This window comes from Pieris napi, chromosome 5 (assembly GCF_905475465.1).
Source record: "Pieris napi chromosome 5, ilPieNapi1.2, whole genome shotgun sequence".
NCBI classification, from domain to species: domain Eukaryota; kingdom Metazoa; phylum Arthropoda; class Insecta; order Lepidoptera; family Pieridae; genus Pieris; species Pieris napi.
Window position 1 is genome coordinate 8,179,606 of NC_062238.1, and position 72,089 is coordinate 8,251,694.

The following is a 72,089-nucleotide window of genomic DNA, read 5'->3' on the forward strand; positions in this document are numbered from 1 at the left end:
GCAGTTGACCAACTGCGCTACTGTGGCCTGTGCGGTGGTAGTTTGACTTTCACTCTTGTGTTTTTAGTTACATTCAATAAATTTCTTATAGTAAGGTATCTATAAATAAATTAAAAGCATTTAAAATCTATCTTCTTAATTGACGTTCATAAGTTTTTTCTTTAAAAGATTTTTGAATTTGAATTTAAATTTTCCCAATCGGAGGTCCGTTCCAGCGTGTCGTTCTTAGGGTCCATCGTGGGTTTTGAGTCTGATTAAGTGACCTGCCCACATGCAAATATAAGGAAATAACCTTAAAAAATATTGTTGAATATTAAACGTATCAAATATAAGACATGTTCAAAATTGACTATCTACTGATCTGACAAAAATAAATTAATCTAAAGAAAACACAAGATTTCCGTTCATATTCTTAAGCGCGTTATCGCAAAGTAGACAAATGGCATTTATCTCATTACGGGATCGCGATAAGAGATTCGGGACTCGGGTACCGGGAGGGGAGCCCGCAGTCCGCCACCGACCTTTCTCCGCGACGGTACCTAGTAGCGCTTGCCGTGAAACTTTTCCATTTGAGTGTACGCTTAGTGAGTGTATAATGTGAAGTGTGGTGCTCAGTATGACCGTGCTACTCGTTTTCGGACTTTTTGTTGGTGAGTTTTATTTTTTAAAAATAATACAAACATATATACCGTATTTATTGTGACAAAGTTTGTACTATTAATAAAATTAAAAGCAAAGAAAAATGAATTTAACTATCACTGTATTATATTTTTTTTACGGAAACTTATTTAATAAAATAATACAACGTAGCTTTGATCTTCATTTTATGATATTTTATAGTTTAATACACCCTGTAGAGTAGGTTGTATAATTTGAATATCTTACGCAAAACGGTAAAATATAATTACATATATAAAATCTACGATTACCAAAACATATTTTATGTATTGAAAATAAGTTAAAAAAATTGTTTGACAGCTGCAAATAATTTCGAAGGCTATCTATTAAGATTTAACCTAATTGGACCTAATTTTTTAATTTCTGCATTGTTTCGTTACAATACAGAGATAATTTATTTCTCGATAAATTACATTATTTATAGATATTTTTGTGCATATTACAAAAACAATGGAAGGAAAAATGAAAACTAAAAGCCCCTACGTAGTACGAATTTCGTGGCACAAAATAATTTATTGATAATATAAAGAGGAAAAAGAGCTTTTTTAATTAGAACTAAAGCACGCAAGCTGTTATAAAACAGTTGCATTTTTTAAAAGCCTTTTTAAAAGACACTGTGTTAACGATCTTAGATGAGATTTCTGTGAAATATGTTTATGCCTCACAAATAGTTGTATATACATGTTGTAAACTAAAGTAATAAAACGTTTTAAATTAGTAATTAACGACCAAGTTAAAAAAACGTTTATTTAACACAACATCATAGCCAAATATTATGAATTGATGTAATTTAACTTATTTTGTTGTAACGTATTGCTGCATTCGTACAAACCTATTCCTTATTGTCGGATATTTTCCATTTTATTTTCTTATCAACTAAACTGTATAAAATTTTTATACAGTAAACATTTTATTTTTTCTAATCAACTAAATACAGTTCTTTGTAGGCTTCAATAAATTACGTATCCCATCGTAACGATATGGTATGAATTTCATAATTGTTCTGCAATGAAACTTTTTTTTAAATAGACGCTACTAATGATATTTCATATTTTTCTAGCGTAGGTAATGGGTTAGCAAACATGTTAGTAAAACAAAAGGAAGTGTTCTTTATTGGTTTAAAGACTTTATTTCTCAAAAAGACAAAAAATGACACTTACATGAGAATAATACTCTAGATTAACATAACATTGTAGTCGTTCTTAAAATAATCACAATAAAAAGATAGCCGTACAATGTACATGCAATAATCTTAAAATTAAAGTAACCAAAGAAATATGAATTAAAAGTAATTATAAGAAATGAATTTAAAAGTAATTTTGTTTAACATATTCACTTAGCTTCGATTTGAATGAATTGATAGAAGTAATATTTTATTACTTTATAGATAGCTGAAGCTTTGATAAGTTTCCTTTTTTAAATATATTAAAATCAATCATTTTGATACATTTTAATAGTTAAAAGTATAAGTATGCACTATTACAGCCGGGATTCGAACGAACGACCTCAGAGAGCCGTTGTTAACAGAAAAGCAGGGGCATAGTTTTGCAAGTAATAACAGCTGATATCTCTTCATGAAGTCTTTCTAGAAAATCTGATGAATAGGGGAAATTCTTACTCGAGTTTAGCTAAGTATTTGAAAAGTTGAGTGTGGAATTTTCCAATAGCAATTCGAAGTTACAAATTTTGAGCTCATGGCGGTACCTTGCCTGCAATGTATGCTATTCTTCGAAATAACCCAATGAATATTTTATATTATATTAATACTAGCGGACCCCATAGACGTTGACCTGCATGATATTTCAAGCGATTAGGATATTAAACAAAGTATAAAAGTACCGACTGCTGCCGGGCTGATTTGTGAATCGAAACCATCCAGGGCTCCACCCAAACGCATACAAAAAAAACATTCAAATTATACATGTAAGCTATCCTATCTTTAAAGTTAGATCAAACTGCACACGGTGTGCAAATTTGATTTAAATCGGTTAAGTAGTTCAGGACTCCATAGCGGACAAACAACGTGACGCGTATTGATATATATATTAAGACTAAAACGTAAAATATGTTTTATATATACTTATTTATTATTTGGAATTGCTTCGCAACACTACAGGAAGATTAAATCATGTTAATTAAATTATGTTGAACCATTTTATACTGTCCATTTAAATTATTTAAATGATAAATTGAATTCGGAATGTGTTTAATTAGCAAATAAACACAAACACTTTTATACAAATATTTAAATTTACAGAGAGTAGTCAAGACTAAGCCGAAATATAAATATGTCTCTTCATAAACTGTTAATAACATGGGTGACGTTGCAACAATGAGATTAGCATGCCGTTAGACCTTTTATCGTATTCCACCATTTGTCAAAATTACACAACTCATATCTACCACATGATAATAAATTCGAATAGTCCACGACTTACTTTCCAAGCGGCTTGATTCCTTGGCGTTGCGTAGAGATGTGGGATCTTTCTGCATCTTCTACCGCATTTACCATGGAGTGTTCAGAGGAGCTGTTCGGACTAATACCTGCAGCTGAGTTTCATCATGCGCACCACCACTATGTGGAACCGCTGCTGCGCATTGAAGTATTTCCGAACCAATTCGACTTAGGAAGAGCGTACCAATTTTTAAAAGGCCGGCAGGGCGCTTGCGAGCGTTCCGGCCGCGGCAGTGCGAGTGTCCATGGGCGGTATCCCTTAACATCAGGTGAGCCCCTTGCCCCTTGCCCCTCTTGTAACATAAAAAAGTATGTAAATTATATAAAGACAATAAATTGTAACGAGTTCCGACTTCGCCTAGTGGTTTTGTGAAATGTTAGGGCCTTATATTCTTTACTAGAGAATGTAAAGCTATTGTAACCAAAACATAAGTTTGTGTTTAAAAGCTATCATGCACCGCACGAACATCCAAGACGTGAAACATACGATTCACATTTAATTACACACTATAAAAAAAATCAGTGGCGCTACAAACTTTTTTAGGTCTGGGCCTCACATTTTTTTATCTGTTTCATGATCATTTGTCAATCTAACGAACAAGTAGGTGATCAGCCTTGTGTCTGACACACGCCGTCGACTTTTTGGGTCTTTGGCAAGCCGGCTTCCTCACGATGTTTTTCCTCACCGTTCGAGCGAATGTTAAATGCGTACATAGAAAGTCCATTCTTGCACAGGTGACCGGTGATCTAACCTACGACGTCAGGGATGAGAGTCGCACGCTGAAGCCACTTGGGCAACGCTGCTCGTTCAATTACATTTTATAATTCGTACAGTCGCAAACGCAGTATCTTTCCCCGACATCGAAAGCCCTGTTTGGTCTGGAATAATAATAATCCACTTTGGCACTATAACCCTATATAAACAAAGGCCATGACTTCAGTTGGCCTCTGTCTCTTCCATCATTTTTACACGCTTTATATTAGCTGCACCTGTATGTATACGTATGTATGTAACCGACTCCTTCGGACTCGAATTTGACCCACTTTAAACGGACAGATTTAATTCAAACTTTGTACACTTATAAAGAATCAGCGACAATATAATAATTTCACAGGTTTATCTCGAAAAAACATGAATTTTTTTTAAGTCCACAAAGCAATACGATTAAATTGAGACAACACGTACTCCTGCTAGGACTAAAAAGTGAAAAATAAATATATATAAATATTCACTTTTTAGTTTGATGTGCTTTAAAAGCATGTTTTATAGTTTTTTTAAACTATATTTATTATATCATAGACAAGAAGGTGATCAGCCTTCTGTGTCTGAAACACCTCGATTTCGATTTTTGATTTCACCGTCGGACCTAATGCTATTGGCACAGCACATAGGAAGAAAATTATATTGGTGCTGTGATGCGAAGCACGACCTTAAAGATTTTCTTAATACTTCTGGATCCTAGCTAGATATTTTAAATCCTGAACTAAAAAACAAATGAACGAACAATAAAAAATATAAATAAAAATAAAAAAAAACCTCTCGAGTAAATAAAAAATGTTTGTCCTATAGAACACTGCACTATAGTCTAATTGTATAGTCAATTGTTACCTAACCTAAAAGGTCCCAGAATAACACATAAACTCAATAAAATTGTTTTTAAAAGTAAATTTAAAACATACAACATGTTTTAAATTTAATAATTCTTTGTGTCTGAATTTCAGTAACGAATATCAAAAGTGCATATGGCACGTGGCACTCTTTGTATAGGTGGTCTCTGTGTATAGGTATTAGGTATGTATATACTTCTATCGAACAGTTAAGTGGGTGAAATAGTAATGGGTCTATTATAACACACGAAGTGCAGTGTTGGCATAGTGGCTTCAGCGTGCGACTCTCATACCTGACGTCGTAGGTTCGATCCCCGGCTGTGCACCAGTAGTCTTTCTTTCTATGTGCGCATTAAACATTTGCTCGAACGGCGAAGGAAAACATCGTGAGGAAACCGACATGTCTTAGACCCAAAAAGTTGACGGCGTGTGTCAGGCACTGGAGGCTGATCACCTACTTGCCTATTAAATTTAAAAATGATCATGAAACAGATTCAGAAATCTGTGGCCAAGACCTAAAGAGGTTGTAGCGCCACTGATTTATTTATTTTATACCATACGAAGTAGCCGCGAATCCAGTAGGACTTCACTACTAACATACATTAACCATCACCGTGGCTCAATTGTTAATACACACGTATAACCCGAAGAATCGATTCCCAACGAAACAATAATGGTATGGTTGTCCCAGAAGATTATTGGCTATCTGTCCAATGCCCCGAATGATATTTTCAACATACAAATAATGGTAATTTTTCCGTACACGCTCTACGATACACTAATTAGCATTTTAATTAACGCGAATTTATTAAGGCTGCTATGAACATGGTTTATTCTCTTAATGTTCTGGTTTTTGTTATTGTTCCGTTTCTAAGAACAAAGCCGACACGGTGTAAGCTCTTGTATAGAAGTATTTACTAATTGCATTTACATAGAAACTTACTATATTAGACAACAAAAATGTTAGTTATTTATATCTATAGCACTGATAGGCTGAATGAATTGTTGAATGAGAAAGATTTTTAGTACAAAATTGGCTCGAAATATCAGGCAGTGACATTTTATAAAGTTATATTTTAATAACAGAGAAATCCTTTATAACTCGGAATTTTGAATGCTTTTTGAAAATCGTGCTTCGTCAGTTCAGTGAGTGATATATATTTGTTGTACAAATTTGTATTTGTGAGTTTGTTATACAATGTGTAGTTAGGTACCAATACTTATTATTTAATAAGTCAGTATGTAATCTGTGGTTTAGTTAGTTTCTGGTGTGTCTGCTTCAAAGAACATTAAACTATTTGGTATTAAGATGTAAACTTGATATTCTAGTTATCTAGTAAAAAATCAAATTCGAACATCCGTGTTTTACTTGGTTGACTGATCAAGTTTATTATGTCTACCCACATTTTTGGTGCTGTTCTGTTTTGTTATTTTATAATATATGTACCTACATCTGTGCGCTCTAATTTCTAATTTTTAATCTTAGTTTTAAATATGTGTTTCTCAGTAAGTGAATTTTGTATGCAATTCTTATGAGAAATAAAGTTATTCTTAAACCTAAAAAACCTAAATATCTGATGAAAATATTATTACAATAAGTTGTACCCATATAATTAAACAAAAATATTAACCCGAAATATAGTGTAAGGATAATTTATTTAATTTATATTTATTATTAGTAATTATTATACTATATTTTAGCAAGAATAAATTTAAACTTGCGCAAATTAAAATTCCTTAAATATCAACTTTGTTATAAAAATTAAACACTAGCCACGTGAAAAGTCTGAAAAATGTTAGTAACACCTTTGCAAGGTTATTTTACGCCTAGTGCGCTGAATTCCACTCGTGTGGAAATTATTACGTTAAAACCTTTTTACAGAAGCCTACATTGTTCAATTAGCTTGTAAATTGAATTAAAATTCTTTTATAGGGATTATTATATAGAGCGATTTATGATATAACTAAATTTATTTATTTATTGATTAATACCTTATTCAAAAACATACACATAACACAAAATAAAAAAGCAGGTTACAAAAGTTATAAGGCAACGGGCGGCCTTATCGCTAACAAGCGATTTCTTCCAGGCAACTCTAATGTGGAACAATGAAAAAGAAACACCTACAGAGGGTAGAGTACAAGAAATGCAAAAATATTTAATTTTAAAAAAATATTTATCTTCTCTCATGTGTCCCGTCCATTTCCATTTCAATCTTTTACTAGAAGTAACAGCATTTCTAAACTTTGTCATGTCCTTTATTTCTACTAGTTTTACTTTATCTTCCAATTTCAGACCTAAAACACTCCTTTCGATACTATTCTGACATACTCTTATGGGCATAACCCATTACCGAGTATAGCGGAGTCCGTAATGGGTCCGTTCCGCTCGCAGTGGAAGGCGGGCATTAGTTTGTTTTCTTGTTTATCAGTGAGTGACCAGGTTTGACATGCGTATATCAGGCACGGTAATATACAGGTATATATATTAAGTGGCAGCTAGGTGAGGGGTACCGGGTTCGATTCCCGATTCGAGGGCAAGTTTTAATTTAATTTATATTTTTTCTCGGCCTTTGGGAGGGTTGTGCGGTACCGGGCGAGTGCCTAAACCGTACATGGAGGACATGGTCGAATTTCTAAGGCAAAAAGCATGAATGATAAAAATCTCATACTTGACGCTGGCTAATGCACAAACCGTGCCAGGGCCATAAAAAAAAGGAATTGAATAGCCAAAAAAATATGATAAATTGTAATTTTGAATTATTAAAACCCTAATTTAACACAGAAATATGTTTTGAGCTCCTTAAATTTTCAAGTACTCCTAAGCACTCAAAATGTCGGAAAAATAATTATTATATTTTACTGTCTCTTATAATTTTCTTTATTTTTTACTCATTAGGGAGCAGTGTTTTCCCTCATTATTTTAATTTAATGAGACGATCTAATTATGTATCAGCTCTTTGTTACTTACTTGCTTCTTGCTTTAGTAGAGTTTATTTTTGAAAGAAATTACACTTTCAAAGATTAAAACGCGATTAAAATGATTACATACTTTCAATTTTAATAGATAAGGTGTAAAACGGAAAGTCGAATTAATAAAGAAAATGTAATATTTTGTTAACATTTATCATAATTTGATAATAAAACAATTTTTTACCGGATTGAAGTTTATTTACAAAAACAAAGTGTATTTACAATTATTTTTCATAATTTTAAATTTAACCGACGTTTAGCGTGCATTACAGCGGCTTCAATCCGGTAATAAATTGTTTTATTATCAAATGTGTGAAAGTTATGTCAATAAAAGACAATACTATTTATCATAATGTTTTTTTTAAAATTAATAATATTTGATTAAAAGTGAAAAAGCAGTCTAAATTGTCGATTGTGGATTGTTAAAAATATGTATTTTATGAAATTGTTATGTTTCGTGAAATTATTTCATGAATGATTGGTTTTAGTATTTATGTCGTTAAACGCCAATTATTTATTTGTCTTGGCAATTTTTATGACATATTTTATAAAGTTGGTCACATTATGAAATAATGAATTTTACGATCTGTCAACGACATATAAAAGCTTTGAAGTTAATGATATAATTTATTATTTTAATAATAAATTAGAACCGGTGTTTAGTAAATCTATTTGGCGAACCGCGGTCTTTTTGGAAGATTAGTTCTATTGTCTACATTTAATTTCAGAATAGCAAAATTATAACAAAAGATCTATCCAAGCGTAGTTTAGTAAAAATCTCACGAAAGTATTTGGAATACTTGAACTTTCGTCTTTATTACTTCGTCTGTGATTTCCGAAGAAATGGACTTAATTTTGTGATTTCACTCCGAAGCGACGCTATTTTCTCTGAGGTATTAAGTTTTATCACACTTTTGACTTTAGACCTTCTTTGAGTTGTTCGAGGATTAAAATTGCATTACCCAGATCTATCTTTCACACATAATTATCCAACAGTTTAGAATAATTGGTGCAATATTTATGATTTGAAAAACGAACTTGACTTCTTTTGACGCAATCAGCGTTGTTTGTATAAAGATATTTCTATAAGGGGCTGATACTGAAAAAAACATGTGTAACATATTATCTAGATATTTCCGACCTAATTCGATCTAGGAGGAAGAACGTACTAATTCTTAAAGATTAAAAGCATTTCTGGTGTGAAAACATTAGTTAGATAACAAAAGTTAGATGATAACCTTCTCTTAAGTTATTATTATTATAGTTCGCAGGTTCGGGGCATATGACTTGTTTGTAAGATATTAAAGTTAGTAAGATGCGTCGACTAAGAATTTACTATAAGATCTAGGTCTTCCCTATACTAGGAAAGTAATATTAAATCCTAGATAGAATTAATTTTCTTACATTTTTAATCCTACTCGTGCAAAAGGTACCAGATAGCTCTTTTGTACTCACCGTTACTTATAAATGGCTTTTGAGAAAATTCTTCACGACGTAAGACGTACTCAACTGAACTGATTCGGTAAAATATTGGAGATTGGATTTTTAATTTAATTCGGATTTATTGGTTAAGGTTGATTTGATACTTGACTCTTATTTCATAGAGTGGCGTTTCGGCGGATACGTCGTTCCATTTTTGTCTTGTGACATTAGTTTTGTTTAAGTTTAAGCCTGAAGTAATTATGTTGCAGGGAATTGAACCAAAATGCTCGGTTTAAATTTTTGTATTTTTTTAAAGTCTAGATACTCCCTAATTAGGAAAACAAATTGGATTGCGTCCATGGATACCCTACCTACCCAAAACAGTTCACTGAAAATCGAACTACACGTTCTTTGCCGTATATGTCAACCATTCAGCCACGGAAGCAGTCCCTTATAAAGCATACTAGGTCAAATCATCGTTTTCATTTTGGTGTAAAGTAACATCCTTTCTTTCCTTAAGACCTCAAAAGAGGAAAAACCGCGGGCCGTCCAATTTAAGGGCACGTTTATTTGGGCTGCTCTATCGATCTTTATAATACCCGCAATAAAAATAAATTGAAGAAATATAGAGGGTAGTGGAAATATACAATGGGGTAGTAAGGTTCTTGAAAGGAAAAGCGTTTTAAATGTATTCTTCTTCTACACGTTACCTTCATACAAAAAATATTTTTACTAAATAAATAAAAATCTGATTTAGTTTTATTGAATAAAACTCGTCTAAACACTTTAAAATTAAATTCACGAAACTATACAAAATATAGTCAAAATTAAAGTTTATATTAAAAGTCACAAAGTATTTTTAGTTACTATTATTTTTTCCTCTTTTGTACTCAGCGCCCGGTTTTCCTGTTTTACTTTGCTATTACTTAACATTATGTTAGCCTAATGACAATTCTGCGAATTTTCCTCAGGTATTTTCCGCAAGACGCCGCCGGGCTACGTTAATTCTTGGAGACTTGATGCGTTATGAATATTTTATGTACAATTGGAGCAAAGTACAGTTAAAAAATATAAACGTCAAATTGTTTGAGACCATATAAAGGTTGTACACTCTCACAAAAAGTGAGCATTAATGGCTTCCTGTATATTATAATCTAGAAAATTGTTACCCACTATAAAATCTATACTGACCTACTTATTTCTATAAACCTAATCAGTCTTTCATAAATGCAACTAAAATATTATTTTGCCTCTTTCTGACAAGTTGTGTTCTCGCCTTTCTAGAAAGAGAGCTTCCCAGAAGATTAAAAATGGACATATCAATTCCAGCTTACTGATTAATTGCGCCATCAGTCCTGGTTTCGATAGGACAACCGTTTCTACCTATTAAACCAGTTTTATTAAATGAAAATATGTAGAAAAATTCCGTCTATAAGGAATGTGTATACATCATAACATTACACATATATTTCAATATCTTCTGATTTGAGTAAATAAAATATAGAAATAATTGTTTCGAGAAGTTTATGGGATATCAAAACTTGAATACATTGGCATTGACTGGGCATAATGTATTATGATTTTTAACTACATTATACAGTATTTTGATCAAATGGAAAAGTGTATATCGAAAAGTACGCGAGATAAAGTAGTCTTAAATTGTTCTTTTATATAAATGAAATGTAAGAAAGTAAACCCTTACGAATACATCGACAAAAGAAAATAAATAAGAACTCACTTATCAATTCAATAAAGAAATCAAACAATAGAAAGCAACCTTGTTTTGAAGATAAATACGTATGTTTATAAGGCAAGGTACTGTGAAACAATATATTTAAACAAACGGGAGTGTAAATTCCCGGCAGGTCAGTGAAATTTCGTGTTGCAGTTGTAGAAACTCACATGGTTTTTAATAGTGAAACAAGACCAGCTGACCTGCAATTATCTTTTTACTGGACTGCATGAGATATAAGCGTTGTGTTTCAAAATGTAGGTAAATAAAACACTGAAATCGACCAACTTGAGTCACGTGATCCTTATGTATTTATTCGTGATTCAATAAAAAAAAACGTGCGTGTACTTATGTTATACTTATTACTTTGTCACACAAGATAAAATTTAAAAAAAAAATTGTATTCTACATTTGTAGAAACAACGAAACTAAAAATAGAAAAAACTAACATGTATAAAATGTATATAAATACAGCTGGTTCAGGGTGTCGGTTTTTTGTGACGGTGCGCGCCCGTCGTAAAAATTTACTCTCATCATTTTTACCTAACGCGCCAAAACTCAAACTCAAACTCAAAATATCTTTATTCAAGTGGATAACCAAGTACACTTTTGAATCGTCAAGTTAAATTAATCGTAAATTTACATTTACTACCAGTTCGCAAGTTAAGGGCGTAGAGCGGGTAAGAAGAACTGGCAAGAAACTTTCAAAAAGAAGTATACTTCAAAAATTATGTTGTTTCAATATTACTTGTAAATGGTCTTATGTACTGTATGGATTCTTTACCGATGCGCGCACGAAGAAGTTCTCTTACGCTGCCCGCTTACTGTGAATATGGCGAAACAAAAGCCTGAACACTTATTCTCTACCTGGAATGTGAATCCAGGCCTTCAGCTAATGTATACAATTGCCTGAATTAGGCTACATAGCGACCATGATAATCACACGATTTTTACGTGTAATGCGTTATGAACTGTGGGTACGTGTTTCGAATTTTACTTTGGAAATATTATCGAGTTTGTACGTGAGCAGCTTATAAATACGACAAGATAACATATTTTAAGACTAACAACAGAAGGATCCAGAAGTTTTGAAGTTCTTGACTTATAATTGTAATGTCTGATATTTAGTAATACGTTACTTCTACTGTAGCTCTATCATGAGATAGAGGAACGCAAATGAAAAAACGTTACGTTTACTCGTAGCGTAACTGTCATAGAGTTGGCTGTTAATTATAATGAATCGAAACGGACTATACTTTCATATTTTGTTTTCCGTTATGGATGATATTTTTCCGACGATTTTAATTCTACACGGGGTTTTCATACAAACGTCAGCCGTGTACTTACAGCTTACACCATGAGGTACAGTGAGCAGGAATTGGAGCAGTAATTTATATCTACAAATTTATTTTGTTCAGCGCGTAAGCCTTCCTTTAAATTTAGTATTGTGTAAATAATGATGTTTGATCGTCATTATGGATGAGAAATCACCTAAAACATACCATTATGAGCAAGATTACTTCAACATTGCTTAGTTCTTATTGTTATGTCAGTACCTTACAGTGCACTCATTAAAGTACCCATAATAAATTCGTAGCTAGTGGAGATCCATGGTATCTGCTTACACCTACTACCTACCTACTATTCGCAAGATGTAATGTTTTATGAGTCTCAATTTGTTAGTAATAATTTTTGAAGTGAAACTTCTTTATCGGGGTTGGAAAAAAATTTAGTGTAACATTTTTTCGTTACGCGTCACATTTTTCCGTTACGCGCCATCTTTTGAAGTGAAACTTCTTTATCGACGTATGGGAGAAATTTTGTAGCAGGTTACGCGCCATGTTGCTTTTTGAAGTCAAACTTCTTTATCGGCGTTGGAAAAAAATTTACACACATTTGTCACATTTTTCGGTTACGCGCCATCTTTTTCTTGTCCCTACCACGGTTGAACCGAAGAGATTCGAAGCCATTAGTAACAAAAATATATAATAACGATAACAATGATAGTAATACTAATAATTCTATTACAATTAATGAAATTCTGTAATAATCTTAGTAGGTACTACATATAATCCGGTCAAATTAGACTAAAAAATAGGGGTAAGGTTACAATAATTCGCACTTGGCTGAATATTGGTAGGATTGCTCAATACACTATTATAAAGGAAATGTGAAAAGTCCTCCTCGATCCGGCACGTGCAAAAAAATTTACACCGGGTCAAAGATCACAAAAATGGGTTTTTCGCGATTTTCAGCAAAATGGTAAGTTTTATCATAAAATTAGTTTGAACAAATATTGTAGATCAGATAATTATCTATAAAAAATGTTTAAATACTTGTTTTCCTAAGAGCCACCGTTTTTGAGATATCACGATTCAAAAAGTTGAAAGAGTTGTAATCGTCATAATATGTATAAGTTCACCACGTATATACATCACTGAAGCCGTAGTACAATCAAAAATATCGTTCTATCGGTCAGTGCGACTTACACATATAAAATATGAAAATTTCGGAAAATTTTATGTATGGAGCTACTAAAAAAATTACGTGCTTAGATAAATTCAGGTATGCATGTTTCGTTAAAAATACTCGAAATAAAAAACAAGTGCAGTTAGCATGTCTTCCTTCCTCAGCGGCTGCTCATCAACATCTTTTTCGGGTATATTACCAAGTTCAAGTGTGGCTTGGGAATCAGTTAGACCCAAAAGTCTGGGGTTGGAAGTTGGTCGACAATCATTAGAGCCAGTTCAGACTTTACTTCCACCTGCACCAGAAAAACTACTAAACACTATTTTTTGCAACTGTAAAAAGGGATGTAGTGCTAAATGTGGTTGCAAAAAAGTTGGACTGTTTTGTTCTGTAGCATGTACTAACTGTCAAGGCCGTTCATGCTCCAATGTTGAATTGCCAACAATTGAAGATTCATTTGATGTTGACGAAGAAGATTCATTTGTTGTTTGTATTCATGTCTATGATAATAAAAGCCTTTTGTTAGTTAAAAGTTTATCTAATTTAACTTTATTTAACCAATTTCTGTAAAGTTGCATATAGTAGATCATTTTTCTAAAAATAAGGTCATAAAGAAGTTTCTCTTCTTACGTGTGTACACATAGTACACGCACACATTTTTGTTTTATGGGACAGGGGGCAAACGGCCAGGAGGCTCACCTGATGTTAAGTGACCCGCCGCCCATGGACACTCTGAATGCCAAAGGGCTCGCGAGTGCATTGCCGGCCTTTTAACCTATAATACAGCCCTAAAATTTTGTGGTAAAGTATTTACTAGTTTCCATTTTAAATGATATAATAATTGGATTGGATTGACGAGACTTACCTATAGCAGACCAAAATTTTGATTAAAGTCTGACCTCTTGAATGAATTGTTTATAATACAAGTTAATAAAAATACATAAAAGACTGTTCATTAAGATTTCAACATCAAATGGAAAACTTCGTGTCATGATTTTTAATTATGTGAAAAACAAATGCCTAATATAGCCAGATTAAAACGTATGCAATATCATACAAGTTAGATCAATGTTATATAGAAATGACTAGAGACACGTTTTCTTGGTTTTAACGTAATTGCTCTACTAGGTCAAGAAACGGGTCAAAAGCTAAGTGACCCGTCCTTATTTCATCTAAACGAGTTTAAAACTCAAAATAGAAAAGTCCTATTCCAAGATAAATTCATTTTTAATTAATAACTGGTCCTTTGAATTGCGTGTATGAAGGGTCTATTAATGTTTAAGTTCTTGTATATTTATTAATTCATTAATCTGATATCGCAGGATTCGGTTATGTAAAAAGTATAACTTAAGGTAGTATAATAACGGTTTTGAACTTTATAATAACAATTTAATACAATTTGTAACACTTACAAGAAACAATGTATAAGTATGCAGTAGAAAATCTATGCGACCTCATTTGTGAACAAAACTATTTGAATAAAAACTATTTGTGTTCTTTTTTCAAAAAATCCCCACATTCATATTTGCAGAATAAAAACCGCGGTTTGGTGTATCCAAGTTTTTAATTATTACGCTGTCTGCATTTTATTCGAGTTTTAACAACTATCTTAATATGTTTTTTATGCAAACACAAGTGCTGGTGATGAAAGGAATTTTAAATTTTTACCTAGTCGCGAAATATTTTTGGTATGCGCAAAAACTATGGTATGTTTATGACGTTATTTAGCAATATAATACGTTACCATATAATACAAAGGCTGCGTAAAATATAATAAATATCTTCTAATATTGTTATAAATATGTTCTATTTCTAACAATATTAGAAATTGTAAAGTTGATACGTTCGAATTGATAAACACTGAAATTATCATTGTGACGAAATATAAATTATTTTGTAAAAAATTAAAATTGCCTGGATATATTTTTACACTTTTGTAAAACTCTAAATACAGATTTAATATAACTTTAAGGAAAATACCTGGTAAATAAAATTTAGTCTAGCCCTTAGACAATGTAAAGTACCTCAACAAACAAAGTAAGTAATTCAGTTTATCCCATCTGTTTAATCTATACACCTTAGCTTTGATTTCAGTGTTTCTTATTCATTGTAACACACCCACTCACTTAGAGAGAGAGAGACACACACACATACACACACACACACACCAAAATTGTTTTTAAGACTCCGTTTGCAATGTTTTCTTTTAGCACTTAATACTTATTTTCTTCTATTGTATCTTATGACAATGACATGATTGTACGTGTTCCGGTCCGGTGGTGGAGAGACTGGCTATCTGTGACTCAGGTCTCCTGTTACAGAGACCAGTCTCTCACATACACTTCCTAATGTTATCATCTTAGTTTAATCATAAAAACCTTGTATGTATATGTGAGAGAAGAAAATAAAGATTATTATTATTTTTATTATTCGTAATTCGTTCATGTGAGAAATCAGTATTATATGGAGGTTTTACCCCAATTACTAAACATACGTGAAGAAGAAGGAAAATATATTAATGAAACATAGCAAGGTCTGGGTATAATGTGATTTAGTATGTAATTATTTCACTTCTGTTTATAATATTCAATAATAAAATAACTAACTCATCAATTTATATAAAGAAAAATTTGACATCTAATCGTATGATATTTGTAGATTAAACTAAAATATATAATACAGATGAAATATATACCATTTAACAATCAGTTCGCGGCACTACGTATTAAACAGATAATATTTACAAGCTTCTAAATGCCATTGAATTATCTGCAAAGTAAACGTTACTATTTTTCTTGAGAAAAAACAAAGAGAAATAATTTTAAATTTTTCTAAGAACACCTAACAGATTAAAACGTCTTCTTTTCTCCCTTTGTATGGTGAAATATACGACTATTCTTTGTTGGCGTCGACTCCTATTTTCTGAAAGTTAGACTTATTTTTGAAATTGTATCCTTTTGTTCGTTGAAATAATGTTGAGGTGAGCTTTTCTGAGCTTAAATGATGTAACCACCTGCGGCTATGCATTATAAACAAAAAACAAAGGGGTTAATAGTAGGTATTAGTTAAATATATTATATTAAAAGATATATGTATGTTGATACTTAATGAAAACCAACCAACATACAGAGTGAAATGAAAGAAGTTATATTGTTTTGTTATGACCTATATTAGTCTAATTGAACAGTGTAGGCCTAGTGGCTTGAGTATTTGACTCTCATCTTTGAGGTCGTAGGTCAATTCCCGGCCTATTTCATTTTTTTCTATGTATATTTGATATATGACTTTCTTTATAGAAAAGGGGCTGGAGGCTCATCTGATGTTAAGTGATACCGATGCCCATGGAAGCTCACAATGCCAATGTGAAAAAAGGCATCGTGAAGAAATCGGCATGTCTTAGACCCGTAAAGTCGACGCCGTCTGTCAGGCACAGGAAGTCTAGTCGACAAGTTGAAAATGGTACAAAATAGAGATACTGCTCTTAAAATTATGTGCGATAGCTCATTGGATCCGGAATGACGTCTAGAAAAATGTGCCAAAAGCGTGTATTAACTCATAAAAAAATTGCAAAAGTTATAATTAAAGATGAAAAAAAATGACATTTCGTTTTTTGCCAATATTTAATAAACTATTCAAAGAAAGTAAGAAAGAAATTTCAAAAAATTTCTGAAAGAAGAGGAAATTTCCAATAAAAAACTCCTGACTCCCGGAACTCTATCTCCATTATTTATAATTTTAATTTAACGCTGAAAATAGGTCTGCGCGTGACATTTTTAGGATGCGCGCGTGGCGTCAAAAGCGAGTACGGCACATTAATTAATTTCTTTCAGAATCTTTTTTTAAAATTGCTTAAATATGAATAGTTTATTAAATATTGGCAAAAAACGAAATGCCATTTTTTTCATCTTTAATTGTTTACAAGTTTTGCAATTTTTTATGTGCTAATACACGCTTTTGGCACATTTTTCTAGACGTTATTCCGGATCCAATGAGCTATCGCACATAATTTTAAGAGCAGTATCTCTATTTTGTACCATTTTCAACTTGTCGACTAGACTAAGGGTGCTGATCACCTACTTGCCTAATAAATAAAAAAATATATCACGAAACAGATACAGTAATCTAAGGCAACTGGTGTTTTATTCCTCTAGAGTATGTGAATATATGTTTTTTATTTTTCAGACTACTAAAGCTAAACTATTAACATAGCAGTTTCCGGTAGAACTGCCTGAAGACGTCATTATTCTTAGAACAAACGTTTAAAGGCGCTTATAGAAACATAATTAAATAACTCTTGTGTTTAGATGCGATTTGTAACGTAAATATTCATTATATTTTTTTTCCAAATTCACACAAATATTTGAAATAGCAGCAATTTTCTGTTTCAAAGGTCGGTACAGAGCGCCTTAGGCAGAGGGAATTTTGTTTATCACGCTTTGACTTCACAAAGCTAAAACTGCTAAAACCGGAATTAATCACCAAACGCTTTTCGGAGTCAATTAAGGAATAACTGTTTCATCTCAATATTTAATTTGGAAAAAGGGTTATCTACTTTCCTTATTAATAAAAACCGGTAATAGTATACTGTGTAGTACTGATTTGTCTCTTTTTTATCGGTATTGATGTGATAAAAAGATACACTTTAATAATAGTTTTACTACATGTCTTATTTTACTTATCTCTACTTACTTTTATATTGAATTAAATATAATTCATTTAATTCACGTTAATTTATTTACACACGTTATAGGTTTTATGTTATGTTCACGCTGCCTAGGCAAAATAAATCTGAGAAAATTAAGAAGAAATTCACACAAAGTAATAATTGTTTTAATTACAGATAATATTAACTGTTGCCTAGCAGCTATACATTTACAAATTATTGAAATTTATTATTATAACACATATTTTCATAAATTTATGGCTCATTTTTGAGTCGTTGGTAAACGAGGGTTTCCCAGGATTGTACACCATAGCCATTACTATGACCATAAATGTGAAATACATCTATACCTGTGTTAGAAACCTATTTTGCTATAGTTAAACATATATTATGTAAAAATACACTTAACACGTCAAACAATATATGGAAAATGCGATGGCAACTAGGACCCACTTAGAGTGCGAACATTAGTCACCTCTCCATGTGCCCTGTATAAATAGGATCAAAAACCTGAATGTATGCACAAGTAAGCAAGCGTAACCCAGAGAGCAATGGAAATAAGTATTATAAAGAAAAGAAAATTGACAAAATAAGTAACAAGAATTTAAGAGATAAAACTGTGTTTGCTGACGTTACATATAAAATAAAACAAAATGGAAATGGGCTGGTCATACCATAAGACGAGCAGATAAATGAAGCGAAATTGTAAAACCATAGCAAACAAGAGGCCATAAAAGAAACAGAGGTAGGCAGTTTAAAAGGTGGGCCCATGAAATCATTGTAATGGCTGGAAAGACTAAGACCTGGATGAGATTGGTACCTATACAATAAGGAAAAATGGAGTCAAATTGGTTCGGAAATACTTCAGTGAGCAGCTGGTTCCACAAAGTGGTGCGCGGCAAAAACTGCCTTTAAAAACGCTGTGTTGTGTAACGGCGGACGTCGAGGTGATACGGGTGGAATTTCATATTCTGCCTCGACATCCGATGTTAAAACTCAGCTGCAGGTATTCTGCAATTAAGGTCCATTAATATAATCACACTATCTCAAGCTTGTGTCACTTGCAACATTCCTGGCATCAGTATCGTCGACCGCTTTATATAACTCAGATCCCAAATCTCTAACGACGGCAGCTCTGTACTCGAGATAAAAAGGCGAAACGGCATTGCTAAAGACGTCATGATACGTTTAGGCTACATCTGGAAGAAAAGAGGAATTGGTATCAAAACCAAAATAAAACTGATATGGGCTCTAGTATTCCCTATCTTCCTGTCTGAAGACGTGGTATCTTGGCTCGAAAAAGGCAAAGAATCGATCGATGCCTTTGATATGTGCTGCTGGCGGCGAATGCTCATAATGCTGCAGAAGCACCCCAATACATCGATCCTGACCCAACACCGCATACGGACTCACTTGTCTACCATATGCCTACAGCGAATATCTTATTTCAGCAATACAATGCGCAGAGGCGATGAGAACTGGGACTAACTGAACGTGGTTGGTAACAAAGAAGGCAAAAGTTCACGTGGTCGTTCACCCACCAGATCGATCAAAGACGTGAAAGACTCATCGTCCTCAAAACTAAACACTGTCATAAGAGAGACGCTGGATAGAAACCGGTAAAAACAGATAGTCCTCTCCAGATGCTTCCTTGCTGACTACGACAGACATGAGCTGCCGATTAAAGAGAGAGAATGTAAAGAATATAATAGTAGAAAAGACAAGCTTTAATATTTATATTTACAGCTAAAAGCTATAATAGCTTCTTAGCTTCATAAAGCTTATTGGTCAATAAATAATTAATAATACCTGTACCGTTCCTGGGTCATCGGGAAGCTTTAAATAATAGAGGATTTTAGTCTTACTCTATATTAACCACTGCGTCCAACAATAATATAAGCGAAATAATGAAATGTTATGCTATGTAACGAATGAATGAAATGTAACAGTCAAAGAAAGTGCCAACGTCTGGCAATACTATCGGGGCGTAACTCCGACGATAAGAAAGCCTGAGTGAGCAAAATGGATAACCTTGGCTCGTATAATACCACTGTTCTATAATATAAAAAAAATGTGTGCGTGTACTAGGTGTACACACGTAAGAAGTGAAACTTCTTTATGACCCTATTTTTCGAAAAATGATCTACTATAATGCAACTTTACAGAAATTGGTTAAATAAAGTTAAATTAGATAAAGTTTAACAAAAGGCTTTTATTATCATAGACATGAATACAAATACAATTATTTCATTTTAACTTATTACTGTACTAGGTACTATGTAGTACTAAGATTATTACAGAATTTCATTAATTGTAATAGAATTATTAGTATTACTATCATTGTTATCGTTATTATATATTTTTGTTACTAATGGCTTCGAATCTCTTCGGATCAACCGTGGTAGGGACAAGAAAAAAATGGCGCGTAACCGAAAAATGTGACAAATGTGTGTAAATTTTTTTCCAACGCCGATAAAGGAGTTTGACTTCAAAAAGCAACATTGCGCGTAACCTGCTACAAAATTTCTACCATACGTCGATAAAGAAGTTTCCCTTCAAAAGATGGCGCGTAACGAAAAAATGTTACACAAAATTTTTTTCCAACCCCGATAAAGAAGATTCACTTCAAAAACACTATATTTACTGACATGAGATTATAACGAAAATATGAGAGCAATAAAGCTGCACTAAACTAGTAGTAATTACCCTCCAAATAGAGCCTATAGTCTCAAGTATACAGAGTAATTACAGTATTTTCAGCATCTATTATTGAAATTGATAACCCATATTGGATCGTTTGAACCCTGCTTCCTAAATATTAGCTAATCACGATTGATTACACCATTCACTGATAGGCATTTGAATACTGTATGAGTTATTAATAAATATGGGTATTATAATAAGTATGGAAACATAAAAATATAATATTTTGATGCCTAATAATAATGATACTGCGGTCAATGGTCATACAGGTTTCCTCGCGATCTTTTATTTTAATTGCAAAGGAATAATGAAAGACCTATACCGGGGTTTTAACGCATGACTTCAGACTTGACAGTGGCACGGTCATTTTGCTAGTTAAAGGCCGGCAACGCACGTGCGAGCCCTCTGGAATTGAGAATGTCCATAGACGGCGTTATCACTTATCGGTTTGCCCCCTGTTCTGAAAAAAAATAAAGTAATTAATTGATTTAAAAAACTGTACGCATACATATAATTAACAACTCAAAGTGCTTGTTCAAACTTCCCGATTTAACTAACTGGAGTGTGAATACTAAAACTAGTTTACATTGTTAACTAAATAGCCAATTAAATTTTGTAGCAGCCCTATTGTGTTGTTTTATCAGATGAATGAGTTTATAGTTTGGTTAAAAAGTTTTCATACTCGAAACTCGTTTAATTGGTACGGTATGTACTATTTAAAATATATGATACTAGCAGACCGGCCAAGCGTTGCTGTGGCTAAGGTTTTTGTTATATTACATAGTAGTAAACTATTCAAGGGGAACGGTAGGAGAACTTATGTGAAAGGTAGATAGCTTATGTAAAACGTTGGTACTTTTAACACCGCGCCATCTATTAGAATTGTATCAAATAATTAACAAATATTTGCAATAAAATGATATTGCGGGTATAAATTGAGATGTAAGCTATCCTATCTTTTAAGTTGGATCAAACTTCACACGGTGTGCAAATTTGATTGATATCGGTTGGGTAGTTTAGGAGTCCATAGCGGACAAACAACGGGACACGTAATTTATATATATTAAGATATGCTTCAAATAGCAATATTATATATCCTAACCAGTAACGTGTTTATAAGATTTCATATACATAAATCAGAGAGCGGTTTCCGCCTAGTAGCTTTAGCGTGCTCCCTCATCCTCACGGAACCAATGGAATTTTCTTTCTATGTGCGCAATCAGTACTTGCTTCTATGGTAAAAAATCGATAATCGGGATAATAAACTATTCGAATAAACGTATGCAATTTAAAGCCAAGACCCATATAGAGTTGTAGCCACACTGGATTAAAACTAAATATAAAACTTTAGCGGCAGTGACCGATACACCGTTCATCCGTTATTTTACCTTCTTTACGTTCCAATAACTATTCCTTAGCAAGCTTAAACAGCTTTCATCCAAAGGATTTTATCAAACCAATAATTTAAAAGCCTTGATATTTATTTATTTCTTTCATTCAAAGGGGGAACGCTGCCAGTATCTTCGGAACCTTGCCTAAAGGGACTCCTTTTAATAATATACTTTAGTTTATGTTAAGTTTAGTTATTTATTTCAATGTATATTATTTTAGAAGTATTTATTTTTTATTACATTTGTAACATATATGTTATACATTTTTTAGATTAAAAATTGTACACATTATAAGCCCAATGACTTCATTACAAAATTAAAACTGCTGCCCGATGGCGAGTGTAATTGGCATAATAACGAAGTTCTCATGACAATAAAATTAGTTTTTTTAAGTTCTTTAAACATACTTTCCGCGAGTTTGTTAGTTGAATACGCGAGTTTCGTAAATTACATAGTCCGTCTATCAAGAGAGATCGGCTATTATTATAATTTAGTTCACACTAACAGAATGCATGTATTTAGTATAGGACGAAACCGTCTAATTTGTTTTTAAAAGAGTTCAGTGAATAGGAAACGAACATATTCTCAGGGAATTCATTCCATAAAGGCACCACCCTATATAGTATATAGCCTTACAGTACACTACTACAGAATTAAAGTGGAAAACGGCGGCCCATTTATTAATAAAGACATTATAAATGTTTTTTATCAGGAGGAGCTGAATTTAGCTGGAGAAGTGTTTTACCCGTGAAGGGGCTCCGATCAACGGTAGTAAAGGAAGTTAGAACATTAAAATAACAAGAAAAAAATGTATATAACTAAGCTGTAGCTAACTTTGATAAAATTGAAAACTAAGCGGGCTTTTATTATTATTCTTAAATGTTTTTATAGCGTAAATCAAAGTGGCCGTCAATAGATTAACGCGTTGCGCATTTAACACACTTTATTAACCTCATAACCCCTTACGTAACCTACATTACCAATAGATTACCTACATTCAGAATGCCATCTAATATTCTCATTCAGCACAAATCATTAATTAAATATAAATGAATCTATTGTAAATGAAAAATTTAAAATAGGAACTGTTTCAAATGAATCGTTTTGACTACTTTGCTTTCTTTTGAGTTGCCGTCTCAATAGAGCCTTTTGAGCGAGCGGGAGGATTCTTTTAGTGGAGTTTTATAGAATTCTGATAATAAATGACCTGATTTTGAAGTATAATCTTCTTATGGGTATCGATCCTCGCAGAAACTTTAAAATTGCACAGGTGAGCTTTGTGTGATATATCATAGACATAGACATAGACATAACATTTATTACAAACAAAAACACACACACATAAACACACAAAATAACAATACATAAAGAAAACATAAAATAAAATAAGACATCACAAACAATAAAAATTAGAAATTAAAATTAAGAAATTTTCTTTTGCCATTCGGTTCGCCTCTAGTGTGCAATGTGTGTGTACTGTGGTTGTAATTGGCCCTGGCTCAGCATTATGCTGAGAAGTTCCACAGCGCTGGTCATTCTGCCAGAGACCACAGCAGCTAGTTTGCGCCTCTAATAAAATAAAATAAATAATTATAATACCAAGTAAAAAAATAATAATATTAAAGAAGTGTGAGTAAATCGTGTGTAACGGTGTATAATAAATAGAATTAAATGAAAAGTTAAAAATAAGAATAAACGTAAATAAGTAGATATTTGTTTGTTTTATGGGTAAAAACTAAATTTTGTGGGACTTTTGTTGCATAAGTAGAAGTGTCTTATAAGTGCGACTAAAATTCGACTTTAATTGAAGACACTTCAACGGAGGAGGGATATTGTTCCAGCAATGTAATATATCTGAGTAAGGTGTTATAAGACATTTACTTCTGACTTTTTCTTATACTTTCCTTTGCTTATGTGAAAACTATTTTTTAAAGAGAGGTTGAAGGGGTCATATGAATTTATAGGCTTATATTTATCAAATACGTTCTTGTTACTGCTAGTAATAATAATAATATATATATATATAGTATTGTAAATATAATGTTAAATTCTTTCTGAAAGTTAACAATAAACATAGCTACGATCATTGTTACAACATTTAATTAGCAAACTAATGAAAATACTAATTTTCACTTAAAATACGGATTAATTAATTGTAATTAATTTAATGGAATTAATTGTATATTAAATATTCCATTCAAATGATTGGGTTTCATTCCGGACACAACATGCATTTATATTTTGTCAGTCAACGCTACCGTTCTCATATTAATATTTTATGCGAATGTCAATCAAATAGGTCTACATAATGACTTGTTAACCAAATTCAATACAATGAGATTACTATATTTATGCTATACCTTTATTTATATCCGTGTTTATATAGTGGAAATGTATTTGCGCATAAAACGTGCAGGGGTATGTGGGACTCGACCTACACCAAAATCTCTGCTATTCAAATACTGGTTGGGCAATACCCACTAAAACCACCTCGAGTAGTTCCTACAAAGCCGCGTGAGAGGCTCCGGGGTCGCACATTTTGCCGGGACCTCAACGGCATGTTACACTCAAAAACCTCCGGTGCAACACTACATAGGAGGTAGGAGATGGTCATATCTCCTCCTATTAACTCCGCGTCTTCTACCCCTAGTCCTTAAGCGCTCCCTCTCTCGTTCTGCTGACTCCTTCTGTAGCATTACTCGCTCAGAGAAGGAAACCACTGCATTCCATACCTCATCACTGCCGACCATTTTTTGATACCGATATTTATGCTACCTATATTATAATATTTTGGAATAATAAACAGATTTATTTTAATTACAATAATTGTGTTCTTGTTTTTAAATGTAGGGTTTAAAATAAATAAACTCAATTTTTATCGTAAAACTGCATGGCCTGTGAATTTTCTTTATACTGCATTTGGGAAGTAAAAAAGAAGAAATTTGTTTGCGCTTTTTGTCTTAAAACAGTCAAGGTTTTACTATACACAAAATGCCTAATAGTTAATACCCCGTAAAACCATTACCTACAAAACCACCTCATCTCAAATGCCCACAGGAAAAAGTACAAAAACACGATAATTTTAACCTAAAATGAGTTCAAATCAGCTTTAAGTTGCTGTCACCAGCACCACTGATTTTCAGTGGGCTCATACAATCGTGGAAGCTTTACCCATTATACAACATACATCAAACAAAAAAAAATACGTGTGGCACTCGGGGACTGCCGCTGTAAAGCTACTGCATAGCATTTTTTATAAACTAATGCAATATAATTATTTATTTATTTTTTCTAGTATTTTTTTTTCTTTGATATTAATTCAATCTACCACTCTACCAGACTCAGACTAACACGCCTATCCGATCACGCTAAACCGATGTGAATACGCAGTATGCGTTCTGTCCCGCTCTAACGCGTATTGGCCGCACCTATATACGTCATCGTGTGTTAGGTTTATTTCGTTACGGAATTTCTTGATTAGGTCGCCGCGCTCAAAGCCCGCGACAAAATCCATGCAATAGCTTAAAAAAATATTTTATAAAACAATTAAGCAATTTATTTATAATAAATTCCTGCAAATATAGAAAATATGATGGATAAGGATAATGACAATTGAAGGGTCCGCTCCGCACCACAATACAAACAGCACGCGAGCCGCAATTATAATAATTAAACAATCATATTTCATTATATACATATATGTGGGAAATATACAACCTTATTTATCCATTCCTTGCAAACATTCGAAGCCGAGGCACATTTCTCGCATAGGTTTAAACTACAATATCAGTACACAAATCAATGTTGAACTTAACTCATAAGACACGTTCTGAATCTCTAAGTAACGTTAGCTATTTAATATATAGCAACTGCATATTAATGAGTGAAGCTGCCGTTTTGCGCGCTCTGCACTGATTAAAAACTTTGCTGAAACTAATTTAATAGTTGTGGTTTTTGTACTTGATTACGGGGTGTGAATTTACTTGCATAACAAAAGCAGTACGACAAAATTATGATTTAGTGTTGATTGTTTTTGTTCTTCGCTATATGCACAGTTCATTAGAACTTTAGCAATAAATAATGTTTTTAATAAGTTAACATATCAATTTAGAAAACGAAAAAGGGTGTTATGCTTAGTTAGAATCAAATCAAAATCATTTATTCATTTAGGTAACACAATGTACACTTATTAACGTCAAAAGGAAATTCATATTAAATGCTTCTAATTTAACATTTACTGCCAGTTATCAAATCAAGGGCGTAGAATGGAAGAGAACTCACCGCCACTCTTTTTATTAGATAAATATTATAAAAGCGCGGCGGCCTCTGTCATAATGTTTGTGGGTTTGTGGGTTCGATTCAAGTGTTCTGCTTTGGGGCAAGAAGAATGTATTTTTCAAATGACGAATGCACACCTTATATGCAATTATTAAGAAACCACCTTTTTACTAAACGATACCCGGTAATACGAACCTTAATTAAGGCTTATCTAAGTTAAGCTCAGAATACATGGCAAGATTTTCCTCTATTAAGATATTTTCCCTCAGTAGGTCGTTTAATAAATGTTCACTAAGCGATGTGGGCCGTGTGTAAATGGCTTAAGGTAGTGTAGGGTGAAATGTGCTTTATTACATCCGTGTAAGGCTGATAGTTTCGTAACAAGATTACAAAAGTGAAGCTTCACTTGCGCCTGTCGCTAAACTGATGGGTACGATACTAAAGGATTTAGTGCAAATAATAACAACTAAATTGTGGCGGTTAATTTAATTTTGTAGCAGAGTACATTAAGGATAATTAGATTGCTAGTCTGTGTATTTCGAATAACAATGCGTACCATGAAGAGTATTCAGAAGCGTTGTTCGGATTAATACTTGCAGTTGAGTTTCATCATCGGACGTCGAGGCAGAATACGAAATTCCACCCCTATCACCTCCACATCCGTCGTTCCACAACTGAGAGTTTTTAAGGCAATTTATGCCGCGCACAATGACTATGTGGAACCAGCTGCCCATGGGTATTTCCGAACCAATTCGACTTAGGTCGGTGTAACTATGTTAGTTATTTCGACTATATTGTGTTTGCGTGTTATTCCCACGAGAATGTAAGTGCGTGCTACTATTTCACCTGATAGAGGACAAGTCTTTGTTTTTAATTTATGTTATTATTATTAATTACTTAAGATGTAACGTGGAACATGGTGTAATGGCTGCAGCTCCTTACAAACGTTGTGTAAAAAAAATGGCGATTAAAAAGAGTGGTGGAGAGTTTATTGCAAGTTCTTCTCCTTCGTTCTACGCCCTTCATTTGAGAACTGGCACTAAATGTAAAGTTTCATATACATTTCTTTTTTTTTGACGATCAAAAGTGTAAATGTGAGACTGATGCCTGCTAAAGTTAAGAGTACCAGTGTTACAGGTCATCAGGTCTCCTCTATAAAGTAGAGAAAAATCTAGTGTGAATAAACATTTATTATTGCATAGGCTGCAATATTTATAGGGATAGACATATAAGGAAACCACATGGGGATTGTGTGTGTGCGTAAATTGTGTGTTTGTGTGCGGGTGTGTGTCTGTGTATGTTTCATTACTTAATTATTAATCTAATAAAGCTAAAACTATTATACTATAAAATATAACTGACATATAACAAAACTAAAAAGAAACATGAACATTATACGAGTATATATATACTTTAGGTATATACCTTAAGTAAATACAAATTATAGAGGGAGCAGCTTTATGTTTAGAGCAGCGAACAGATTTAATGAGTTAACTATTGACATTGATATGCTCGCCACGAGTGTGGAGCGAGGAGAGCTCTGACACAAAATTATTTCGATGATAATGAATATACTTCGTAACCCTTCATTGACAACTAAATTAAATTATGTTTTTGACGTGACAACGTCTTATAAATCGATGGAGCCGGCTGCACGCACGAAAAAACATGACTCATGCGGCGTTACCTCGCTCTGAGGCGTTCCATTTAAGGCTTGAAGTGCCAGCGAGAGCGCGAAGCGACAGAGAGGAACAATCGGACTCCGCGTTCTTCAGCGTTCGACATCTGTCTCTCTCCTACTTGCGTGGGCGATTCGTGACGTTGTCACGTTCAAGTATTGTCAGTAAACCGACTTTACAGACAACCGATTTTTTTTTTGTTGTACAATCAAAATATTTGGCATGTTTCCCTGTCATTTAAGAAAAACTATATGTGAAGATTTTTAATTGGCTTGCAATGTTATTTATATGTCGGAGAAATATTGCCTTCTTAGATAGCATCGTCATTAGTGGGCTTAGCGGGCGTTATGTGGGAAAAGTGTGGGCACAAAAGAGACGGATACAGATGGGACAATATTTAATTTTAAGTTGTTTCCTTTTACCACTTCAAACGACACTTTAGCCTAAATTATAATGAGCAGCGGGTTCAAGGCACCGATGGTACTATCAAGCACAAATCTCTTAGACCCAACTCGGTTCAACCTCTATTTACCACCATGCTTTACCGAATCAACAAAAGAATTCTGTCGCGTTAATCCGTACACACTGTCATAAGTCAAGATGGCGCCTCGACCCCTCGAACAATAGTCTACCATTATTAAGTTATTATTTTAAATAATTTATTTAATATATTTAAATAACAACAAAACAAATCATCAAATTAAATAATGTATCTTAAAAGTTATACAAACAAAATCTCAATGATAAGCAAAAGTAAGAATAAAATACAACGGTAAATTGACTGGACAGAACATTTCCTGATAATCGAAGCATTCCCTGACATATATGTATTTCTAAATTTTTTTTTCTGCGGTTATGTGCAATCAGCCCTAAGGCTATGAGCGAATTTTTTGTGTGGTGCTGTCATGTGGAGTGACTTCCCATTGGAAGCATCTAATCATCTTCTGTCTAAAGGTACTGCCGGTCTTCTAGCTCTAGAATATGGTGACGTTTTAGTCGACTCACATACTGTCTAATGGTGAGTTGGCGAGAAATATATAAAATAAAGTCGTGTTACTTACACCATTTATAACTCAAGATCGGCTGGCCGATGTTAAGCAATAAAACATTTCTGAATTTTCAAAAAAAGTTGTATTAATGTTATTACCTTAATGAAATTCTAAATTAAGTTTAACTAAAGTTAACACGATATTATTAGACTGTTAGTCGGACCGTAGTTAGCCGGGTCAGCTAGTATATATACATAAATCTATTTCTGTTTATTATGCTGTAAATCTTCTGAATAAAAAAAAATGTGCGTGTACTAGTTAGTGTACACACGTTAGAAGTGAAACTTCTTTATGACCTTATTTTTCGACAAATTTTCTATATAACTTTACAGAAATTGGTTAAATAAAGTGAAATTAGATAAAGTTTAACAAAAGGCTTTTAATATCACAGACTTGAATACAAATAATACAATTATTTCATTTTACCTTATTACCACTAAGATTATTACAGAATTTCATAAATTGTAATATAATTTTTAGTATCATTGTTATAGTTATTATAAATTTTTGTTATTAATGGTTTAGAATCTCTTCGAATCAACCGTGGTAGGGACGAGAAAAAGGCGTAACGGTCAAATGTGACGCGTAACCGAAACATGTGACGCGCAACCGAAAAATGTTACTCTAAATTTTTTTCCAACCCCGATAAAGAAGTTTCACTTCAATAAACATAGGCACTAAAAAACTATGACTTTTTTAGCGTGATCACTCAATAGTACCAAATTAAACCTATTAGATAACCAATCAAAAGCATGGCTGGTTTTCATTAACCATGCAACTTCATGTGCGCTTTCAATTAGAAAACAAAAGTTTGAGTGTTCGAGAATGTGATGTTCTAGTAGTGTTCTGTCGAGAATTTAATCAAAATCAGTAGCGCGTGAAGGAGAAACATCAAACCCTTTTTAATTTTAATTAAATTAGTGCGATAGTCAACTAATATATTCGCTTATCTAACGAGGGCAGCGCTAATCCGATTTGTTGTCAATATTCCACTTACTGAAGTTAAAATAATATCGCAATAAATTATTCCAAATATTTAAAGCAAACAATGCAAAACAATTGCCGTCAAATCCCGTTCGTTTTGTTTATTGTTGAATTTAAAATTTATTTATAGTTTCGACGTTACATCAACTAGGGTATATTTTATTGAACGTTTAACCTTTTTCAATCAAAATTCGGATTGTGTTTAAACTTAGCAGACTGAAACGAGAATTAGTTTTTGTTTAAGTGGTGAGATAGGGGCCTCATAGTCTAATGAAGAAGACAGAGTGGTGTGGTGGTGGGCAAGACACACGAAAAAATGAGATTTTTTAAATGTGTATTTTACGATAACATTTAACACTTTAACAGACTCATCATAAATATTACTTCAAGGAAATAAGTGGCGATAAGAGCTTCAGCTGTTACTGCAGACATCTTAGAGGTAAAGACGCTGTAAAGTACGCCAAACGTCAGTTTTACAATTTTAAAAATGCTTTTAAGGTAAAGTTAAGGGGCCTCATAGCCAGCCTAGCGGTCTTATTAAGTGGCAGCTAGGTGAGGGGTACCGGGTTCGATTCCCGGTTCGAGGGCAAGTTTTAATTTAATTTAAATTTGTTCTCGGCCTTTCGGTACCGCACAACCCTCCCGGTTGTGCGGTACCGGGCGAGTGCTTAAACCGTACATGGAGGACACGGTCGAATTTCTAAGGCAAGCACGAATTATAAATAATCCTATACTTGACGCTGGCTAATGCACAAACCGTGCCAGAGCCATAAAGGAAAAAAAAAGTGGGGAGATCAACCCTAAGCCTAAAACTTATTCATACTAATCTGTTAAGGGGTAATGTATGTATAATCTAAATTCCATGCCATGTAGGTGATAAACCATCTGTGCCTGACACAGGTTCACACTCATAAAACTAACTTTAAGGCATGGTTAGTGGTTACGTCACAAAGCCTTCAATTATTTTTGTTTTGATACATTTGCTTTGTTTTGATACACGGACGATGGTAATTGACTACTAGAATTATCGACAATTGCTGCTTATTAATGCTGAAGAGCTTTTCCCAATAACAACATTATTTTTTTAATGTTTGAATTCGTGTGTTTATTATTACAGAATGTTTTTAGAATGGTACTAGGACTACATAATGTTAAAGTGATGTCGATAGTTTTAGTACTAGAAAGGTTTACACGTTCTTTAAGGTAATATATTATCAATCTGTGCTTCCGATATTTTAATAGAAAACGTCAAATGTCAATCTTTGACATTGTCATATGTCAGAAAATTGGATACATCTTTAAACCAAATAAGATAAAACTTAAAAAAATGGTATTTCATTTACACAAGTTGACAAAATCAATTTGTACTAAATAGTAACGTTTAACGATTGTTTTAATTAAAATATGAAATAATAATTAAATTTACTTTTAATTAAAACAATATCACGTTTTATTCAGTCAGTTAATGTCAGTAAATGTTAATTTAGAGTAATTGTAATAATATAACTTTTTAAGGCTATTCTATCGCTGTTTCTTTTTAGAAATTAGCAACATTATATTTGACGTAGAACTTTTAAAAAAGTAGGTACACATGTGAATATCAATATTGGTGTAAAAAATTCACGGTCTGGTTTAAAGAACCGTAAAACTTATGCGTGATTTCGCTACATCAACCCGAGCTTCCGCAACTCCATCACAATGCCACAGATTGAATTAACAGTAGGAAAAACTCTACTATATCTTTCTTTCTTTCTAAAGATACGAGTAAAATCTTCAATATGGTCATCAAAATCTCTAAAATAGTTTTTGTAAAAAATAATAAGAAGATTAAATATTGTATAAAAATCCAGAAAGCGAATGATTTCAGCATAATTATGATCTTACGTCAAACTATTTCCAGGCATTATCTACTGATTATATTATTCTGTGGCAACAGATTTGATAAGCGCTAACGAGACTGCCTCTGACAGGGCGCGTCGGAATTGAGAATTGGAAAATCTGACAGTAACAGACTGACTTTCGATAATATGATTTTTGTGTAAGGCTATTAAAATGGAGTTGACTTGGTGTATTTTAAAATGTACAAAATTGTTGCTTCGTTGTCATGGTAACCCGCTAATTAATCTGTGCTACATTAATAACATAGAAAAGATCCCGCAAATACTATTGTTGCCGTGATGTCGGCGTTTCGTTTCTACCGAGGGATGCTATATAACTGGTATCTCAAAATAAAGTTTACATTTATACTTTATTTACGCTAGTGTTTCAAATTTGCATAGATCTTACACCGCATTTTACGCAAAGACCTAAAGCTTCATCCCTAAGTACAATTGGTGCAAGAATTAAAGCCCCAAGATGCCAGTCAGAAAATATAGATTCATTTGATTTGGAAGGGTGCGTGTACTTATGTACGCGCGTAAGAAGTTATACTTCTATGGCATTATTAAAAATAGTTTTTGATTGCATACAAATAATTTATTACAATTAAACATTCAAAGACGGGAAAAGGAGTCATTAATTATAGTCAATAAAGTTCAGTTTACATTTGAAAAATTTAGAAAATATATATTTATAATTCTCTTACATTAAGTGTAACATAAATTCTATTTTTATTCGAATGCCGTAGCATCTTCCGTGGGCAACTTCATCTTGTTATTTTGTGTCACGGTGCGCGCGCATCGTAAAATTTCACTCTCATCAATTTTTCATAACGTGCCTAAAGAAGTATAACTTCAAAAATGAGCCAATATATGGCACTGACACTAAAAAACTGTAATTGTTTTTGGGCCATTGGCTATCTGTGTAATAATGAAAGAGCCTAAAGAAATTGTAAAATTGATGCCAGATACATTTAAGATTTAACTTTGGCGAACTTAATGTCAAAATGTAGAACATTTGGAAGAAGAATATTATAAAAATTATAGTTTTATATAAAAAGGAAGGGACCAATTTATAATTTCCACAAAAAAATACAACGATACTCGAGTCAGATCACGACACTGACGTGCATTCAGTATGCCTGAAATAACTCATGAATAATTTATCATAATTATGCAATAAATATTCAACTCAAAATATGTGTTTTTAACCTATGTACCCATTTCTATCTTAAATTACATGACTTATTTTTTATTTACTTTTCACTTTATGAAGTACTAAATCGTTGATTAAAACCTAAACATAACAGTTTTCTTAACCTACGTAGGTAATTATAAAAATAATTAAAAATTAATTTTACTTCAATTACTCTACTTAGTTTACTTTATATTTTTATAGTTTTACTTTATATTTGATATTTGTAAATAAAATAGCACAAGAATTTTAGCGAGTTGAAATTAATCGATGCTGGCAACATTCCGTCGCACGATCACAGCGCATCTGTGGGACTTCTTTCTTAAACCGAACTCTAATAGTGTTAATTAGGATGCACGTCAAAGGTTTCCATAATAAAATTATTCTATCAGATGTGCAGTTTCTGTGGTCTATGGCATTTTTCAAATTTTATAGTCTGTGTGTTATAATCTGTGACCGCGTGTTTGCCGCCATTCATCCGTATTACATTAAATGATTCGATACTAGGTAAACTACACGTGCTATTATATTTAAAACTAGTTTTTAATTAATTCTTGTTCGACAGTTTTATTTTTTTTATCCACCGACACATTTTGAGTGAAACAATTAACTACAGTTTTCTCTTTACAGTGATAGCCACCGCTCATAACATAACATACCTGGAGGTACCGCAGTATGGTGACCCCCGGAGGGACGCGTATCTCGCTTGCCACTACGTCAAGGAGAGAGGGGATCCAGCCCTCCACTCCGTGAAGTGGTATCGTGATAACAACGAAATCTTTCGATACATGCCTGGGCAACAGGTTGGTTTAATTTCTCACATTGTTTTCTCCAGAGTAAATGGTAATTAATAGAGACATAGTGAGGAACGGACATTTTTTAATATACGTCGTACTACAGCAGGAATAAATTTAATATCTAAGTGACGAGAAAATTGAGATCTCCATTCCGCAGGAAAATATGCCGTTTTTTCCTGCAAATAACAGTTTATTTTGCATTTTATGATACAAACTTTAAACTTGAATACTTAAAGTTTTAAAGTGCTCTTAGTGTAGTTAATAAACACGCTTGTATACCACTTGTTAGAATGTAAAGACTATATTAAGTGATTGTTTTATTACATCTGCATATTATTAGACACATATCATATTACAAACAAAAACACACACATAAAAACACAAAATAACAATAATCAAAGAAAAAAATTAAATAAAAAATATAATGAGAGAAATATATAAAAAAACCCTTTTACCATTCGGTTCGTTTCAAGTGTGCAATGCGTGTGTGCTATGGATGTAATTGGTCCTGGCTCAGCATTATACTGAGTAGCAGAATGTTCACAGCGCTGGTCCTTCTGCCAGAGACCACAGCAGCTAGTTTCCGCCTCATTCACAAAAAAAAAAGAAAGAAAAAGGAATGTAATACTTAGTAGGAAAAAAATAATATCAGTATAAATATTAGCGTTATATGCAGTTTTCAACCAGCCCCTGGCGGGAGCCAATGCATTTTTGATCAGCGCCTGACGTTGAATTTATAAAATGAATTACATGGTGTTACCGAAGCAGACACGTGTTTTGCCCATGCTCCATTGAGGGTTACAATACACCGGCTTCGGACGAGATTATAAGCCACTATTCACATTAAAAATCTTACTAAAAAATTTGTCCCTTTTATAAGACTGTTATTAAAAAGTATTATTTCTCTGTACGTTTGAGAAGTTTTATTGTTAATATAATCTAGAATACCAAGACCCAGGCAAAATCACCGCCAACAGCCGTATTAGCAAGCTAGTCAATAACATAGTCTAATTATAAATTCATTTTCCCTCAATTTATGCCGCGAACAGAATATTTTATCACACTTTTCCCGTGCAACGCCAATGAAACTGAAAATTCAGTTATAGCATAACTAGTGAGCCGAGCCATTTTCAAAGGATTTTTTTTTCTACCCCTTTGTTCAAGGAAATTATCGATTTTCACATCGAGAGAGTGAATGTGTCTGATAAAGTTATCCTAACTATCGTACTCATAGCTGATTGTATGTTTGCTGATATGTACGCTTTTTATTGGGACATCATACAATTGATACAAACCTTGATTGTTGGATGTATTGTTTAATATATACAGCAAAAATATTTAACGCATGATTATACGATAATTCATATGATAAGGAAACTTCAAATAACAACATTTTTTATCATATAATAAAAATTCATCCAATTTGATTAGAATCTAAAGAATAATAATTATATATTATTAAAAATTGGTAGATAATAAATTAAAACAAATTTAAAAAGTTTGGTCCCTGTGGCAATGTACCTTTATTGCTGGCAGCATTCCTCGCTTTATTGCAATACTTATTTGTTGACTTGAGTAAGGTTGTTATTGCAATACTTACTATCTGCCTGAGGCCAACTTAAATCTTTAATTAGTGCCTGCACTGGAACGCCACGACTAAAGAGTCTCTATTCCAAAACGAAAGTTGGACGAAATACATATTTTTGGGCCGTTTATTATTTTCCGCCTGCTCAGCGGCCGTGCCAGCTTTTTTGCTTGTCCGAGGGAAGTGAGACGGACCTAAAGGCCGATTTACATTATCTTAGTGTTTAGGAGAGTGCTTTAGTACAACTTGAAAGGCAAGTTCTTTAGCGTAGCGTTTACTAAAGCAAGTAGCGTTTACATGTTTCAACTAAAGGACTATCCTAAAGCACTCTCCTAAACACTAAGATAATGTAAATCGGCCTTAACACGTCCACACTAGTAACATACTATACAAAGCCCGTTCCATCCCTCCGTCTCTAATGATGCCTGTTGAATATAAAAGATAGATTTACCATTAGCTTCTTGACAGAATTTAGCAACGGATTAATTATTTTAAATATTTACCGGTAACACAATGTTTACCGGTAAATATTTAAAATTCTTTTATTCTCATTAATATATATATGAAAACAACATTTAACTGTCTTTATTCTTCAGCCCTCAACAAGAACATTTAACACAACCGGTGGCGTTACCAGGGGTACATGTGACGAGAACAAGTGCTCAATAAGTGTGGCTCTACCGAAGCGGTTTAACACGAGGATATCATTCACATGTGAAGTATCGACAGAAGGGCCTAGGTTTGAAGTTGTGAATCAGACAAAATATTTAACGGTGGCTGGTACGTGTATTATTACTAACTATATACCTAATACTAAAAGCCGGCAACGCACCCACTTAAACAGGTGTCCAGGGGATGCGATGTCTGCCCTTTTTGGGCGTCTCGTATACCCCCGTAAACCATTAAAAAAAATACTACTACTAGTTGTTGTGGCCTGTGTTAAGGCTTATTACGCGTAGTTTCTTTAGCAGTAATAATTAGACCTAATTCAGTAATGTACACAACAAACAATGACTACAAACCCCAGTTATAAAATACTGTTATATTTCAACCCACAATAATCTTGTCTAGTCCCCTGATTCTTTTCTCGTTTACTGACCCGCTCTTAATTACGCTCAGTTTGCACTCATACACTATTCTTTCTCGATATTTTTTATTTTCTTATTAGAATAATTACACTGATATTTAGTTGGGTTTTTCCGTAAAGGATTCAGCAGATCTATCTGTTTAAGATATAGATAAAATAAAGTTCAGCATTGTTCAACTTTTTGCCTTTTGCAACGCAGTTGATATATTAATGATTACGAGTTATCAATACTCTGTGCTATTAATGTCTTCTAATACAACATGTATAGTATAAGATCCCGATATACGTATACAACGACCTTCACCGAGATGCTTATTTAATGAGTATGATTAATTAATATTTAAAAAAAAATATTTTTTTATAATTTGCATGTAGTAATTTTTTTTAATTTTTTTCAATCAATATTTTTAATCAGGGTAGTATTATATATGTATCACTATAACTTTCTTTTTTACTAAAGATGTATATATACTTTAGTGTCACATAAAAATATACACATAAATAATTAATTGATTAAAAACAACCTAACGTTTGCATATTCTATGGGCTTCATACTTTCGATTGGTATAGAATTTATCTAATAATCATACCGGTGAAATGTTTAATTTTTTTTTTTTTAATATTAATTAAAATACTCTGGACTGAAATTTGCTAGGCAACCCATATGGATTATATTTATTGACATATTAAATTAAATATAAAATACGTTTCATTAAATAAGCATCTCGGTGAAGGTCGTTGTATATCGGGATCTTAGACCAGTACTTTTAGTATTTTTGACGAAAATGTGACTTGTTAATATTATGGTCGATTTAAATTTAATTATCTTTTAGTGACGTTAAAAGAAGACCCAGTTATATCGGGCCTACCGGGGAGCGTGCAAGTTGGAGAGGATGTACTTCTGAATTGCTCGACAGGACCGGCTATGCCTCCAGCAAATATTATTTGGTATATCGATGGAAGGCCGGAGAAGGTAAGATGCTTCTTGCTTCTTGCTTTTGAAAGTTTTTTAGTTTTTAATAATGTTACCTGAGGCGAGTTATATTTCAACACAAAATTCCAGTCAACTTCAATGTTGCAAGTATAAAAAATATACAAATTTCAATATGTTTATTTATCGGAATACAATTATTTGGCAACTCTTTGCATCCTTTGTCTACGGGGCGCTTTTTATGCAACCTCTTTGCCGCACGCTACCGTTTTATATACCTACCTAACAAGTTTGCACGTATTTTCGGGCCTATACCACTTTGAAGCTTTCAACAAATTACACAGTTCAGACTCCTCAGAGGCCGGCAATGAAAGCGGTTGCTCCTGGTTAGCACTTATAGTTCAGTGACCCGCCTCCACGTTTTAAAAAAAACTTAATTACCAGTAATATATGTTATATTAAAATAAATCAGTGGCGCTACAACCTCTTTAGGTCTGGGCCTGAGATTTCTTAATCTATTTCATGATTTTTAAATTTAATAGGCAAGTAGGTGATCAGCCTCCAGTGCCTGACACACGCCGTCGACAGTTTGGGTCTAATACATGTCGGTTTCCTCACGATGTTTTCCTTCACCGTTCGAGCGAATGTTAAATGCGCACATAGAAAGTCCATTGGTGCACAGCCGGTGATCGAACCTCAGGGATGAGAGTCGCACGCAAGCCACTATACCAACAATGTATACAATACTCTAGTATTATATAAGAAAATATTTATTACTTTTTGAAATTATGATGAATAAGTTATAGAAGCGAATGTATAATTCCCTAAGATGGAGCAATGGATGTCAATGAACGACCACACCGAAGTGTCAACGGCGGATGACTACGGGCTGCGATCGAGTTGGAGGCCACTTCGCTTTCGAGTGACCACCGTGAGGGCCGCAATAAGTCTCACGTGTGAGGCTACGCAGCCCACACGGCCCTCGTTCACTCGATCAACCAATCTGACCCTCGCAGTGGCTCGATCGCCACATCTATCTATGTTTACTGCCTCAGGTATGAATGTCAATTAAAATATGATTCCTAATGTTTTTTTTATGGCTCTGGCACGATTTGTGCATTAGCCAGCCTCAAGTATAGGATTTTTTATAATTCGTGCTTGTCTTTAGAAATTCGACCATGTCCTCCATGTACGGTTTAGGCACTCGCCCGGTACCGCACAACCCTCCCAAAGGCCGAGAACAATTTTAAATTAAATTAAAACTTGCCCTCGAACCGGGAATCGAACCTGGTACCCCTCACCTAGCTGCTTCCTAATGATTGGTTTAAGGTTTAAGAAGCCCATATGGATCAGAAGTTGTTTATGATATCTATTATTTTCCACATACCATTAATTTCAAGTCAAAATTATTTCATCAATTTTCGAAATAATTATTTTTATACATTTTTAAATTTATGACGATTTTTTAATAACACCCTTAGTTTTTATACTACGGGTAAAAATACGCAACACATGTACTAGAGCTATATTAAATAATGGAAGTATGGAGATTTTAATCGACTGTCATCTCCAGGCTGTCGTTGTGGAGTTGATAACTTTACTATACTCTGAAAGATAATGAGATTGAAAATATACAAAGAGTATGTAGATTTTTTCACGTAAGTAAACATGAGTCATACGTATTTTCAATAGCGCCACGTATCGGTCAACGTGGCATAGTCTTCTTAATTTATATAAAAAATATGTAGCTTATACGTGGGTAACACTGAAAATGTTTAGAACTGGCCAGTTAGAAACATTGCTAATGAAAACTTTTTTTGAATTTCAATTTTAGAACTCTTTGGTGACCTAATGTAGTATATTGCATTCATTTGTCATTTGTTTTTGTGAATTGGCGGCAAATCTAAAACTCTTGTTACACGTGAAAATGAACCTGAGAGAAAATTTTCGGTCAATGATTTATTATGACTTTCGTTGTGGGCTTACTCAACAACAAACCTATAATAGGCTGGGATTAGCATTTTTTAATGAAGCCCTATTTCGTCCCACTATTTACAATTGGTTTAACGAGTTTAAGCGTGGACGTAGCAATCTCATTGATGATTCGCGTGATGGACGTCTTTTAATAGCGACTACTGAAGATAACATCAGTGCTGTGCGACGCACGGTAGAGGAAGATAAAAGAGTGACCTATCTGCAGATACGGTCAAGCCTAGGCGTTGGTATGAGTCAAGTTCGAAAAATATTACACGAAAATTTAGGCGTCAGGAAGTTTAGTACCAGATTTATTCCCCATACTTTAACCGACGACCAGAAACACCTTCGCATGGACTGGTGCCGCCAAATGTTAGATAAGTTCAACGGCGGTGACTAAAATGCTATATTTGACATCGTCACAGGTGATGAAAGCTGGATATATTGCTACGAACCGAAACCAATCAGCTCAGTGGGTGTCTCCTTTCGAGGATCGGCCAACTAATGTAACGAAAGGAAGAAGTCAAGAAAAAAAGATTATTGCCTCATTCTTTGGTCGTAAAGGTGATTTCGTGATAGTTATGCTAGAAGATGGAAGGACAGTTACTGCAGACTGGTATGTCAATCGCTGTTTGCCAGTTCTCTTAGAATAAATTCGACAGCAGCGCCCTCGAAGCAGGATCCTCCTTCACCACGACAATGCTTCAGCGCACTCCGCAAAACGGACTGTTGACTATGGCAAGTGTCGAGATAATCGGTCATCCGCCATACAGTCCTGACCTGGCATCCTGCAACTTTCATTTATTCCCAAGAACTAAAGATAAAATTCGAGGTATTCGCTTTACGATCCCTGAAGATGCGGTGATAGCGTACGAAAATGCCATAGAAGATACCCGAAAAGAAGAATGGGCCTACTGCTTTTCTCAGTGATTCCATCGAATGCGACGATATGTAGAGAGGAACGGAAATTACTTCTACTAAAAATAAAAGTATTGGCAACTTTCTACATTAAGCCGTTTTTCATTTTATAAACATTTTCAGTGTTACCTAGGTATTATGATAGTTGACAAAACCATTTTAAAGTTTGTTCGTAGCGTAGTGTAGAGAAATACAAACAAATAGACGACACTATAACCAAAATAACTGATTTCAACAACTAAAATGAAATTAAGTTAAGAAATTCTCATTCTCAGAAACCTGATTAAGTATTCTAATAAAATCAACGAGTTTCGCAAATAAGTTATACTCTTAGTCCCGACCTTGTGGGCAATGGGACGATTCTGCTATTTATCATGTCCACGGTAATTTCAGCGTCCATTTATCATTCGTGATTTTTGTTGTCTTATTTCTTTAGTACTATACATTGTGTATGAACTTATATATTACCGCATCTCAAGCATAGTATTTCATGCAAATGTCCTGTAACTCGGGAGTCTATGAGATGACTAAGGTAATAAAATCGATCTTGTTGAGACGGTTGAGTATTACCCTGCCTATAGAGGAAATATAAAATATAGTCAAAGCTTTGAGATTTGCCATAATAATACGAAATTAAGGAGTGTAACAAAAATTTATTTATTGGCGTGTCGCCGACCTGCCTTGCGATTCTGTAACTCACTTTTCGAACTCACACAGCGGTTTTCGCATCCGCGGTCGCTCTCAAATTTGTCGTGAAGCAGTCATTTTATGATTTGGCATTCTGATAAACAATAAACTACAAGCTCCCACCTTATCCTATTTAACATAAGAAATAAGTTTATTGAAATTTAACACAGTTTTTAGTTATATTAATTTCTTGAAATATTTATTTATTGCAGGTTCGAATCCCAGCTCATTCACAGCAGCCACAGTAGTTGCCAGTATGTTAGTGCATACGTTGTCTAAATACAGTGCCTTGAGTGATAAATAATCGACGTGGTCGATATATGGAGTGACGGTATTGTATAAAGTATGTTAAGGTACCATAGTACAATAATATTCACCCAAAGCCGATTGCTCGAATACATTTTATTATTATACTATGGTTAGATAAAGTATTCCATCCGATTGTGCATATCAATAATGAAATATACGAATCGTTTTTTATAAATTATTTAGTTAGCAATATGAGGGAATTAACTCGAATATATAGTCAAAATTAAGTTAATAGTCATTGAGTATTCTTTTTTAATAATTTTAATTGTACATACATTATGTTCATTTTTCCAACATTATTGATATGCACACAATTAAGTTGATTTTTATCTGTTAATCGGTATATCTGAATCAAAAAATATTGGCAGAGACTGTATCAAATGTTGTAAAGAAATATAATTTGGTGAAGAACGAGTCTTCATTTGTATTGTTGATAGGTGAATGTGCAGCGGTAAACAAAATGGCTGTGAATGACTTAAATTGGTTCTAGTAAACGCTAAATCTGGTAATGTGATTTTTTTATTTTTGACTTAGTACGCAGTAATTTTTCAAAAGACTTAAGGGCAAAATAATCTAATCTTTCGTCATGTGATTATTTTATATTTATAAATAATAAGGTTACAGTTCAAATTGAATTTTTATGACATACCTCTTCAGTCTGTGGACTGGTGTTAATAAATAATGATAGTGACCTTGCCACCTTCACGCAAAGTCGACAATCTTCTATTACATATTGAATTACCAAAAAAATCTTTAAATGACAATCATGCCCTTGTATATAGTCACGTAACACGTGGTATGTTTAATTAATTAATGATACAATTATTATTATGTACAAGTGTATTTTTTATATTTGCATTTATTTTTAGTTAATTCTTGCCTTTGAGATGCAGATCTTAGTTAAACCATCTCTTAGGTTTTTGTTTATACTTACGGATGGAATATATAATATATTTAAATTATAATTATAGGAAGCACTGAATTTCAATGTTTTATAACACTTATTTAATATACATATGTTATGAAAATATAAATGTCAAAATTAAAATTTAATGTAATATAGTAATAATATAATATAAAATATATAAATACTATAACGTTTTGCAACGAATTTTGTTTGTGTAATTTTCAGTCTTGAAATATTTTAATGGCCTAGGATTTCCTTAATCTATATCTATAGATAAGAGTAGATTAAATCTATTATTATTTTATTATGAATCTAAAAATCACTTAGTTTATGTAAGACTAGTTACATCATATAGCCAAATTTGGAGGCAGGTTTAACCGACTTGTAAATTTTTGATCAATCAGTTCTGAATTATTATATTTTTAATATAAGTATGTTTATTATAAAAGGTATTTGACTCAAGTACATTACTTGGCGTGCCTATGACATACCGACACGCATTCGATTCTCTGAAAATCAGTGTTTTTATAGACAGAGGTTCAAAGAGGAGAAAACATCAAAAAAGTAGTAGGAATGTCTCTGAGCCAGACTTATGGTATCTTTAGTTCCAGTAAAATAAAATAATTATCTTATCTTAGTATTACTTTTACTTCTTAATAGGTTTTCTCTGAAATAAAAATGGTAATAAATATAAAATTTAAGTCTCTAAAGAATAACCTTAATAGCGCTTTAATACAAATTGGTGAGTTCCTCTGTTTGCGTTGCCGGGCTCATTTCTAAATGGATTTGGGAATAGCTTGCGAACATTTAATTTTTCCTGAAACTTTGCACCAGGAAATGTTTCTCGCATTACACGGAAAATTTTTAATTTCACGTGCGAAAACAAAAAATCACACGCTAGACGGAAATTTTAGAAGCGCGAATCCCCCAGAGTAAAGCCGCGAAAGATATTTTTTATGCATGGAGTTTAATGTATAAATTAACGAAAACTTTAGTGCGAGTTAAAAGTATATAATTAGCTGGTCCATAGTATCTTGAGAAAACTATTTAAAAACACTATAATATAAAGTCAGTAAGGAACCGAGGCAGGTTTTGGAGGTCTAAATCTTAAACATATACCCACTGAATCTTCCAATAAAATGATACATTGGAATTGCATTAAGCTATCGTAATACACTACACATTACAGTGGAGCTGCAAAACCTTTTAAAATACGAAAAAGAGAACGTCTAAGAAGATTACCTGTATAAGCATCATTAATTCACTTCGAACTCTTTGAGCCAATCGCCTTTCCCAACTTAATCCGTTGGTGTGTTACGCTCAGTACGAAATGGCATATTAGTCTAATACCATTACTTTCAATTTGCCGTAAACGATAAACAAGGAGCATAAAACCTTTTCTTTTAATAAAGAGCTTTGTTCCAAGAAAATTAAGAGCTTTGTGGATGAAGCTTTAATGTACTCTGTTTATATGAAGGGTTATGTTTATCGGGTATGTACTATGATGATTGTCACTTACACACTAACTATAATATTATATATTTTCTTCTGTCAGACACATCTATAACTCGAGCTTTTTAGTTCGTAATTGGGAGTTCAATTGTTTTTTGATAAAGCTTACAAGTATTATTGTTAGCCTTACAGCCGTAAGAACTAGAGCAATTCATTTCTTTATATTGTAGTAGAATGGAGCTTTAGTTTCACATAGAACAGAGACACAATAGAAATTTCGAGTCGACTGATTTTCACTCAAAATTTTGTTGAGAAAACGTCATATTTTCTTACCAATTCCTTGAAAGGAACGTCAACTTTATAGAACCTTGTACAACTTTATTTTTTATTGGCACTTTGTAAAGATGTAAGACAGGACATACATAAACTAAGTGAAATGTGCCAAATTATTATATTTCGTTTAGACTTAATATAGGTAGTTTAATAAATTGATAAATGTTGTATAAATACTATATTTTTCATTCGTATAGAGCTGAGTGGTTTTTAGTGGTTAGTTTTATTATTAATTATTTTGAAAAAATTCAATCCAAGTATATTGGTTGTATGTTGAGATGTAAAACAGCTATGAAAAGGCTATTTAGGAAATGAAGTGTATATAATATATTAATTGCTGTAATTCCTATATATTGTAATTGCTGTCTTTAACATACTTGTGGTTTTCCAAGTAGTATATCATCACAAAACATTCTTAAACTGTGCTTGTGTCTTTGAATAAGGCCGTATATATGATATCGTTGGACATATATTTGGAGTATATTGTACGTGTTATAAATATGTAATTACTGTTACACTGACAGTGTCTACTGTGAGGAGATGCCAACATTTTCCGACCATTTAAAATTCAACTTCTATTTATATACTAAAGCAACTCAGCTCATTTTTTTGTGTCCGATAATTTGTTGTGATTGTCCCTTTGGTGTTTATTGTCAATTCCTAGCACTATCAAATTACTCTGTGATACATGTATTCATTTAAATGATGATGACGTTTGGGCGACTATTATTTGCTTGTATTTTCTACGAACGAAAATCTTATCAATCATCTATGTACCTATATTATAGAAGATAAAAAGGAACAAAGGGTAATGAAGACAGTGCAAGCGTGCAGTAAGTGTAAAATACCGTACAGCGTAGTTAATTTATATATTTCACATGTATGTGAAATTTAATAAAACTCAAAACAGAAACACTGCACTGGTTGTAGTGTTAAATTCGGCCAAAGCTTTTCCAAATGTATTTCATCACGAATATTCCCAATACCCTGTTTTGAGTTATTTAGAGTGAGTATTATTCATCAAAGCAAACAAATTCATGTTGTAAAATTAATTTAATTTATTAATGATTGAATAATGAGTTGATTTTGTTAATTACATTATTGATATGTCGCTCACTGTTGTCATCATTGCTGTACTAATACGATGTATATTGTCATTGAATGTCGTCATGGCGAATAAACGTAAATCATATTTTGTGGTTTTAATTAATACCCAAATCCCGATTTTGTCTGAATAGATATAGCATTAATTACTCGTTCATTAATGTTAGTTAACTCACTCGATGTAGTTAGCAAAGTCATAAATGTATAATTTCATCAAAAAGTGCTCAACTTATTGAGCAAGAATCTCCACCATATAAATAAGTAACGACACACCATAAGTCAGAACCTAAAAGTGTGTTTGTTTTTTGAAGTTATACTTCTTTAGGCGCGTTATGAAAAATTGATGAGAGTGAAATTTTACGATGCGCGCGCACCGTGACACAAAATTAACAGAATGAATTTGCCCACGGAAGATGCTACGGCATAGGACATAATTTAAAAACAACATTCGAATAATAATAGAATTTATGTTACACTTAATGTAAGAGAATAATAGTAAATATTTATTTATTTAATTTTTGAAATGTAAACTGAACTTTATTGACTATAATGACTCCTTTTCCAGGCTTTGATTATTTAATTGTAATTAATTATTTGCATGCAATCAAAAACTATTTTTAATAATGCCAAAGAAGTATAATTTCTTACGCGCGTACATAAGTACACGCACCCTTTTTTTTAATACCATAATTAATTTACATATAATTAATATTATCCTACTGACAGAACATTTATTAGGTATATAGTCTCGACAATTTTAAACTTTTTTCACTTCATAAGTTTTATAATTAGTACGTGATCTTTATACACCATGCAAAAACACCCTGACCTGAGAACTGAAGAAGTTCAGTCCCCTTTATTCGTTTTTAAACCACGTTTTTAATTCATATTATATGTAGAAAGTATAAATCCTTTTCATTATTGCTATTAGTAGTATTGTCCTATGTTATTCAAATCTTGATTAAAATATATATAAAAAATATTGACCGAAACTGGTTTTTGATAACCATTCCGTCCGTTCCATCATAGCTTTTTATAAAAATTCTAAGGAAAATAATTGAAATAAAACAATGGCGCTTTCATCCGAGTTAACAATGCTAATGCCGTGAAAGGAAAAGTTGTAAAGAAATGAAAAAAGTTGTAAATTTTTCACTTTAATTTAAGATATTATTAATGGTTTGGTTAAAAATTTTGTTACATTTTTGTGTCATATATATGATTAAACGTGTTATCTTTTAAATGAGTTTATGCGTTTGAACCTTTGCGAAAACTAATGGATTTTTATTTATATTTGATACACAAGTAACACTTGATAGTTACGGTGATGGAGAACATCGTATGCCGTCCACATGTTTTAAAAAATTGTTGCCTTCAGGGAAAAATTTTCATTGAAACATGCAGAAGTGACTCCATGGCGATTATGAATAATTAATTAAGTTTACAATTATTATTTAAATAGTATAAATACACCTTTAATTATTGAAAAATATGAAAAAATAGTTATAGGCTGTGGTTTCGCTGGTGCGTAAGTATATGTTTGAGATACATTAATTTATGAATGAATTATATAATTATATCTATGAATAATTAATTAAGTTTACAATTATTATTTAGTGTAGGAGGTGGAATTCATAAAATACCTTCTAATAGTTCTGCGTAAATTTCCTAATTTATTTTTAAACCTATACATGGTAGATCTTTATTGCATTGTGACATCTCTGATCGTCTTCTTTTGAATTACATTCACAGAAAAATTTAACAAAAGTATTAAATTATATTGATGTTCTTTAAAGTATGTGTAATATTATAGCATCTAATTTTACATATGAAAAAGTATTTAGTACATGATACTTCAATAGTAATAATAAGAATTAACTCAAACTCAAAATATCTTTATTCATAGGTAAACAAGTACACTTATGAACATAATTTTTTTTAAAATTAATTGCTAATTTACATTTAGTACCAGTTCGCAAGGGCGTAGAGCGGGCAAGAAGAACTGGCAAGAAACTTTCCGTCACTATTTAATCGCTAAGTTAAAAATGGATAGCTAGAACTAAAATAAATTTAAAATGTTTGGTCGCTGTGGCTGTGTAACTTTAAAATATATTATTTTTGTCACATATCATAAGATATGCTTGCCTGAAACTATGAATACAGTCATAAAGTATATCAGTTCATTTTAAAGGCACTGTTCTCTTATAGCGTAAATACAGCTTGCCGGAAAGAAGCAAAAGAGTTAAAACTGTGTGATAACAGTTATTGAGTGGTTTAATGAGACTTTAGTGGCGTCACTAAAATAAACGCATTTTAATTAACAAGCAGTTATAAACTAAACTTAAATTTGATTAAAAAAAAGTTCTATTTATGTTGTCAGCCACTGAGCTTTTCTCTTGTAGTTTTAACGGTTTTCAGTTGGTTAACAGCACTTGGAAATTACGCAAAAGATAACGTTTTTCCTCCGTTCTTTCCTTTTAGAAAGATGTAATAAACAAAGCCGTGGGTAACTCGAGGCATTTTGCGTGCTAATTATTTTGACAGTCCGAGTTTGTTATCATACAAGTGTCAACATAATCTATAGAATGGATAATACTATAGCGTTGTAGACAAATATATATAATGTACCGACTTCGTGTGTTCATGTGTTCCAATTCGAAAGTCACGAATCCATACCACTGTTAATACATTATGTTGTAGGATCGAACCCCGGCAGTGCACCTATGATCTTTCTGACTATGTGCGCATTCAACACACGTATATATAAAAAATACAAAAACCAGCGGCGCTACAACCTCTTCAGGTCTTGACCTCAGATTTCTGAATCCGTTTCATGATCATTTGTAAATTTAATAGGCAAGTAGGTGATCAGCCTCCAGTGTCTGACACACGCCGACGACTTTTTGGTCTAAGACATGCTGCCTTAGGCTATGTTCACATGTAACACGCGTTAACGCGCGTCAAGTTTTTGCCATCTGAACATAGCCTTAACCGTTCGAGCAAATGTTAAATGCGCACATAGAAAGACAGTCCATTGGTGCACAGCCGGGATCGAACCTACCACCTTAGGCATGAGAGTCGCACGCTAACACTCGTATAGTGAAGGAAAATATCGTGAGGAAACCGGCATGTCTTAAAAACAAAAAGTCGAAGGCATGTGTCGGCTTCTGTGCCGACACATGCCTTCGACTTTTTGTCTCACCTACTTGTATATTAACTTTTTTTTTTATTATTCATTGTGTTTTTTGTGATTTATCATATTACTTTTGTAAGCACCAGTAAGTTTTTATTTCTGTTCTATCCTAACTGATTCTCTTACGATGTGTCTAGGGAGCTGTAAACCAGCGCCTCATCATCGCCATTTGGTGGAACAATATCTGAGTGTATCTCGCTCTCCAAGGGATGGCTAAACTTTAGTGTACATAACTTACAGATATACTTTTATTAGGTATTTAATTGTATACTTCTGTCCTTGTGGAACAAATAGATGTTTTATCTAGAGAAGATCAGATAACATATTTTAATAATAAAATTAAATTTGTTACAAAATCGTAAGTACGATATTTAATAATATTTTACGCTGAGTAAACATGTAATGAATATTTAAATAAAATGATATTGCTAAGGTATAAGTACAATTTAAATCAACCTACATTTTTCGAAAATAGAAATATATTCAGATTTCTGTACAAGACTTGTGCGATAGTGGGACGATTCACAATAGTGGAATCGGTATTGCATGAAATTTCATAAAGAATGTTCGAGACGAAAGCTATGCTATACATATATTAAACTTTATTAATTGATACTGACTGGTATACTATATACTGGATATCGGATTGGTAGTGGGATCCTTTTTTTCTCTGTTTGTTGTAATGTTTTCGTATAGTTTTTGTAATAATTGTATTTATTTTTAACTCTTTAGTTTATAAGGAATTTAAAATTTATACTGCCAGGCACCAAGCTTTAGTCCCTTTGTGTTTTTGGTGTTTTATGTAATTTTATTTTAATATTTATATATTAACCAAAAATAAATAAAAAGGAAATGAAACATACGCAATGGGGAATAAATAATGTAAAGCGATAGAACAGTGAGCACGGCCCTTAAACATTTGCAAGTACAAAAGTTGGTGCATTGCATGCATGAGTAACGTCACGGGCACAAAGCGTGTTTATTTCAATTCATAACTTACATTATCCTTTGGTAATCGGTTTTTTGTACAACCTGGTACTTATAAGTTACAAGTTTTTACAAATTCTATTTTTAAATTTATTTAACAATGACGCGTGGTGGTTTAAAATGTGACGTTTTTTTAAATAACATTCTTATTTAAATTAGTAATAAAAAACGTTTATTAAAATTTACATAGTTTAGACTTCATCTAATCCTTAATAATCGACATTTGTAAAATACTTAATATAATGAAATTATTCTTAAATACATAACTATTATTTATTTATTTTGTAATGTAAGCTAACAAAAGATACATATAAAAACAAACAATTATACTTCAAATATAGCCTAAGATGGAATACATAATATGTATATACAAAAGAGAAAATAGAATAAAAATTATTCAATACATTTAACTAAGTAATACCTAATTTGGCAGATCTGTGATGGTGTAAAATTGAGGTCATGTACTCGTACGTGATGCAGGTGAAATTGCGCTATGGATATTCTTAACCTTATTCTTAACCATATTCTGCAATAGCTTAAATAAGTCAAGGCTTAAATATTCGTCGTTGTATCTCCGGGCAACGCGATACAATTATAATATGAATTAAATGTAAATACAACTTACCAAATTGTACAAGTCATAGTCTAGAATATACAAGTCTTTCCTCCAACTTCGACTTTGTTGAATTTTTGGGGTTTAAGGTTCCAGACGCTAATTGAAAATTTAAGTTGGTGCTTGGTAGATGGAACTAGTGACCCCATAGCTGGTGTTTTCTTCACTCAACGAATAACTATCGCATTCCAGCGAGAAAATCCTTCCAGCATTAAAATCAGCCTTAGATTTAATTTTTTTATAATTAATTATAAGTTTAGATTAATTTATTTTAATTATTATTACTACTATATAAGTTAAGAGTGTAAAAGTCTAATTAGCTTTAAATAGCAATAAATATTAAATTTTTCTAGAACCTAGAATTAAAAAAAGGGTGCGTGTACTTATGTACGCGGGTAAGAAGTTATACTTTGGCATTATTAAAAATAGTTTTTGATTGCAAGCAAATAATTAATTACAATTAAATAATCAAAGACTGGAAAAGGAGTCATTATAAATATTTATTATTATTCTCTTACATTAAGTGTAACATAAATTCTATTATTATTCGAATGTTGTTTTTAAATTATGTCCAATGCCGTAGCATCTTCCGTGGGCAACTTCATACTGATAATTTTGTGTCACGGTGCGCGCGCATCGTAAAATTTCACTTTCATAAATTTTTCATAACGCGCCTAAAGAAGAATTACTTCAAAAAACTATTAAGTTATTTTTCATAACGAATATATTCTCTTTCGTTTAGTATTCTTACCCATACGATCAGTCGTTTTATTTTTCATATCTAGATTTATTTATAGAAGGTATTTAGATATTTATCTACCTTGATATGGTATAAAAGTTCCACTAGTCATAAAAACGTTAACAAACGTGCTCTCCGTATTGGTTTGCAGTAAAACAGTCTGCCGGTGAATCTACATACATTTTTAAATTTATGGCTAACTGGCAAAGATGGTAACGGCACGTTTTGTACATACGATATGGGATTATTCTCAATATATTATGTTAGACGATTGCAATATATAGTATCTAATAGTGAAAAAAACCTATACAATGTTTAAAAACCTCGCTTCGATTGCTTTAGCAGTCAACGACAGACTGTACTGATGTACTTAAAAAATAAGGTAGTGTAATTCACGTTTCATAGGTGCCCCGGAAACTTCGTTTCGCCTTAATATGATTTGTTTTCTAGCTACATACAAATATATTATTATGTAACATTTTGCTGTGCCACACCAAAAAGACGGTGTTTAGTTTTTTCGGTAAAATCATCCTCAGAGTTCAAGGATTAAATTAAAAAAAATACTGGATATGATCCAGCCGTCTTCCAGTTTTATCTAACATATTTTGCGTTTCATTTTTATTTATATAGATATACGAGAATATATATTATATAGTGTTAGGAAATAGAAATTACTAAATTGAAACCACACCGATATCACGATTATTAACGAATGGCAGATCTCGTAGTCAGTTATGCCAACGCTGTGTTGTCGCTGCCAACTATTACCTAGTCCGTATTCGTGTATCATACCTGGTATGAATACTTACGTCAAAGTCTGTAATAGGGTACAATAACATTCCTATAATGCCGCGTTTACATTCAGCCGTAGTGAGCAGGGAAGTGGGCAGCGAAGTGGGCAAGACGAGTGTGTAAACGCGATACTTTGACGACTCTTTGGTCTAGTGGTTAGTACCCCTGACTGCGAATCCATGGGTCCCGGGTTCGATCCCCGGCTGAGGCGAACATCGATGTGATGAGCATTTGGTGTTGTTCTTAGGTCTTGGGTGTTTAAATATGTATTTATATGTTTAACTATCTATAATATGTATGTATATCCGTTGCCTAGTACCCATAACACAAGCTTCACCAGCTTAGCATGGGACTAGGTCAATTGGTGTGAATTGTCTTTAAAAAAAAAAAAAGTGGGCAGCGAAGTGGGCAAGACGAGTGTGTAAACGCGATACTTTAACACATATATCGCGTTTACACACTTGTCCTGCCCACTTCTCTGCTCACTACGGCTGAATGTAAAACTGGTATATCGCTAACCAGTGACGTAAGTCAGAATAATCCACTAACATGAATATAAAATGACAAACCGCAAGGCGGTCGCGGGGTGAAGCGAGTTGGCACGTTTTCGATTCTATTTAAAATCGCTGAATTGTTAATAAACGGATCCTTCAGAATACAGATATCCGAATTGGAATTCGTTAAATTATTTACAATATGACCGTGCTGGGTGTTTGAATTGTGCAACAATTTTGTGATGGATCTGTCAGCGGCGTAAAATTTTAAGAAATTATTGATTTTTTAAATATTTTTATAAGTTTTATTGGTGTTTGGTCGTAGTTTGAGCCCAAAAAAGCCTATATAGTATTTCTCGATGGATGTTATATAATTTTTTTAAACTAGTTTCTAGGAGTAGCACGTTCAACCCAACATACTGGGTACTTTACCAGTAGGTTATATTAGGTTAGTTGGCGTTAAACGGAAAAATTATTTGAAAATATATTATTTATTACATTCATTTACACCCGTTGCTTAATAACTTATGTAACCTACTTACTTGTTTTTATATGTATAGTTATATGTATTATGGCAATGAAGTATAAATAAATAAATGAATACTTTATTACTATTAATACTAATAAAAAAACTTAGAACGTAGCGTTGTATTACGCGTCACCTCCAGCACATTATGTTCAACTTATCTTTCAATCAATAAAAAAAATCTAGTGGCGCCACAACCTCTTTAGGTCTTGGCCTCAGATTTCTGAATCTGTTTCATGATCATTTTTAAATCTAATAGGCAAGTAGGTGAACGCCGTCGACTTTTGGGTCTAAGACATGTCGGTTTCCTCACGATGTTTTCCTTCACCGTTCGAGCAAATGTTAAATGCGCACATAGAAGGAAAGTCCATTGGTGCACAGCCGGGGATCGAACCTACGACCTCAGGTATGAGAGTCGCACGCTGAAGCCACTAGGACACAACACTGCTCTACTCAACTACTACCCTTTCAATGAATAATTCGTGGATAAAATTTAAACTACACACTGACTCTTTTACTACGTTAACTCGATTTTTTCTACTTAAGACTGTAATACGAGGTCTGAGATCGATCAAACGATGTTTTATTTGAAACCAAAGCATTTGAAGATGCACTGAGTGCCTGCACTTAACGGCTTTTTGATCTATGAACGGATCTTTCGACATGACTGAAATTTCAGTATTTCGTCTTATAAACTTTAAAGAAAAGCACTTACTTTGCTCACCATTGCGCTTTCTTTACTAAAATCGTGTGTTCCTTACATTATTTTCGTAGATAGAAACTGAAATGTATTACTATGAATAAGTACTTATTAGGCTACTTGCTAGCACATGTACACGACATACACATGCATATGATACATAGCACATGTATATGACATTCAGCACTTTTTTTTAGAATTAAAATATAATATTCTAAGTATAAAAACAGATTTTAGAATAAATTAAAACCAACTGACATCAACATCCTTATCAACGAACCTTTATTCTTTATTGTTGTGTGAGTGAGTGAGTGTTCGTCAGGCACGAGGACAATTTTATGTTGATGAAATCAGCTTTGAAAACATGAATAGTATTTATTAATTTATTTACACTTTGTTGCAATAACAATTAAAGAAACACAAATAACAAAATACATAAATATTATAAGAGATGCAACGGGCGGCCTTATCGCTAATAAGCGATCTCTTCCAGGTGACCCTAGTTAAAGAGAAAAACAATAGTTAAAGAGAAAAACAACAAAAAAATAAACATGATGAGTGCGAGAAGTGCAGAACTATTATTTTATATATATATATATAAAACCTTAATCTAATAGTAATAGAAAAAAAATATATTAATAACCAACTTAAAAGCTAATCTTACAGATTCATGAACAGCGAATAGTTATGCAATGCAAAAGAAAAGGAAACACAAGAATTACACAAGTCACGATTGATCAGGATAGGATAAGGTTAAGAAATGATTATACAGAAGAGTTTTAAAAGATGACAGAGAGGTAGCCAATCGTATGGAGTCGGGCAGCCTATTCCACAACTTAATAGCGGAGATCCTAAATGAATATTAATATTTTATATGAAAACGGTTGATACATTCCTAGATATTAAAATACATATTAGGTTTCATATTCTCTAGATATATTAAATAACGATTTGCTCATACTATATACGAGTATAGAAATACAGAGAATCACAGGCACATATTAAAAACTTACGGCCCACCGTAGATAAACTATAACTACTGTAGTTGTTTGAAATGGAAAAAAACTTTGTGACACCTGGTTAGGAAAATTAGATAATAAAATCCAGTGAATTCTGTAATATACAGATACTAATCCTTGGGATTGATTTGCTCCAGTTCAAATAATGTGTATGACAATACTTGGCGATTAAAAAGAGTGGCGGAAAGTTTCTTGCTAGTTCTTCTTACCCGCTCTACGCCCTTGACTTGCGAACTAGTAGTAAATGTAAATTTACAATTGATTTAACTTGACAATTCAATGTGTACTTGGTTACCCACTTGAATAAAGATATTTTGAGTTTGAGATATATTTATTTACGAAATACAATCATATATCATATACGATATATTCAAAAAATCGTAACGCCATGGCTATCAAACTATTTAATCACCTTCCTAGAGTTTTATAATATTTGAATTTAAAATTACGTACTGGATTTGTTTAAAGTAAATATAGTCCGTTACAAACTCTGGATACCGACACATTTGCTTCCCTAATTACCGTAGTAATATCATTACCATTAAAAATGACGTATTGCTTTATCGTTGTTTATTACACAAAGTTGCTGATAATCCGTCTTAGTGAACTATCTATATTTGCTTTCATAAAAGCGGTTTGTGTACGGAGGCCATAATCCCGGTGAAGCCACAATGCATTGGATATTCAACACCTTGTCTTTGATGTGAGGTGAATTAATAGCCAGCTCTGTTAATTACGAGAGGTTCACTAATACCGGAATATATTAGATTATGAATAAATTAATTTAATTAAATTAAGACGCTTGAGGTCAATAATAAATCGTTAGAAGCCAGAACTTGGTCAAAAGGACGACATCGCATTATAGAAATGTAGATACATTTAAAAATTTAAATTCTGAGTTATCTTGTTTGTGTCACTGTCGGACGAAGTTTCATTATCTTTGTCAGACTCTCAAGGATTTTCTTCATCTTTTTCGAGATTGTTCAATTGACTCCTATTTGATGATACTTCAAAGTCCAGTGTTGTATTTGTTCGCTTATCCCCCCTTTCTTGGGAGATCCGTCAAGTCTTTAACTTTTTTATGTTTAAATATGTATTGTCTATATGAAATTTTGTGTAGCAGTTGTCGCAGTAAGAGTCATGGTGTAATGGTTGCTTATTTGCGTTGCGTTGCGTTATGCTTACAAAATTTTTGTAAAACAAAAAACTTGGCGATTAAAACGAGTGGCAGAGTTTATTGCCAGTTCTTTTCGTCCGTTCTTCGCCCTTGATTTGAGAACTGGCAGTAAATGTAAAATTAAAATGTATTTCTTTATTGACGTTCATAAGTGTACATTGTGTTACCTAAATGAATAAATTATTTTTTGACCGATAACGTCCTTCTTTCTTAAATTGTATTTTATTTTTTCTAGTGTTAAAATGATATTAATATATTGTTTCCTAAGTTGAACCTTGAATTGTAATATCAGCGTTTACGAATACTTAACGATCGTTAAGTTCGTGATTGACGCCCGAACCCAATAACCGATCTCAATCCATAATCCACCATCTGAGATAGTAATTTTAATCCAAATGTTGTAACAAGTGTGCCAATAACCAATCGATGGAATGTAATAGCCATCTGTCGATACAAGCTATCCATGGGAGGTTGTATCGGTGTCTGTGGATAGACCTTTGTATGAAAATGACAGTTGACGAAAGCTCGATTTCAATAGTTAATTATTTTAACAGATTTTAACTTACACCAGTTTTTTAAATAATTAAAAAAACTGTTTGTTATGTTTTAAACATACACATTACACATGCATATTTTAATGTTATTTGTACGGTTTTATTTACTTTATTTGGTTTACATTGATTATCAAATATGACTGAAAACTCGGTAAAATGGAACGACAAAGAGCATTTTATCCGTCGCCAAAAATGGATTGTCTTCGTAGGGTTTGGTTATTGAGATGCAGATAGGAGATCGACTGTCACGGTCTGATCACAGATTGTTTTCAATCTGAGATTGTGGATTAATTATTGGGTTCGGGCGTAAGTCCTTTAAAGATATCCGCCCGTACTTTCTAACTTCAAAGAGGAACAGTGATACCGTACTCGTTTTTGTTCGCAAGCTCGTAGTTCACTTAATATCTGCGCGCTAAAGGCGCAACCTTGACATAAATTCATTATTGAGAACGTGATCGCTGTGGCATCACACTGAAGTTACAGAGTAAGGACCCAAAACCAATAATTTCCACGTCCAAGTTTCGATTTAAACATAATGAAGACGACAGAATGGTGTGTGGTGGGCAAGACACACGAAAATATGAGATTCATTAAAGGTACGAAATTCCACCCGTATCACCTCGACGTCCGCCGTTCCACAACTGAGCGTTTTTCAAGGCAGTTTTTGCCGCGCACCACCACTATGTGGAACCAGCTGCCCATTGAAGTATTTCCGAACCAATTCGACTTAGGGTCCTTCAAAAAAAGAGCGTACCAATTCTTAAAAGGCCGGCAAGGCACTCGCGAGCCCTCTGGCATTGAGAGTGTCCATGGGCGGCGGTATCACTTAACATCAGGTGAACCTTCTGCCCGTTTGTCTATTAAAAAAAAGGTGTATTTTACGATAACATTTAACACTTTAACAGACTCATCATAAATATTACTTCAAGGAAATAAGTGGCGATAACAGGTTCAGCTGTTACTGCAGTGAAATCTTAGAGGTAGTAACGACGCTGTAAAGTACGCCAAACGTCAGTTTTACAATTTTAAAAATGCTTTTAAGGTAAACTTTTAAAATAATTATATGTATGAAAAGTATTATTATTACAGTATACGCATCCAGTTACCGAAATTTCACAACAAAATCATGTAGACAATGTATGCCTTTGTGTTATGATGGCCGACTAAATGGAAAATTGAGTCCCAGCATATCCTCATTCAACTGATGCACTGATACATCTGCGGCATAATGTGATAGATACGGCATTTAGCATACATAGATAAAGAATATTTTTGACAATTAATATAACATTCAAATAACCACTATATATGTATAGTAGGAAATAAGAACAGAACTAATATCCTAAGTCACTCAATAATTTAGAATAAACGAACACAAAAATAACTAAAGTTTAAATTTTAACTGTTATTTTTACGACACAGTTTATTTAGGAAAGACTCCCTCTCAGTGGATATAATAGTAATTTATTTGTAACTACTATTTCATATAGTACTACTACTATAGAACTACTCTTGTAAATTCAAGCCTCCTAGCTAAAGTGGCAGTTTGCCCTTCATTAGTGTCAGATCACCTTTGCGTTATTTTAGGAATTAACACCATCCCCATAGCAACACCACAGCCTGAGGCCATTAGAAACAAGACCCGAATCAACTATGAAGGAGCTACAGAAGAACTAAAGCTCACTGACTGGAAACACCTCTATGACATCAAAGAGATAAATAACGCAGTTGAAACCTTTAACGATACGCTAAAGAATGCCATCTCAAAACATACCGTCATACAACCAGCAAGAAACTCCAAAACCATTAGGAAACCATGGATGACCGCTGGTCTTCTAAATTGTGTAAGACGAAGAGACACTCTTCACAAAACCGCTAGAAAACATCCCAAAGATCTTGAACTATTGGATAAATATGTAAAATATCGAAACTTCTGCAATAATCTTCTAAAGAAACTTAAAGAAAACTTCGAAAAAAGCACGATTAGGCAGAACAGACATAACACCAAAAAACTATGGGAGTCAGTAAAAAGTATATGCCACATAGGTTCAAAGGAGTCGCATTCCACTGACCTACTTCAAATAACACCCGATCCTGTGGTAGCTCTAAATAAAGCCAACGACTTTTTTACAAACATAGGCAATAGTTTAGCGGAAAGGACTATCACATACTTACATACATCTGAGGAACAGCTAGCAAAAAATATAGATAAGCCATCCAATCCAAACTCATTTTTCTTACATCCAACAGACGAAGAGGAAATTCGTGCAACTATCAACAAACTTAAGGGTAACTCAGCTGGAGGTTGTGACAACATAGGAAGCGAACTGATAATCAGACTTAAAAACATCCTTGCGGCTCCTATAACCTACCTTTGTAACCTTAGCATTTCGACCAGCACCTTTCCTGAAGCTTGGAAGCTAGCCAATGTAACCCCAATCTGGAAGTCAGGAAACAAAATGGAAGTCTCTAATTACAGACCAATATCCCTTCTTCCAGTCATAGCCAAGATCCTAGAACGAATAGTGAACAAGAGGCAGCTCTCATTTTTAGAAAAGCAATCGCTCATTTCCTACAACCAATTCGGGTTCAGAAAACAAATATCTACTGCAGACGCTGTCAGTAATCTTACTGACCATATAAGCGAGAAATTGGATATGGGGCAGGTATGTATAGGTGTCTTCTTAGACCTCGCAAAAGCCTTCGACACGGTCTCACACTGCATTTTGCTGCGAAGAATGGAACTGTTAGGAGTGAGAGGGGTGGCTCTGCAATGGTTTGCATCCTACCTTAAGGATAGGCAACAGCGTGTTAGTCTTAGGGGACACACAAGCCACAAGAAATACGTCAGATTTGGAGTACCACAGGGCAGTGCGCTTGCACCGACCCTCTTTTTAATATATATCAACGACCTGTGCAGTCTGCCACTGGACAACGGAAATATTTATTCATTTGCCGACGATACAGCTATGATATTTCATGCTAAAACTTGGGAACAGGTTTCTGTCTTAGCAGAGAAAGGTATAAATTGCGTCTCCAACTGGCTTCAAAACAATCTGCTTAGTCTAAATCTCAGCAAAACCAAATTTATGTGCTTCAGCATAACAGATCGCTCCCGCCCAACGACCCTACCAGTCATAAAACTCCACACGTGCTATAACCAATATCCATGCCAGTGTCCTGTTCTCGAATACACCGAAAAAATAAAATATCTAGGAATAATAATAGATCGACACCTTACTTGGGAAAAGCACATTGACGCACAGTCTTCTAGGCTCAGAAAGCTTATGTTAATATTTAATCGGCTGAAACGAGTAGCGGAGGACGAAGTTATTAGAATAATTTATTTAGCACTTTGTCAGTCCATTCTCACATATTGTATACCGGCATGGGGAGGAGCGGCTGAATCTCTATTGCTTAAGCTGGAACGTGCACAGAGAGCAATCCTTAAAGTTGCCTATCGCAGGCCGTTTAGATACCCCACAGTCAAACTCCACCTAGAAACAAAAACCCTCTCGGTAAGGAAGCTTTACATCTTGGCGACCTGTTCAAGATATCATAGATTTCATGGGCTCACAATTCAGGACACATCTAAGAACAGACGTTTTGCATTCCCAACGCCAAAACGAAGGACTGTATTTGGACAACGCTCCTTTGCATTTAGGGGCCCCTTCCTTTATAACAAATTCTCCAAATCTATGGACTCTGAGATCGTAAAACTATCCAGATACAAATTAGCGAGTCACATAGAAACTACACTAGCCAAATTGGATTTCGAATCCACAGAGGCATTACTACATATCTTGGTATGACTTTGAGGTTTCATAAACACAGACACAGTGCACGATCATAACAACTTTCAGCTACATTCTCAAATACATGCGCAAACTCACCTATTCACACACTCACTCATTCACTTCATACGTAACACTAAATTTATAACTATTATTGGTATTTTTTATTTTTTATTATCATTTTTTCATATCACATTTTTAAACTATTTTTAACATGTATGTACCACGAAATAATTGTCTTCTAGTTACCCACAACACAGGGCCTCCCTAGTGTGGGGACTAGCGATTTCTGATTTCTGTAACAAACCTTTCTGTAATTAATAAAGTTTTTATTATTATTATTATTATTATATATTTTAGCCTTTTAATAATATGCGGAATTTCCAAAAATGAAAGTCTAAATGAAACGTCCACGTTGTCATTAAAAATATTTTATTTATTCATACGCCGCACTTACAATTTGCATTGCACAGACACCCGCAAAAAAATATTGTACAGATACCGGCAAACATCTTGAACAAATGTCCTTGCCTGCGCAGAAGCGAGTTTTAGGTATCACTTGGGCAGCGTGTCGATCGCGTGATTGGTAAATAAGTTGACGTTTGTGTCCCGCGCCGCGCAAACTTTCCCCCACTCCCTTGTTTTATGCTCAAGAATGCACGAAATACATACCGACACATTACACAATCAGAAAAAGAAGTTGATTAAATAAAAAAAACAAACATTTAATACATTCAATGAAACTAATAAATTGATTTAAACCTATTAAGCGCGGTCGGGACACTGGCAATCTTACGCTTGAATACATGGAGACGTTTGCAAAATGATCAGTCTCGCGTGTCCTTAAGGCATCGTAACAGATATTTAAAGGAGCGTTGTAAGCAATGTTAGTTCTCGCGACCCGAACGTAACAAAAGCGTATTCCTGGTATTTCTTCTCAGAAAGTTTAGCTTAGAATATTTGGCAGGTCATTCAAGTAGACAAAGCTAAGGAAAATCAGGCGTCATCTATCGTGAAATTTTTGTAAAATACAGAAAGCCAGTCACCTCACTGTAGCGAATTCAAACGGCATAGATGTGTGGAAATAATAATTAATAAAGCGCGTTGCTCAGTGAGCGAGTTATTATTCAAGTTAAAAACCGCATCTGAACATCTTCACTGAATGTTCGCAACCAATCCTTCTTTAGCAGACTCGTGTTGAGGGCCTCGTTTGTCACAGACTACTCTAATTTATTACGACTATGACTGCGGTCATTTTACTATGGTTATGTTAACGTAAAATTGTAAACACCGTTAGATTGTAATCTATCTCGCGAGATTATAAACTGTCGAAAGATTGTGAACCTCAGCTTACTGCTTACAATTTAACGTATTATTATTCGGTAGATTGTACTACACTAACTTAGTTATCATTCAAACTTCTTTGGTCAATTACAGATTAATTTTACTTTCCAAAAATTTCATATAACTACCGAATAATAATACGTTAAATTGTAAGCAGTTCGTTCTATAACAATAAAACAATTAGGAAATTGTCGTTTGGTGAGATTTTTGTGTTGGTATAAATTGCTAAATTATTGCTTATACATATATAGGTTAAATATGTATTATATAAATGAAGTCAGACGACAGTTATATAAAGTAAGAGTTGAAAAGACTCTGTAGGTTCATGTAGTGTGAGGTGTTGAAGCAAAAAAACTTTTGCATTTTTAGTTTTTGATTGATAAATAATGATAGTTTAGTATACTACTTCCTCATTAACTTATATTTAGAAAACCATTAATTTCAGTATGAAATTTTAATGTTATATGCTATGACTATAGCGATATTGGAGTAGGATAGAGAATACCGAGTGGCTTGATCCCTTGGCGTTGCGTAGAGACTTTCTGCGTCTTCTACCGCATTTACAGCACTTATGAACGTCAGCAAAAGAGATGTTAAATTGATTCTAAATTTCCACTTACTCAAGTCGAAAGTCAAGAGCGTAGAGCGGGCAAGAAACTCTCTGCTTCTCTTTTTTGCCAAGTTTTGAGTCATACTATTTTTCAACTGGAGCAAATCAATTCCAAGGATTACGACCATTTAAATAATCTTTATTGATTAATTGACGTTTAACGTCAGTTTTGAATTTATTCAATGATAATTCTCTAAAGCGAAATCGCTTGGGAGGTAATTGTAAAAAGGAATAGAATGTCCATATAAGAAGTGGATTATCTTCTGGAGCCTGGTTGGTCACTTAAATTAGTTGTGTTTCGAGTTTTATACTGGTGTAAGCCATCATTTGTTTTAAAAACGTTAGTTTAGAGTCGCATGAATAGAATCGCATGCCACTAAGCTAACAGCTTTACATTTTCTTCTAACCATAGGTCTGTGAATGAGTGACAGATAAGGGGGACAGTAGACCGGAAGACGTAACTGTGTCTGAGTGTGATTGGACAAACAGTCGCGATATCATGACTTATGTGGCAAGTCGCATTGCGCTAGAGATTTTTACTTTTTTATTTTATTAAGCTGCGGATTACTCCAATGCGGTAACTATTTACACCACATACAAAACGATACATAAACTAAAAAACAACGCAACATTAATAGATTAAAATATTTACAAAAAGACTAACGATGTTTTAGAGCAGTGTTGGTCTAGTGGCTTCAGCATGTGACTCTCATCCCTGAGGTGGTAGGTTCGATCCCCGGCTATGCACCAACGAACTTTCTTGCTAAGAGCGCATTTAACATTCGCTCGAACGGTGAAGGAAAACATTGTGACGAAACCGGCTTGCCTTAGAGTAGACGGCGACCGGCGTGTGTCAGGCACAGGAGCACTTACCAATTAGATTGACTGATCATGAAACGGATACAGAAATATGAGGCCCGGACCTAAAGAAGTTATATCCACTGATTTATTTATTTTTATTTTTACTATTTCTTACAGTATAGGAACTATATGATAGTCGTAGTAGTAGTGGAATTTTCATACATTGTGTCATGTGTGCCCTTTTCAAGAGGTTTTTTTAGCTGATGTTCACCAATCACCATCAAAGAGAACGCTCCGTCGTTTCGTATGTCATCTTACCTTCTTACCAAGGGTTAAGATCTACATAGATATTTTTAAGAAATACCTAGGAAATCGCATACTATCTTAATTAACAATTTAAACCGCTCAAATGAGAGAAAAACAAGTGAAGTCAAATCAATTATAGTTTTTGATTAAGCTCAGTATTTCTATTGCAAATTCTTACTATTAAAAATAATTGTAAAAGGACGCAGATCGTTACTCTTCCTCATTTCTATTTATTCTAAAAGAAATGAACGATTCATATTGCTATTCTTGAAAAGGCAAAACGGAGATAAAAAGAATTGCTAAAGAAAATTGTCGCTTTCATATAAAATTGGATTTTTCACTAAAGTTTGCTATGTACGTATTATTAATTTAAGCAATACGGACATAAACTTTTAGTTAAACTTTTTTACAAAACCTTGTTCTTATAAAACAAATAATATTAAAAATTATTAGGTACTTATATTATACATGTGCCGGATTGTTTGCAATATAAACAATTTAAATGGGATCATACTATGATTATTACTTTTTGAGAATTTTGTGGGAAAACATATCCATAACGAAATTTAGCGTTTGTATGCTTAAGTATCATAATCAACTGTTATCCAATGTCAACAGTATTATATAAAAATGATAACCTTTTAATGAAGTCGGTTTATATATATTGGTCTACTGTATGTGTAAAAAAGGTCACTTATATCGGGTATTGATTCGATTATTATTTAGATTTTTCTACAATTTATGACTAGTTCTAGTTCTCTTAAAATGATATATATGTATATTAAAATTAGGTTAAATTTGTTATTACATATAGTAATAAGTGTTGTAACGTAACACAATTACACTGAAGTATTTCCGAACCAATTCGACTTAGGGTCCTTCAAGAAAAGAGCGTACCAATTCTTAAAAGGCCAGCAACGCACTCGAGAGCCCTCTAGCATTGAGTGTCCATCAATATCACTTAACATCAGGTGAGCCTCCTGCCCCTTTTGCAACCTGTTCTATAAAAAAAACACAATCCAATACGAATTGAAATACAATTCATACCATAAAATATTTTACTGGAAACCATCATATATGTTTAATTAAAGATATCAACGTTGCATATTTAGTAAATTCACATTTATTTTACTGTCAATAGTTCCTTTGATATTGAAATTGCAAATCATCATGCATTCTTTATTGCTATTCGTTACGTCTTCATTTCACTCCAACTAGAACACAAATAACTATACTCACATAATTTTTGCATTGATGCACAGCTACGAATTTGATCAAAGGAATTGTTTTATTCATTTCTTCCGCTACTATCCAGTATGTGATGTAGCTTTTACAAAAAAAAACTTTCTAACACTAAAAGAATTTTGAAATTCGAAGCAAAGCTTTCTGAGATTAGCGCGTTCAACTAAAACAATCTCTCAGAACTTTACGTAATGTAAAGATTTTATTTGTTCCTTATATAATAATTGTAACTAAGTTGTAATATTGGATTAAAAACAAACGGAATCATACTTGTTATGACTTTAAGTTTCTGAGAATTGGGTGGACAAACATATTTAGGACCAATATTTATTAATTTTTAATTATTATTATTATTACTACGTTGTTTAAGAAAATTGTTAATACTCTATATTTGTATGTAGTAAATAAACCTGAAATCTTTAAGAATTTAATAATAGTAACTTAATATTTTGTTGGTGGTGACTTCTTTAACATCATATAATAAAGAATAACAATTAAAAACAATTAACATTGCATTAGGAATCTCTTATTTGACACGTAAACACTTAAATACCACACCGCATCACTCAGAGGTCTTAAAAACATTATAATCGAGTAAATATTTTTTTGAAATATAACATAAATACTTTAGGAATTAATTTCTTACTTTTTATAAGCATTTATGTTTTTAATTTGCGTGTTGTTCCCACGAGAATGTAAGTGCGTGCTACTAATTCACCATGCTTACAGCTGATAAAATTTTTTATTTTTAATTACTTAAGATGTCATGTGGAAGATGGTGTAATGGTTGCAGCTCCTTAAAAACATTGTGGAAAACAAAAAAAAATGGCGATTAAAAAGAGTGGCAGAGAGTTTATTGCCAGTTCTTCTCTTCCGTTCTACGCCCTTGATTTTAGAACTGGCAGTGAATGTAAAATTAGGAGAACTTATATATATATATATTTCTTTTTTGACGTTCATAAGTGTACATTGAGTTACCTAAATGAATAAATGATTTTGACTTTTTGTATATTTTAGATAATATAAGGATAAAAGCGTCGCAAGTTCATTATTTGGTTCCGATAAAACTCCCTGTGTTTCTCGAATATTTCCTTTGATAAAAAGCGTGGGCTTTATGAATGCATACGAAAACGATGAGAAGGTAATTCATATTAACGCCAAAGTCGGGCTGCAATCAGTGCTAAATTAAACCTAGGACAGTGCTCGGGCTAATTGCGCTACGTCAGCAAAAAGAATGTACTGTATGCAACCGTAGGTAGATATATAAAGAACAATCTATAATATTTGAAGGTACTTTTTGTGAGCATATATATGAGCGCCTATTTATATCTTTATACTAATTGGTCCGTCTTATGCAGATTAGAAGTGAAATATAGTAACAAGACCTGTCAAACTATACCTGAACACAAACAGTACCCGAAAACAAAGACGTAAATAGCAAGAAGTTTCGTGTTATTGCGTGTACCTACTTGTCCCGCGACGAAAGCCAGTCTGACTACTAGGGACAATTGTACGATTGCCTTTCGACTCTGAAGCGTCAAATTTAATTTAAGTAATAATTATGTTCAAGTTTCAAAGTGCTAACAAATGGTTAATTTTTAATAATAATCATGATTATGGAATCACTATCGACAGATAGTCAAGTTAATATGAAGATTTAATATTGGCAAATTTAATAAAGCACAAGTCTAAGGGTCTGCTTTACAATGTACAGATAAGTTCTAAATTAGCTATTTATTACTTATTGGTAGGATAAACACTATTGTTGCGTTTCACGACTGTCAGATAGCGCTATTCGTCGTATGAATGTCAAATAGCACAATTTATCTTTCAAATAATTTATGTGTTACATAGCTATTTGGTACATTATACATACATTGTGAAACAGACCCTTAACTGTTTTAAACTGATTTGACTTGACTTTGTTATTTTTTTAGCTCTGTGACATATAATGACAATGGCAGCTGACAGCAGCGCCAATGCTCTGACATTAATAAACTTATACTGTCTAATTAGTCTAGTAGTATGTTTGACTGATCAAAAGACATATTCAAACCGTGTAGGGTCTAAAATATTTAAAATGAGTCATTGATTTTCGCAAAAAAATAATGGTAGCTAAGTTTTGAAGGTGTTGGAATTCCTGCGCTTGACTTTGTGATACTTCGTTTATGTCGGACGAACATTCCATCCGTTAAGTGTTAAGCGACGTTCACACCTTTTCACAATAATATCTACAGCTATCTCTATTAAAACTCCAATAGAGATAAACTGGGGTGGCATAATGGTAGTATAGTTTTGTACTTGAACAAGTATGGCCGACTTTAATGAAAACAAATTCGACGAAAAATTTATCATAAGAAATATATGACTCGATCGGAAGAGAACACAAAATAATACATTATTTTAATGTTCATATGAATACGATAAATGAAATACTGTCCGCCAAATTGTTGGCTTAATTACACTATCAATTTCGTTCTCGAATTTTCTTTTAAATCTTTAAAGAATAATTTGCGGTGAGTTTTGGATAGATTCCAGTGGATTTGCGCTTTAAACATAGGATGCGACATCAAGACAGATGGATATAGTATGGATGCTGTGAAAATAAAAATCGAATGTTACAAAAATAATATGCATTCTTTGTGTAATGCTTTTAGCCAGAGTTGAACTGTAGAAGACCACCATAGGTCCTTTTTTACTTGTTTATTTGGTGGGTTTTTGCTTCATTTATATTTTTTATAGTAAATTGGATAGGCTTTTATCTACGGATGAAACTGTATAACGAAATTCAAAACTATGTCGAGTTTTGTTTCATTGTAATTAGTGAAACGGAATGACGTAGTATCGCGTGTCTGCTATTGGAATCGGATCCAAATCAAAGAATTTTGACATCGTTTAGTTTTAAATTTATATTCAAAAGGGCATTGAAGATACATATCAGAATGCCTAGTAGACTAAAATTGGGACGGCTGAAGGAGACGTGAATCTCGTTCGTATATATGTCACCGTTAAATTGTAAACACCGTTAGATTGTAATCTATCTCGCGAGATTGTAAACTGTCGAAAGATTGTGAACCTCAACGAACTGCTTACAATTTAACGTATTATTATTCGGTAGATTGTAATCTATCGAAGTGAAACCGTCAAATTGTGAAACGGATTGCACCTCGCGCGCTGATTGGTTGAACAGAATATGCCCCGCGCCACCATATATAAATAAAAATACGTTAAATTGTAAGCAGTACGCTGAGGTTTACAATCTTTCGACAGTTTATAATCTCGCGAGATAGATTACAATCTAACGGTGTTTAAAATTTTACGTTAACATATACATATTAAGTTTCTAATATAATTTTTTTTTGTAATGAGAAATAAAGTTCTTCAAACATTATCTGCGCATATAGAACATATAAAAATATACAAATGTCTGTTTTCTACTTGCAACTGGCATAAAACCTTGTACTCAATTACAATGAGACTCAAAGTTGGTAAAGTTTGGGTCACCGCGCAGCTGTGTCTAAACCCAACTCCGATCTGTATTAAACTTAAATTATATCGCCACAGCGCTCGAACTCACTGTTTAAATTTACTTGTACTAGCGTTTGCACGCCACTTTCTATGCTTTCAAAGTAATAGTGTATTTAAAATTACCGGTGTATTTTTAAAACGATCCTTAATCCTCATATAGCAATGCTGCTTTATGCTGATACCATAATATAAAATAATTTGTGTACATTTAATAACCAAAAACGAATGATCACCGACGAATGATATTTTCTTTTCTGCCAGTCGCTAATAATAACTTAATTATTATAATAAATACCAAAATGGGGATGTGATTTTCTTGAGGGTCTCAAGATGGGGCTCATGCCATACAGCTGCTGTACGCCGAGCAGGTTATAAAATAGATAATTAAATAAATGTTAAAACTTTATAATAAATTAATCGCTTGTCTTGTATTGATCGGAAATTTAAGTAAAGCTGTAGCTGCCGTAGCCAGAGTTGATGGATAACTTTGGATACTAGTATCAGAATACCTAGAATTTAAACTACACAAGAACATCGTATCAACATTTCTCATGAATTTGTAGAGGAAGGTCTAACTGACTGGCTGGTCCGAAGCTCTCGTTAAACGTAAATTACTCAATAAAGCTTTTTATAAATTTTACGAATATTTAAATGATCCTAATCCTTGGGATTAATTTGCTCCTGTTTAAACAATTTGTATGACTCAAAACTTTGCGATTAAAAAGAGTGGCCGAAAGTTTCTTGCTTTGCTTGAAAGTAAATTTAGAGTTAATTTAACTTCTTTTCTGACGTTCATAAGTGTACTTGTTTACCTATATGAATAAAGTTATTTTGAGTTTGAAGGCTAGAAGCTAATATTCAGACCTTGCAAAAATAATTCAGGGTAACATCGTACTGATTGCCTTTAATTGTAGATATCGCTACAAATATTACGTCTCACATTTTATAGAGTTTAACGTTTCTATATAAAGCGTTGCGACAAAACATTTCTATTTTATATGCGCTTAATAAATAAAATAGTTATCGCCTAGTTACCGCCCATCTGGTGTACACGTTCTCAACAAAAAGCTTCCCTATACGACCCAAATTATATGCGTGCAAGTGACTATGAAAAATTGTTGTTGGCACCGACTATGAGTATTTTTAGCAACATTGGCTAGTTTCAGCCAAACTCAAGATTACAATAATTATTATGGCTAATGCCAGATGGAAATTTACTACGAGTTAATAGTGGTGATAATGAACCAAAAAATTCGACCTAAATCGACTAAATCTAAATCGTGCCTCTCCATTACTGGAGGTTGGCGGTCAGCTCGTCATACTCCTTCTTATTTTTCCCCAAGCGCATCAGCTGTTCTACGCTGGCCACTCCCGTCTATTCTCTAATATTGCGGAGCCACGACTTCCTCCTTCTGCCAGCGCGTCTTTTCCCCTTGACCCTGCCCATCATGATTACTTGAAGAAGTCGGTACCGTTCGTGTCGTAACACATCTCCCAAGAAACTACACACACACTACAACATATATAAATAGTGGCGCTACAACCTTTTAGATCAGGGCCACAGATTGTGTATCTGTTTCTTGTAGGCAAGTAAATGATCAGACTTTTGTCCCTGATACACACCGTCGACCTAAGGTATACCGGTTTCCCCACGATGTTTCCCTTTACCGTACGAACGAGTGTTAAGGGTACACATAGACAGAAAGCCCATTTATGCACAGGTGGGGTTCAAATCTGTAAGCTCAGGGACGAGAGTCTAACGCTGATACCACCAGACCAGCACTGCTGTGACCTAATTAACCCGATTATTAGTTTCAAAGTTACTTTGAACATTTTGGAATTAACAATTATGTAGTTTTAATATAGGATAATATTATGAAACCTTGAAAAAAAATTATATATGATAAAAGATAAAATTAGTATAGGTAAAAAAGTGTACATTTGCTTTTAAAGTAAAATAACAACAAGGCATTGGAAACTTCACGCTAAGTGCATATTCTGTAACTCAGTTATAAAATGGGGAAAGTTTAAAAAGATTTACCAATATCTGCATGCGAATATTTCGTTAAAGTTACTGAAAAACTTGTATAATATTTTCATACGACAGTAAACTGAGTCTTGTTCATTTGTTTTTTACTGCTACTTCGATCGCGCGTCTAACATAGGACTATAACAACAATTTGAACAGCTTGCCAGCCAGTGGACTGCAAAATGTTGACCTGCAGTTGAGTTTCATCATTGGACGTCAAGGCAGAATACAAAATACCATCCGCATCACCTTGACCACAACTGAGCGTTTCTTAATGCAATTTCTGCCGTACTGCACTATGTGGAACCAGGTGCCCGTTGAAGTATTTCAGAACCAATTCGACTTAGGGTCCTTCAAGAAAAGAGCGTACGAATTCTTAAAAGGCTGGCAGCGCGCTTGCGAGCCTACTGGCAGTGTGAGTGTCCTGTGCGGCGGTATTACTTAACATCAGATGAGCCTCCTGCCCGTTTGCTCCATGTAACATAAAAAAATATATGTATATGTATAAGCAAGCTGCACTAGATAACTAAAATAAAATAAAAAATAAAATATGTTTATTATGGAACATAAGATACATGTATCACTTATTCCACGTCATTAAATTTGAATTTGTAGGCATCCTTACTCATCGGCAAAGAAGACAGAGGGTGTAGGCCGAGAGAAAAATCCAGCGTAAAAAACTCTCGGTACTCTTTTAAAACAGCAAATCATCAAACAACACTTATTTAAAACAAATATCGCAAATTAATTAGAAGTAGCCTGTCTAGCACAAGTCCCGGGCCCTTTTATCAACTAGATAATCGTTGACTTTATAGTAAGCCTTTTTACACAGCTTTTCTTTAATACATTTCTTAAATTTATTAAAAGGCAGAGATAAAAGAGCCTCTGGGATTTTATTAAAGAAGAGTATCCCTTTCCCCAAAAAAGAATTACTAACTTTAGATAGTCTAGTACGGGGAAATCGCAGCCTGCGTTTGTTCCGTGTATTGACATTGTGCGTATGTTCTATTCTAGTAAACTTATCACTATTTTTGTATACATACATAATATTTTCATAAATATATTGCGAGGGAAAGGTAAGTATATTAATTTCCTTGAATTTATCTCTAAGAGATTCCCTACATTTTAAATCATAGATTGCACGAATAGCCCTCTTCTGCAGGATGAAAATAGTTTCAACATCAGCAGCATGACCCTATAATAATAAGCCATAAGTCATTAAGCTATGAATGTAACTAAAATAAACAAGTCTAGCTGTATCGACATCAGTTAATGAGCGAATTTTTTTAACCGCGTAGGCTGCAGAACTAAATATATAAGAGGGTGAGATGTAAGAACCTTACAACCTTATGGAGCCATAAGACGTACCCTAACACATAAATATTGAATATATACATAAGTACGGAAAGTCTGAGAGAGACCTAATGATACAGACGGAGCAGCGGGTCAAAGTTCAAATAATATCTACATATTTAAATTACTCTTATGAGCTGTCAGTGTATCGCATCTTCAGCTATTAAAGTATAGAATAGCCACGTGAGCCGTGTCAGCAGTTGGTCAATGTTCAAATGAAATCTAAACAGATTTCATACCAAAACATTAACTATTCAGCCCCGTTTTTTTTTTTTAATTTTCTTTCTAGTACTAACTGTACATTATTTTAGATACGATAAAACGTGGAAGAATTTATGATTTTTGTCAACCATAATTTAAATGATGGTAATCGAATTGGTACTGAACTTCACATACAGATGGTCCATAAATCTCAGTCTCCATAACTCCTAACTATCGCGCTTCGTTTATCACCAGATCCCCACTAGAACTTAAGTGGATCCTAATCCAGGAATCTAGGACACGGTGAGATGTTCACAGAAATAGACTTTACAGTTTTAGGAATACAATTCAATTTTCGCTGGCATTTTATGAGATTTTAAAAATCTTGATTGATGTTTTCGTTTTAATCGATGATCTGAATTGTAAATGGCTTTTGATCGTTTTTGTGATACGATCACCACTTTCACTTCAAATTGAAGTGTCTTTATAAATTAGTGGTGGTTAAAAACTTTTAAATAAATTTTGGTCTTGAGAAGATACTTTATAATATATTATTTTTACAATTCAATGTTGATTTTGGTATTATTGATTAAGTAAAATAAGACTTATACACATAAGTTGTTTCATAATTTAAAATGCGGCAGACAAATTATTTGGGTGATTCCCAATTTCCGCTCTCATTTTTTCAATCAAAATTTTATTTTATCATATTTTACATTCTCCAAAGCTTTCTTAATTAATTTTTAGGAATTATATTTAATATTATAAATACTTTTTATAGTTATATTACATCTAATAAAAAAATATTATCATTATAGAATTTAGCTTTAAAAAAGCTTTGTAATAATAA

General features: G+C 33.3%; 1 protein-coding gene across 1 annotated transcript; it reads left to right on the plus strand.

The window, feature by feature from the left end:
• The first annotated feature begins 509 nt into the window (after positions 1–509).
• On the plus strand, positions 510–45,328 carry LOC125049790. Its single transcript, XM_047649247.1, has 6 exons — positions 510–650; positions 33,787–33,959; positions 36,135–36,318; positions 37,459–37,598; positions 38,386–38,611; positions 41,348–45,328. The coding sequence occupies exons 1-6, from the start codon at positions 617–619 to the stop codon at positions 41,437–41,439; spliced, it is 849 nt and encodes a 282-aa protein (XP_047505203.1). The 5' UTR covers positions 510–616; the 3' UTR covers positions 41,440–45,328.
• Positions 45,329–72,089: the final 26,761 nt, after the last annotated feature.

Excerpts from the sequence above, each read along its gene's own strand:
- LOC125049790 (XM_047649247.1), top strand. The coding sequence starts at position 617 with ATGACCGTGCTACTCGTTTTCGGACTTTTTGTTG. Across the intron at positions 33,960-36,134 it reads GATACATGCCTGGGCAACAG|CCCTCAACAAGAACATTTAA; the intron begins GTTGGTTTAATT and ends TTTATTCTTCAG. Across the intron at positions 37,599-38,385 it reads TCGATGGAAGGCCGGAGAAG|ATGGAGCAATGGATGTCAAT; the intron begins GTAAGATGCTTC and ends TAATTCCCTAAG.